The sequence below is a fragment of the Magnolia sinica genome, chromosome 19 (assembly GCF_029962835.1).
Source record: "Magnolia sinica isolate HGM2019 chromosome 19, MsV1, whole genome shotgun sequence".
Taxonomy (NCBI): Eukaryota; Viridiplantae; Streptophyta; class Magnoliopsida; order Magnoliales; family Magnoliaceae; genus Magnolia; species Magnolia sinica.
In genome coordinates this window covers 28,995,655-29,067,743 of record NC_080591.1, presented here as the reverse complement: position 1 = coordinate 29,067,743, position 72,089 = coordinate 28,995,655, and the positions used below count along the sequence as shown (strand labels likewise).

General features: G+C 39.6%; 1 protein-coding gene and 1 non-coding gene across 2 annotated transcripts; both read right to left on the bottom strand.

Moving 5' to 3' along the window:
- Positions 1-12,951: 12,951 nt before the first annotated feature.
- Positions 12,952-13,058, bottom strand: LOC131235787 (small nucleolar RNA R71). The gene has a single exon (XR_009166308.1). It is a non-coding gene; the product is annotated as a small nucleolar RNA R71 (small nucleolar RNA).
- Positions 13,059-35,195: 22,137 nt separating this feature from the next.
- LOC131234576 (receptor kinase-like protein Xa21) lies at positions 35,196-55,803 on the bottom strand. Its single transcript, XM_058231510.1, has 5 exons — positions 55,488-55,803; positions 54,261-54,600; positions 36,182-36,253; positions 35,698-35,769; positions 35,196-35,295 (listed from the first exon to the last, which is right to left on the bottom strand). The coding sequence occupies exons 1-5, from the start codon at positions 55,801-55,803 to the stop codon at positions 35,196-35,198; spliced, it is 900 nt and encodes a 299-aa protein (XP_058087493.1).
- Between the last annotated feature and the right edge of the window lie 16,286 nt (positions 55,804-72,089).

The following is a 72,089-nucleotide window of genomic DNA, read 5'->3' as shown; positions in this document are numbered from 1 at the left end:
AAGAGGTCGGCGGTGTTCAGCCTTGACCTGCTGGCACGTGAAATAACGGAACACATAATCTGCTATGTGGGCCTTCATGTTGTCCCACCAGTACGACCTCTTCATGTCGCGGTACATCTTCGTATTGCCAGCATGCATTGTCATCCTCGAATTGTGGGAAGCCTCGAGGACTTCCTTTCTCAAGTCAGGAAGATCTGGGATGCATAGGCGGCCACGATAACGTAAACCCCCATCCATACCAACTCTCTATTCCAAGTCCTCATTGTCACTGACCTGTTCTCTCATCTTTGCCAGCAGCTCGTCGTCTTTCTGAGCTGCGATGATCCTATCATCAATAAGTGGCTGCACACGAACGTGCGCGATGCTCTCGAACGGCTCCTCCATAGTGAGTTTTTACTCGAAGTCTTGCACGAACTCTACCATACCCCATTCTGCCACCATCAGCGGAGCTGTAAACTCTATGGTCTTTTTGTTGCTCAACGCGTTAGCCACAAGGTCAGACTTGCCCGGATGGTAGGAGACCTCGAACTTGAAGTCCTTCAAGGTTTTCATCCATCGTCGCTGCCTCATACTCAAGTCTCTCTGCGTGAATATGTATCTGAGGCTCTTATGGTCGCAAAAGAGCTCGAACTCATCTCCGTAGAGGTAATGTCTCCAGAGCATCAGTGCAAAGATGACGGCTACCAACTCTAGGTTGTGTGTAGGGTAGTTCTCCTCGTGTTCCTCAACTGTCTCGAGGTGTAAGCAATCACCCTGTCCTTCTACATAAGGATACAACCCAAACCAACACAAGATGTGTTGGTGTATATAGTATACTTAACCCCTTGCTCTGGCAATACTAGCATAGGGGCAGACGTTAGCTTGTCCTTCAGCTCCTGAAAACCTGCTTCCGCCTTCTCATTCCAGGCGAACTTTAGATCTTTCCGAGTCAACTGAGATAGCGGTCTGACAATCTTGGAGAAGTCCCTAATAAATCAACGGCAGTACCCTACCAGACTAAGAAAACTCCTCACCTCAGTGACCGAACCGGGCTGCTCCCAGTCCTAAATTGCTGCTACCTTGGCAAGGTCCACAGCTATCCTTCCTTAGACACCACATGTTGTTCACTCCCCAAGTATAGGGTTGTGATGTAGTAATAAACTCGGTGAGACCGAGGTCGAATCCCAAGGGACTGATACTTGTACGTTACCTGAAACTAGGTAGAAATAGAACTAGCCTAAGATGAAATTTAAATCCAATATAAAGTGATGAATAATGGTGAAAGATTAATCTAAAACTTAAGAGAAATCAGAGATAAGAAACTAGGGATTCAGAGGATCCACTTGTAGAGATCAGGGAGATCTTATGCCTGCTTCAAAATTCATGGAAATTAAACTGAACTTCCTCTGATATAATTTAAAGAGATGAAAAGTATATGAATTAGAATGGATTCCATCACCAAACCATGTCCAGGAGACAAAGTAAACAACAGAATTAAACTAATTACCAACCAATCAACATGCTATGAAGGTTAGGAAGGGTACTCTCATCCGACTATGCCCAGGAGACAATGGTGAACAACAGGGCTTTCTGATGTCATAAACATAAAAAGGAAAGGAACATGCTCCAAGCTATCGCAGACCCATTGTAATTTCAGTCAAACAAATCATTAAAACTAAAGACATTCCCTTAAAATCAAACTAATATCAAGTTCAATTCAATGTAATAAAAAGCACACACAAAAAGTCCTCCCATCACACTGCAAGCTTCACCTCTTAGCCCTAGCTAAGAGGTTTAGCCTAGAATAGACATGATTAGACTAATCCTCAAAAATAAAGAAAAAATAAAATTAAAAGAACTTCACTCCTTGTCTCTTCCTCTCTCTTGGCCTCCACGGCTGCCCACGCCAAGCTTAGATCCCCCCATCCCTCTACTCTCTTTCTTCTTATAAGCAACAGTATCTTGTGTGCCTAGCCTTTACGCATAGCAGAAGACGTGCGTGCGTAATAGAGCTTACACTGGATGTTGGTGGGCCCCACTTCTTGGTGTCAGGTGAAAGATCTACGCCGTTCATTAGATTCTGCTCGAAAAACTATGTAGAATTGACTGGTTTTGGGTTAGATTCGGTGTGGCCCACGGAACGTTTCATTGCACCGTCCGTCTTCCGTTTGGATAAGAAATTCACACGATCGCTTGTATGGGACCAGAAAGGAATCATATCCAGGGTCTTGGCCATCCTCCAAAGCAAATGGACGGGTCAGATCATCTAATGGAATGATGGGTGGGCCCATTGTCAAAACCCAGTGGAACACGTCCGTCACTGGACATGCGAAACTTCTCAATTTGGATGTTTTTGTGTAAAAAATATGTGGGGTCCACTTCTGATGGTATTTTCAAAGATCTGGTCCGCTCATCATTTTCTTAATAAAGTATAAGCCTATGGGTCAAAGTATGAAGTAGATCCAAACTCTAGGTGGGCCACACAATCAACCTGTGATGAGTCGATACAGAACGTTGAAGCAAACCTCTTGCTTACGTGCATGCGTGCATATGAATTTTGTTATATTTACAGAATTGCCACTTTGCCTTCTAGAAACGTCCGTCGTTCGTTTCTCCCTACTGCACCATCCAAAAGAAGTGAAATTTGGCAAATATCCACCGTTTTTTGTGCTCTTTCCATCAGTTCCGTTTGGGTCCAGATCTCCCAAGAATGTCCAAGATGCTTTCTTAATCGTTATTGTCCTCTGATCTCTCTGTTGGGCCACTTCCACAAGGATCTAATGGCTGAAATTTGACGTGTACGGTTAATTTATGGTCCTCAGGCCATGTATGAAGTTTCGAGCCGAGTGGATGGTGAAAACCCTATGATCTTGCATTTTGACTAACTTTAAGGCCACTTAAGCTTTAGTTTCTCAATTTTCTCGGATCTCTGGCATATATATCCATCGATCTCGGTCCCCTGGAGTCCATCCTTGCTCTGGAAAGCTCCTTATTACATCCTGCAACAAAAACACGATTAAATTATAATATTAGGCATTATCGTGTACGTAAAATCAGGCAGTAATCGGGGTCTGATATGCAATATTCGACCCTCAACACATGTCCCAAGAACTTGACTTCTTCTTTCTAAAAGTCGTACTTCTTGTATTGTGCGAATAACTAGTTCTTCTTCAGAGTACCCAAGACTGCTCGCAAGTGTTCCTCGTGCTCTTCCCGACTCTTAGAGTATATCAGAATGTCATCTATAAACATGATGATGAATCAGAATAGAAACGGCCGAAACACCTTGTTCATTAGGTCCATGAACACGACCGGCGCGTTCATGAGGCCGAACGACATAACGAGAAACTCATAGCGCCCAAAACTGGTCTTGAAAGTCGTCTTCTATACGTCCTCATCCCTGACGTGCAACTGGTGATACCCTGACTGCAGATCAATCTTCAAGAAGTATCGTGCCCCCTTCAACTGATCAAATTGATCATCTATCCTGGGCAACGGATACTTGTTCTTCACCATCACCTAGTTCAACCTACAATAATCAATACATAGTCACAGTGAACCGTCTTTCTTCTTCACGAACAACACAGGTGCTCCCCAAGGAGACACACTAGGTTGTATGAAGCCCACATCTAGCAGATCATCAATCTATTTTCTCAACTCCTCCATATCACATGGAGGCATGCGATACGTAGGTAATGAGATGGGTGTTGCATTGGGCGCCAGGTCGATAGTAAAGTCGATCTCGCGCCAAGGAGGTAGTCCAGGTATCGCCCTAAACACTTCTTCAAACTCTTGGACTACTGACGTGTTCCCTAGTGTCGGCCCATCAACATGCTCTAACAAGGTAGCGTAGCAACTAATGTGGTAGTACTAACTAATCTGCACTGGGAATGTAAAAGTTGCGCCCTCAGGTCCATGGGTTGTTACCACCCTAGCATCACAATCGATCTCTACCCTCATCTTCGTGAGCCAATCCATACCGAGAATGACGTCATAGTGACATAATGGGGTGACTATCAGGTTAACTAGCACTGTTCTGCTCCCTATGTCTATCGAACAACCCCTACACATCTTAGTAGAGTCCGAGAAAGTCCCCGTGGTGGTAAGGAGCCTTAACCCAACCATAGGACTAGTTTCCAACCCCAGTCGCTTGACTGCTGCACATGACACTATAGAGATAGTGGACCTTGTGTCCACCAATAAGAAGACCGGTATACCTTGCATATGGGCTGTGACTTCAAAAGCCATCAGTGCTGTAACCACTGCCACGGGTGCCTTAGCTGCAAGCGAGTGCACATGAGCCTGCTGTGAACGGTTTGGCTGGGGTGCTATAAGCCGTTGAGGCGGCCTAAATCAAGGTGCAGGCGGCCAGAAAGATGGATGTGCTGGTGTTGACCATAGAGGTGGAGTCGAGATAGGTGGTGACATTTGACTATTGATCCTCTTAGGGGGCATAAAGTCGGTGTCCCTCATCCTGGTGAAGCAATTCAGCTCAGTGTGGCCTAGCTTCTTGTAGTAGGTACACCACATGTCTGGTCGCCTCATCGGAGCTGGTGAAGCTCTAAGCCTAGGTGGTGAATCTGTACGCGGCCTCTTACTAAGGAACGGTCTGCTCGAAAGGTCTGGTCGCGGCCTAGGAGCCATAGGTGCTCGTATACAGGACTGTCTGTCCCCATCCTGCTTCACTTACATAGACATACTCACTAGCTCAGCATAGTTGGGTATACTAGTGCAGCACATCTTCAGGCAGATCTTGGGTCGCAAACCCTTAGAAAATCGCTACATGCACATCGGTTCATTGGTCAATATCAACGGAGCGTACCTGCCCAGCTCCTTGAATCTGTTCTCATACTCCGCCACTGTCATCCCTCCCTTTCAGAGGCGAAGGAACTCACTCTCCTTCTTGTGACGATAAGTGAGGGGATAGCATTTCTCGTGGAAGTAGGTCTCAAAGTCTGCCCACGTCTATACATATCCGACCGCAACGGTGTGGAGAATGTTATCCCACCAAAAGCTGGCCTCCTTCTCAAATATGAAGGTGATTAGCTTAACCTGCTCTGCCTCAGTGCAGTGTAGAAGCTTTAGCATCTTAGAGATGCGGTCAAGCCAATACTCGACCTCCTCGGGTCGGTGAGTACCCGCAAAAGTAGGAGGCCGCAAGCGTTAGAATTGCTCGAACTATCTGCTAGCACCTGCATTCCCAGTAGGGGGCGCAAATGGAGCAGGCAAAAGTCGTCGGTCATATTGGATGCCAGGAGACTATTGTTTGAATTTCAGTGGGCTAGTTGCCCACAAAGGAATCGAGTGTGGCGATCTCTTTCACGTGCACTCTAAAGATTCTTCTCACTAGCATGGACCTCGCCAAGTGACACTCCAATAAGTCAGGCTATCAAGCCAGCATTGACTGTGAGATCTCGCCTTCCACGGGAAATTTAAACTGTAAAGGCTCCAGAGTTGGCTCTCGAATGTGCGCGTAGAAGGCTCAGACGGTGCTCGCATTCGCACGAGACTTGCCCTCAAACACGGGACCCCATCTGACCTCTCCCAGGGGCTCTATCAACAGATATTCCCCAAAGAGATTCTCATCCACATGTGCCTCAAAAAGGACCCTACGACCCTTGAATCTTCCATGAGACAGCTCTACCAGTAGAGCCCTTTCAATGGGAGCTTGGGAATCGAGATCCTGCTTGGTCCTTATTGTACTTGCGGTGGTGCCTCTCGGTCTCCTTAAACGAGTAGGGCGACTAGGGCTGGCTTCATCCATGGGAGCTTCCTTCTTCCCCATGGGGGAAAGAAGTGTGGAAAGTGAAAACATGGCCACCACAAGCTCAAAAAGAGCCATTTGAGTGAGATAACAATGGGGAATAAGATGGGTTGTTGGACTTGGAGGTATATGAGACACAAATGGGAGGTTTGTGCACTCAAATTGAAGGAAATGAGAGGGATAGGAGGTGGGTGTTGATGGAAACGGTGGAGGGGTGTAAGTCTTGAAGGAAAATGAGAAAAATGAGAGAATGGAGGGGAGATTTGAGAGAGGAGAAAGGGTTTTTGGAGAGAAAGGGAAGCTTGGAGGGGTGAAAATGAAGAGGAGAAGTAAATGGAAGGGAAAAAAACCATTTAACCTAATTTGGTGGGCCACAACACCCCACCAGTGTCGGCCCAACCGACCCACGCCGGCGCGATAGGCCTGGTCCAGGGAATCGGTGAGGCCTCGCCGATCCGGTGATGTCATTGCAGGTCCTTGGACACTCCGGTGAGGGCTCGCCATTTGGGCGATGGCATCCCCTCCCCAGGATGCTAGAGTTATGTGGGGTCCACTTTGAATCCCCCTAGATTGCTCCGTTTGGCCCCCGACTTCGTTTCAAGTCGTTTCGGGTTCCATCTTGCACACATTCGTGTATTTTCGGTTTGTTGAGTATGGGACCAGTTAGATTTTCATCTAAACCTGTCAATTGATGGTCCAAAAGGGCGTTGGGATCATTTCACGTGATCGGGAAAGCCTACGGGTTCAATTTCTATGGTCGATTTCGATTAGTTTTGCCAATTGGCGAAACTGGGAAGCCTAAGCCTGTTTCTATGTTTTGTCCCTCCTGCCTAAGTTAGAATACATCAGTGTGTGTCGTGTGACCATAAACCAGGTCCAGTTTAATCCAAATCATGCTCTGATTCCAACTTGTAACGCCCTTAAAATTGGGGGTCGAGCATAGGCCCAACTCCCGAGTTCCAACACATCACTTGTGCAATATAGATAATGATGATTAAATGTTGTCCGTATTAGTGCAATAAACATAAATGGGATTATACCAAAACAGCATATCATACTCCAGAGACAAGTGAAATTTCAAGCGGAAGACTGTAATACATGTCTAAGATATATGAATTGCAGTATGTCTCCGAAGTGTGATTATGTTACCAGGTTAAATAATTACATGTACAATTCCAAAATATACAAAAGGTATGATGTCATCTAGTTAACATCCCAGAAATTTCCATCGATCAGGACACGGCTCACATGAACCTGCCTGAAAACTGCATGTAGGAGAATGCCTCCTCATCATCCTCGAAGTCTGGCTCCGCCTCGTAGGCATCGCTACCACCTGCAGTTAAGACAGAGTCTAGTTGGTGTGTACAATACCGTCCCATAACGTGGGAGTGAGTGATCAACTCAGTGGAACTATAAAGCAAATGTTAACATGTTATCAATTCAATCAAGCAGTAATGATAAAGCAATACAACAAGCATTCCTAAGTACTCTGGTTAATGTAAGGATGTTATGTATTAATGATGTATGCCCTCGCCTGAACTCCCTCTGCGAACTTCATCTCATAGTCGCGGCATGCAGTCACTTCCTCAGTGCTCAACTCCAACACCAAAGGCACATGCAATGTGGTGCAAGAACATGACTACTGAGTTCTTATTAGATCTTTTCATACAACAGGATTGGGAAGCTAAGGCACCTCCCTTATATCAAATCCCAAACGATGATCCATTCTAGGGTCGTTAGTCCCAATAAATCTCATACGATGCTACGGTTCTAGGTTGCTACAAAGGGCTCGTCACCTGATCAGTGTAAGGCCTAGTTTGTACTCTAGTTACTACGAAAAGGCTCGTTGCCTCTATGTAGTCTTAGAGTATGCTCGAGGTCACTACAAAGGGCTCGTCACCTGATCAGTGTAGGCCGACAGCTCGAATATAGTGTCCCATACCACCATATTCGGTTCATGAGGCTGTGTTGCTCACTAGATACTACGGGGAGGCTTGTTGCCCCAGCGTAGGCCGACAGCTCAACCACGGTGTCTCATACCACCATGTCCGGCTCATAAGTCTTACCGAATCGAGGTACCAAGGTTAAAGGGGTTTCCACTGGTGAGTTTGGTACCTTAGGTTCAAGCAGTAGCATCCACACATGGTGAACATATATCGGGTCAATCGGGTTACTTGACGAGCTCGATTAGTATGAGTGTACGTCGAGTCGATTGACATAGAGTGCGTAAGCACTCCGTGTGGCCTAACCACTGTCGACAACTCAAGTACGACTCGGATTCATCGAATATGTCCAGTGTGGCGAAGCAACCTCAGCCACCAAACCAGGGCTAGTTACCGATTGCCTGGACTATATCATAGTCCCAACCATGCTCAATTCGAACAAGTAATCATATGAGATAGTCAAAGCATTAATGATCAAGTAATTCAAATCCTACAACCATTTGGGTATTTTATGAAATACAACATAAACATGAATTCACACATATGCATTCCATAAGTAAAACAGACAATATAATATAAGTTACATGGAGGGAATCATACACATAGTTAAGGTAATTAAGAATCTTATCTCAACACCCCTATAAAGTACAATTTACCAACTACTTGCTCGTTCAGACATTTGTACAAACACTTAGGCTACACATTCCAACATACATGACGTATGTTGATTTCAACATACAATAGGGCAAATCCTTTCACCGAGGAGTTGTCTAATACACATCAATCATGTTCTTACATTCAATACACATGGTAGGCATAATCATAAATTCATATTCATACAGTCATTTCAACAAACACTTAGACTACACACTATAACATACATGACGTATGTTGGCCATAACATGTATTAGGACAAGTCTTTTCACCAAGGGATTGTCACACGTGCAACAACCCTATATCCACGATGGATAATCATGTCAAGCACAAATCTAAATTCTATTTGCCTACAATCGTTTCAACTAACACATGGGATACACTAGATTCAACATAGCTCATATATATCTGTAAAGCGAAGGAAACATCGCATTTAGCATGTGAAATGGCACCCAAATCAGTTATAAATCATTTACCGACATTGAAAGCCTTGAAAACCATAACCTAAATATCTATACTCTGCACCTTTTGCCGATAAACAAGCATCGAACTCAGTTTGTATACCGAGTCTTTGTCTACGGTACAACGGTAACCTACAGTATGAAATAGGTTAGCTATTTTATCACTGACACTATTTGAAACCCTAAAACAGATTAGGGTTAGGTTTTTCTTACCTAAGAATGGCGTCGGAATCGCTAGAATACCGATACAGAAGTGGCAGTTAGGTACGTGAAGTGACAGGATAGAATCCTAAGAACTCTCTCCCACTCTCTCTCTTTCCTTCTCTATTTGCTCTCTTCTCTCTCCTAGGTTTTCCAAATACGTATGGAATGAGAGAGAGGTAGGTTAAGCCACTTATATAGGCCCAGAACTGATAGAAATTGCCCTAGGGCCATGGTATACTTAGGTTATATCCAAATATTGGCTGATTCGATCCAACCGAGCACTTCTGGGGGGCCCTTTTCTGCGTACGGTCAGACTTAAGCTCCCAGACATTAGATCTAGGTCGAATTAAGTTTTCGGTCCGATCGAATTTATAGATCGACCGTGACGGACCTATTTTAGTTCAACAGTCATGTTGAGGGTCAAATATTGCATATTAGACCCCAGTTATTGCTTGGATTTACGAACATGATACCGTTTAATGGCCCGCTTTAATCATGTTTGTGATGCAGAGTGTATTTACAAGCATGGACTGAAAAGGAAGCTTAAAGCATGGATTTAACACTTTGATGACACTAAAGGCAAGGGACGGACTCCAGGGGACCAAGATCGACGGAATTACATGCCAGGGATCCGCAAAAATTGAGAAACTGAAGCTCAATCGGCCTGAAAGTTAGCCAGAATGCAAGATTACTAGGTTTCCATCATCTGTTCAGCTTGAAACTTTATATATGGCCTGAGGACCAAAGACTAATCATACACATCGAATTTCAGACATTGGATCCTTGTTTAAATGGCCCAATAGTCAGATCATCTCACAAATTGTCAAGTTGGGGCCCACATGATCACTGGATATGCTTCAACTTTGGTCTTAACCTTTTGAGTGAGATGGGAAGATAGATGGACGGTGTGGATTTTCACGAACATCACAGTGGACCCTACATGTACAGTGCGTGTACATAGTGTACATGCACCGGCCGTGCACCAGACAGTCAGCCCGGTCAAAGACGGGCTGACCCGTCTTCTTCTTAAGCAAGGACAGCGGACGGACGCTATCCGTCCGTTTTTGGCTAGTGGGTCTCACCTATATCTTATTTTGATGATTTGGACCGTTTAACGTGCCCAGAAGGGAGGCGTGACCATCACCTAGCTTTCCTTTTTGGCCCATGCACATGTACACATGTGAATCGTCAGAAAATGTAAGATGAACGGCGAATTGAGTTAGTACAGTGGGCCACACAAGAACTTACCAAAACTACTCATTCCTCACTGGATTTTCGCCAGTATTTCAATGGACGGTGTGGATTTCCCAACTGAATTTAATCATGGGCCCCACCGGCAGTACAGTGGAAGAAATCTATTTTTTCTCTGTTTACGTAAGAACAGAGCCTGCGGAGGAATCTTGTGGGCCACCACCGTGCTTCATCGGTTGGATCTGGACCATCCATAAGAAGCCCACGCTCCCCATCATCCTAACCTAGGTGACGTAATTCCAGAGCACAATAAAGATGGTTTTTAACCGTTAAAACGCAGGATGAACGATGGAAGCAAAGATTCAATGGGCTGCATAAAAAGACGTACATAAATGCCTCTTTCCAACCAGTTTTTCGAGAGGAACGCAATGGACGGCTTGGATTCTCCTGTTAAAATCAATAATGGGCTCGACCATCAACACAGCAGAAGCCTTTGCGCAGGCCGTGCGTTCGAATAGCGCCTGGACTCTGTGGGCCAATAATGTTAAAAGGAAAAGAGAGAGAGAGAGAGAGAGAGAGAGAGAAAGAAGAGGAGGGATTGAATTTCTATCTGATCTGTGGTGGAGGCAAGCAGTCAGCTGGGACGTCAGGGAGAGAGGGAGAGAAATAGAGAAGTATTTGTTAGAAATTTCTTTGATTATGTTTTTATTTTTCTATTTTTGAGAGATCTAGCTTCATCATGATGAGCTAAACCTCTTAGCTAGGGCTAAGAGGTGAAGCTTGTAGCATGATGGGGAGACTTGTTGTTTATGCCTTTTATTTAGATTGAATTGAACTTGATACGAGTTTAATTAAGAAAATGTTTTCAATTTTTAATGGTCTGTTGTGACTAAAATTACAATGGGTCTACGATAGCTTTGAGCATATTCCCTATCCTTTTTTATGTTTATAAAGTCAGGAAGCCTTATTGTTCACCATCATCTCCTGCGCATGGTCGGATGACAGAACCTTTCCTAACCCTCATATCATGTTGATTGGTTTTTAATTAGTTTAATTCTATTGTTTACTTATCTCCTGGGCATGTTTGGTGATGGAATCTATTCTAATTCATATACCTTTCATCTCTTGAAAACTATATCAAAGGAAGTTCAGTTGATTTTCATGGTTACACCCTTCACTAGATGAAGATGAGACTCGAAGTCCTGTTGAGTTCTTGAAATAGGCATAAGATCTCCCTGATCTCTACAAGTGGATCCTCTGAATCCCTAGTTTCCTACCTTTGAATTCTTTAAAGTTTTAGATCAGTATTTCACCATTATTTCTCAAATTATAGTTGATTTAGATTTTATCTTAGTCTAGTTCTAGTTCTACTTAGTTTCAGATTACGTACAGGTATCAGTCCCTTGGGATTCGACCTCGGTCTCACCGAGTTTATTACTACATCACAACCCTATACTTGGGGAGTGAACAAGTTTTTGGCACGATTGCCGGGGATTGACGGTTATGATTCTTTGAAATTAATTAGTTTTAGAATTAGTTTGAGATTAGGATTTTACTAACTTTAGTTTTACATGTTTATCTAATTTCTAGAACTAACTTGTTTTCCTGTTTTGTAGGATCCTCACATAAACTTCTAAATTGCTAATCCCTTTCTAATTCCTCTACTTTTTCTATTTTTAGAATTAGGGTTTGAATTTTAGAAATTTTCTAATTCTAGTATTTTCCTATTTTTAGGAAATAGTTTATTTTTAGAAACTTTCTAATTTTAGGTTTAGATTTTCTATTTTAGAAACTTTCTAATTCTGGAACTTTCCTTTTTAGAAACTTACTTTCCTATTTTGTAAGCTTTTAAGATAGAAAATTCTAATTCGGTAAGTTCTTTCTCTACTTTCAATTTTTCAGATCTCTTTTAGTAACTTACTTTCTAGTTTAGGACTTTCCTAAGTTATTTTAGAAGTTTCCACTTTCATTTAGGAATTTCTTCTTTTCAAAACTAGTTTACTTCTATCTTTCTTTTTAAGGATTTTCTAATTTTAGACCTTCTCTTTAGACACTAACTTGTTTCATTTTCTTTTGTAGGTTTTTAACTTAGGGACTCCAATTTGGTAACTTCTTTCCAACCCTCTCTTTCTTTCTAGATTTGCTTTTCCTTTCTTAGGATTAGGCTTCGAATTTGATTGAGGGCTGCGAGTGTTTCATGCCCAAGTGGGCCCGTGACAACATTCGACGTCTCTTGACTGAAGGAGGATTGGTTGAGGGGTTGACTATCCATCGCAGGACTAGACACCACTCGAAATCCCCTGAGTTAATTGAAGTGATGGCTGAGAACCAACCTCTTCTACCTCAACCCAGGGTGGAGGACATTCAGGATGAGAATGAGGTGCATCAAGCACCACCGCCTCGTACTTTACGAGATTATTTACAACCAGCGGGGGTGAGTACGCCCTCATGCATGATTTTTCCTGAAAATACAGGACATATGGACATCAAGCCATGGGTTATCCAACTCCTTCCTAAGTTCCATGGGCTTGAATCTGAAGAACCATATCTACATTTAAAAGAGTTTGATGAGATCATAGCCACTTTATATTTTCAAAATGTGTCTAAGGACACAGTCAGGCTGAGACTCTTTCCTTTTTCCTTAAAGGAGAAGGCTAAGACGTGGTTACATTCACTGCGTCCTAGATCCATTGGCACATGGAATGATATGCAAAGGAAATTTATAAAAAAAAATTTTCCACATCATAAAACGATTACCCTTAGAAAAGCAATCATGAACTTCGCCCAAAAGGAAGATGAAACATTTTACCAATGTTGGGAAAGGTTTAAGGATTTGGTCAGTTCATGCCCACAACACAGCTTTGAAACGTGGCGCATTACAAACTTTTTCTATGATGGACTGACATCTTCCATGCGCCAAATGGTCGAGACAATTTGTAATGGAGAATTCATTAATAAAAATGTTGACGAGGTATGGGATTACCTCGATAGTCTTACTGAAAAAACACAATCATGGGACTAATACCCAAAATCGAACACCACGTCTAGGTCGACTCAATCTAAAGAAAAAGGTGGATTGTATCTCTTGAAAGAAGAGGATGATCTCAAGTATAAAGTGACTACGCTCATAAGAAAAGTTGAGGCCATGGAAGGAAAGAAGGATAATGTTAATGAAAGTGTTTGCGGCATATGTGATTGCAACATTCATATAACTGAAAATTGTCCTACGAAACCCGCCTTTCGAGAAGTGTTAAATGAACAATCCAATGCCGTAATAATTATCAAAGACCTTTCAATAGACCAACCTCTAATACGTACAATCCTAGTTGGAAAAATCATCCAAACTTTAGTTGGAGAAATGGACAAACTGCTACCCCTCAAGGTTTCTTCAATCAAAATCCAAATCAGGGGAAACCTCAAGAAGAACCGGTTCAAAATTCCATGCAAGAGCTGACTCAGGCAATGCGAGACTTTATGTAAAAGATGGATTCACGTATGACGGTTATAGAAAAGGGGATGCTTCCTGCACAACCGCTCCCCAATCCTAAATCGCAATACGAGATAAGTGATCCCAGCTCTTCAAATCACATGGGGCACGCTAAATCCATCACCACTCATAGGAGTGGGAAGATCATTGATAAAACCCTTCCAATTAGGCCCGAAAAGCCTCAAGAATCAGAAGAGGATAACAATAATGGATCTAGTGAGGCCCCATAAAAATTAGAACCGGAACTTCTAGAAAAGCCAGTTGCTTCATTTTCCCAACAGTTGATTGCACCAAAACCTCTCTCTAACTCTCGGGATATCCTAGAGGTGTTGAAACAAGTGAAAGTCAACATTCCTCTACTTGATGTTGTAAAACAGATACCTTCATATGCCAAATTCTTGAAAGACTTATGCATAACCAAACGACGGCAGAGTATTCAAAAGAAGATCTTCCTGACCGAGAAAGTGAGTGCCATCCTAAAGCAAGACGTGCCACAGAAATTCAAAGATCCCGGTAGCCCAACTATATCATATGTAATCGGAGACCATCAAATTGATCATGCACTTCTTGACTTAGGAGCGAGCGTCAATCTGATTCCCTACTCGGTATACAAACAGTTAGGTTTAGGTGAATTAAAACCCACCCTAACCACACTACAACTTGCTGATCGCTCTGTTCGTGTACCCAAAGGGATAATTGAGGATGTGTTGGTCCAAGTTGATAGATTTTACTACCCTGTAGATTTTATCATCCTGGACATCAAACCCATCAATAACATGAGCACTCAGATTCCCGTCATTCTTGGTCGCCCATTCCTTGCCACTTCAAACACAATTATCAATTGCAGGAATTGTGTCATGACTATGTCTTTTAGGAATATGACATTGGAGTCAAACATCTTTTTCAATAACGGCAGAAAGTTAGAGGATGAGATGACGATTTCCACGACATTAACATGATTGACTCTTTAGTGGAAGATACGACACCTCTGACTTTATCCTCTGACCCTCTAGAGATGTGCCTGGCCCACTCCCATGATTTTGATGATGACATGATTAGGGAGATGTGTGCCTTGCTTGATACTACACCGGTACTTGAAGTTAACCGGCGGAGGCCACAATTTGAAGAGTTGTCCCAAACTGATGTAGTGCCTCCACCGTATAACCTCAAGCCGCCAAATCTTGACCTAAAACCTTTGCCCTCTAATTTGAAATATGTCTACTTAGGTCAAGATGAGACATACCCGGTGGTGATCTCTACCCACCTGGAGAAAAAATAAGAGAGTATGCTTATATCTACTCTCATTGAGCATAAGGGAGCCCTTAGATGGACGATATCGGACCTCAAGGGAATCGACCCCTCGATTTGTACTCACCGCATATATCTTGAGGATAATGTGAAGACCGCTCGGCAATCACAACGTAGACTAAATCCAAATAAGAGGGAAGTGTTTAAGGCCAAGGTTCTTAAACTATTGGATGTGGGTATCATATACCCCATATCCGATAGTCAATGGGTGAGTCCAACTCAGGTGGTTCCTAAGCAAAAACTTGTTCACTTCCCAAGTATAGGGTTGTGATGTAGTAATAAACTCGGTGAGACCGAGGTCGAATCCCAAGGGACTGATACCTGTACGTAATCTGAAACTAAGTAGAACTAGAACTAGAACTAGACTAAGATGAAATCTAAATCAACTGTAATTTGAGGAATAATGGTGAAATACTGATCTAAAACTTTAAAGAATTCAAAGGTAGGAAACTAGGGATTCAGAGGATCCACTTGTAGAGATCAGGGAGATCTTATGCCTGTTTCAAGAACTCAACTGGACTTAGAGTCTCATCTTCATCCAGTGAAGGGTGTAACCATGAAAATCAACTGAACTTCCTTTGATATAGTTTTCAAGAGATGAAAGGTATATGAATTAGAATAGATTCCATCACCAAACCATGCCCAAGAGACAAAGTAAACAATAGAATTAAATTAATTAAAACCAATCAACATGATATGAGGGTTAGGAAAGGTTCTGTCATCCGACCATGCCCAGGAGACGATGGTGAACAACAGGGCTTCCTGACGTCATAAACATAAAAAAGGATAAGGAATATGCTCAAAGCTATCGTAAACCCATTGTAATTTTAGTCACAACAGACCATTAAAAACTGAAAATATTTCCTTAATTAAACTCGTATCAAGTTCAATTCAATCTAAATAAAAGGCATAAACAACAAGTCTCCCCATCATGCTACAAGCTTCACCTCTTAGCCCTAGCTAAGAGGTTTAGCTCATCATGATGGAGCTAGATCTCTCAAAAATAGAAAAATAAAAACATAATCAAAGAAATTTCTAACAAATACTTCTCTATTTCTCTTCCTCTCTCCCTGACGTCCCAGCTGACTGCTTGCCTCCACCACAGATCGGATAGAAATTCAATCCCTCTTCTCTCTCTCTTTTCCTTTTAACGTTATTGGCCCACAGAGTCCAGGCGCTGTTCGGACACACGGCCTGTGCAAAGGCTTCCGCTGTGTTGATGGTGGAGCCCATTATTGATTTTAACAGGAGAATACAGGCCGTCCATTGCGTTCCTCTCAAAAAATCGGTTGGAAAGGGGTATTTATGTACGTCTTTTGATGCGCCCATTGAATCTTTGCTTCCATCGTTCATCCTGCGTTTTAACAGTTAAAAACTGATCTTTGTTGTTCTCTGGAATTACGTCACCTATGTTAGGATGATGGGGAGCATGGGCTTCTTATGGACGGTCCAGATCCGACCGATGAAGCACGGTGGTGGCCCACAAATTCCTCCGCAGGCTCTGTTCTTGCGTAAACAGAGAAAAAACAGATTTCTTCCGCTGTATTGCCGGTGGGGCCCATGATTAAATTCAGTTGGGAAATCCACACCATCCATTGAAATACTGGTGAAAATCCAATGAGGAATGAGTAGTTTTGGTAGGTTCTTATGTGGCCCACTGTACTAACTCAATTTGCAGTTCATCTTACGTTTTCTGACGATTCACATGTGTACATGTGCATAGGCCAAAAAGGAAAGCTAGGTGATGGTCACGCCCCCCTTATGGGCACGTTAAACGGTCCAGATCATCAAAATAAGATATAGGTGGGACCCACTAGCCAAAAACGGATGGACAGCGTCCGTCCGCTATCCCTGCTTAAGAAGAAGACGGGTCAGCCCGTCTTTGACCAGGCTGACCGTCTGGTGCACGGCCGGTGAGTGTACACTATGTACACGCACTGTACATGTAGGGTCCACTGTGATGTTCGTGAAACATCTGCTCCGTCCATTTGATGTGTCACTCCATTTAAGGTGTTCAGAACAAAATTGAAGCATTTTCAGATACCAGGCGGGCCCTAAATCACTGATTTATGTGTTGATCTGTCCATTGGGCCACTTCTAGAAGGATCTAATGGCTAAAATTTGATATGTACTGTTATTTTTTGGTCCTCGAGTCATGTATAAAGTTTCAAGCCAAACAGATGATGGAAACCTAGTGATCTTGCATTCTGGCTGACTTTCAGGACGCTTGAGCTTTAGTTTCTCGATTTTCGCAGATCCCTGGCATGTAATTCCATCGATCTTGGTCCCCTGGAGTCCGTCCCTTGCCTTTAGTGTCATTAGAGCGTTAAATCCATGCTTTAAGCTTCCTTTTCAGTCCATGCTCATAAATACACTCTGCATCACAAACATGATTAAAGCAGGCCATTAAACAGTATCATGTTCGTAAATCCAAGCAATAACTAGTGTCTAATATGCAATATTTGACCCTCAACACCATCGTAGCCAATGCCAATAATGAACTCGTACTAACAAGAGTTACTACTGGTTGGAGAATGTGCATTGACTATAGGAAGCTGAATACCGTTACGAGGAAGGACCACTTTCCTTTACCCTTCATTGATCAAATCTTGGAAAGGCTACCTGGTTATTCCTATTACTATTTTCTTGACGGGTATTCGGGTTACAATCAGATTTAAATTGCTCCTGAGGATCAGGAAAAGACCACATTTACATGTCCCTACGGCACCTTTGCCTACGAAGGATGCCATATCTAGAGGTCTTCATCGACGATTTCTCTGTTTTCGGTTCATCTTTCAGTGAGTGCTTGGAGAGTCTTAAATGTGTGTTGAGAAGATGTGAAGAAAAAACTTGGTACTTAATTGGGAGAAGTGCAATTGCATGGTTCATAAGGGAATTGTCCTTGGGCATATTATCTCGTCTAAAGGAATCGAGGTGGATAAGACAAAAATCGATCTTATCTCTAACCTACTTCCACCCAAGAACATTAGAGACTTATAAAGGACTTTAGTCTCCTTTCTCGTTCTTTATGTAATATTCTTCAAATATGTCCTTTCACTAAGCTTAAGGGCATGTTGTTCTAGGCCAGCAAAAATATAAAAAATCCTACGTTATTCATTATGCGAGTAAGACTCTAAATCCTGCCCAAGTGAACTACTCGACTACTGAAAAGGAACTCTTGGATGTAGTGTTCGCTTTGGACAGATCCAAGATCATTATTTACACCGATCACGCGGCGCTCAAGTATCTTCTGTCTTGGATCCTTCTGCTCCAGCAATTTGACCTAGAAATAAAAGATAAAAGGGAGTAGAGAACGTAGACCATCTTTCTCGCCTTAAGCCCTCTGATTCCTTGCCACAAGTTTCACGTCGACATATTGGACTGGGCAAGATAAGAAGAAATTTTTCACCAAGGTATGTAAAGGATGATCCTTATTTGTTTAAATATTGCCCGGACCAAATCCTAAGGAGATAAGTACAGGGTGTTACACCTGTGATGGTCACTTTTCTACTAAAAAGACCACGGCCAAGATTTTCTGAGTGCTTGGAGTTTTACAAAGTCTTAAATGTCCCATCGTGATGCCCTTGAATCTCATTCTTATAATCGAGGCAGCATTGATTTCATAGGACCATTCCCCCAATCTTTTGAAAATCTATATATTTTACTCGCTGTAGACTATGTCACTAAATGGGTTGAAAAGCCATCATTAGTGATGGGGGCTCACACTTTTGTAATAGGCCATTTGAGAGTTTAATGAAGAAATATGATATCTCTCATAAGATGCAAGCTGAGATTTTCAATAGGGATATCAAACACATTTTGGAGAAAATAATAAATCCTGCCTTATAGGCTTACCGTATTGCATTTAAAACCCCTATTGGTATTTGCCACTTAACTGTGGAGTTGGAACATAGAGAGCAATAAAAAATGACAACACCGGCTCACGACGTAAACTTGATTGAATAAGGCAAAATCGATCGAGAATTTATAAGGACAGAATGAAGGCGTTTTATAACCTACGAAAATCTCACACCTAGTCCTTTTATATAAGATTACATCTCTTTTAGGTAGAGATCTCGTTGGTGGCCCTTCCATTGTGCTAAGATGGGGCCGTTGAGATTCAAGGAGTTTAAAGTAAAGGACACGATTAAAATCAGGATTTTCGGAGGACATGTCCATGCCTCGACTACTCCTATTTACTAGGATTGATCTCCTAGATGGAGGGATAGGTAGGTTTATCGCTTTCTTAGGACTAGGGTAGTGCTTTAAGCTCCTAGGAGGCAACCCATCTTTTCATTCCATTTCATTTTCCTAGTTAGTTAGTTCAATGTTTGTGGATAACATTACTGCAAACCCTCATGAGACTACAACTCGTCCACTAGGGGCAACCTAGGGGTTTAAAGGCTTGTTGCATACGCTAAATGCAATCGAGAGCACCTGCGAAAGTGGTGTAGGTAGGATTTTATTTTTATTATTTTTATTTTACTCCTGTTGGTTTCTCTCTTGCTAACTCGCTTCCATGCTAAGATCCTTCTTGATTCTTTCATCCAGGTACTATCTTTCCATCACTCCTCTTATATTTTTATTGTCCCATGTGCATTGTATGCTTATTTCTTTTACATTGAGGACAATATAGATTTTTAGTTGGGGGTGGGAGATTAGGCTACCTAATCAGTGTTTTCTTGGTCTTGAGCAGAAATTGTGAAAATTTTTAAATTTCTCTGAAATTTCGTATGAATTCGAAGTGATTTTGACGGCCATCTTGGATTTAGAATTACAAGATAAGTAATGTTGGATTTATGACTCTTAATTCAGTTATCTATTAGATTTCATAGTTCAGTTTGAATTGATAATCCAAGATTAGAAGTTGTAAACAATGATTGAGTCATGATTTCACATGTCACATCTAGCTTACACATTAAGGTTTTAGTCGATATTGAAGGGTTAACTTGGTAATCACTAAGTATGAAAGGAACGAGCCTGCCTTTAAAAAAAAATAAAATTGGGCGAATGGACTTCACCATAGGTTTGCTCCCTATAAGTAAAGGTTTGATTACTCATGATTGACATTCGGAAAGGGTTGGGTAACTGGTCTTCACCATAGGTTTGCTCCCTAAAGGAGAAGATTTGATTCCCCTCCTTGGCGTTATTTTTAATGAAAAAAAAATCAAAAGTTGGTAGAGTGAAGGAAGGATGATCTGTGAGGCAAGTTTTGGTTGTCCTGAATACCCGTTTTGATTATCAATGTTATCATGAAATTGACGATTGGATCTCTTAATGATGATAAGCCGAGATTACACTGTACACACATGGAACTCGATGTTTAGAACTTTTCTAATTAATAGATTAATACTTTGAACTTGATTATGAAGTTCACCGTATGCTTGATTCCAGGAGAAAGAAAACCCAACATTCATGAATTTTAGAATTCTCGTATCTGGATTGTTTTTCAAAAATCACTCGAGTTTATAGAAATTGTCTTGTAATTCTCAACTTATTTTTCGCATATTTTGCTCGAGACTACCAAAATGCTAGTTGGGGGTTATGTTGAGGGTCAAATATTGCATATTAGACCCCAGTTATTGCTTCGATTTATGAACATGATACCGTTTAATGGCCTGCTTTAATCATATTTGTGATGCAGAGTGTATTTACGAGCATGGACTGAAAAGGAAGCTTAAAGCATAGATTTAACGCTTTGATGATACTAAAGGCAAGGGATAGATTCCAGGGGACCAAGATCAACGGAATTACACTCCAGGAATCCACGAAAATCGAGAAACTGAAGCTCAAGCGGCCTGAAAGTCAGCCAGAATGCAAGATCACTGGGTTTCCATCTTCTGTTCGGCTTGAAACTTTATACATGGCTCAAGGACCAAAAACTAACCGTACACGTCAAATTTCAGCCATTAGAAGTGGCCCAACGGACAGATCAGCCCATAAATCAGTGATTTGGGGCCCGTCAAATTCAATTTTGTTCTCAACGCCTTAAATGGAGTGACACATCAAATGGACGGAGCAGATGTTTCACGAACATCACAGTGGACCCTACATGTACATCATATGTACACGGTAGACAAGTGCACTAGCCGTGCACTAAAAGTCTCAAAGTCAGTCAGCACACGCTGACCGACTCCATCGTCTTAACGGACGGACGTTGTCCGTCCATTTTTGGCTAATGTGCCCCACCTATATCTTATTTTGATGATCTGGACCGTTTAACGTGCCCAGAAGGGGGGCGTGACCATCACCTAGCTTTCCTTTTTGGCCCATGCACATGTACACATGTGAATCGTCAGAAAACGTAAGATGAACGATAAATTGAGTTAGTACAATGGGCCACATAAGAACCTACCAAAACTACTCATTCCTCACTGGATTTTTGCCAGCATTTCAATGGACGGTGTGGATTTCCCAACTAAATTTAATCATGGGCGCCACCGGCAGTACAGTGGAAGAAATCTGTTTTTTCTCTGTTTACGCAAGAACAGAGCCTGCGGAGGAATCTTGTGGGCCACCACCGTGCTTCATCGGTCGGATCTGGACCATCCATAAGAAGCCCACGCTCCCCATCATCCTAACCTAGGTGACGTAATTCCAGAGAACAACAAAGATCGGTTTTTAACCGTTAAAATGCAGGATGAACGATGGAAGCAAAGATTCAATGGGCCGCATCAAAAGACGTACATAAATACCCCTTTCCAACCGGTTTTTCGAGAGGAACGCAATGGACGGCTTGGATTCTCCTATTAAAATCAATAATGGGCTCCACCATCAACACAGCGGAAGCCTTTGCGCAGGCCGTTCGTCCGAACAACGCCTGGACTCTGTGGGCCAATAACGTTAAAAGGAAAAGAGAGAGAAGAGGAGGGATTGAATTTCTATCCGATCTGCGATCGAGGCAAGCAGTCAGCTGGGACGTCAGGGAGAGAGGAGGAGAAATAGAGAAGTATTTGTTAGAAATTTTTTTGATTATGTTTTTATTTTTCTATTTTTGAGAGATCTAGCTCCATCAAGATGAGCTAAACCTCTTAGCTAGGGCTAAGAGGTGAAGCTTATAGCTTGATGGGGAGACTTGTTGTTTATGCCTTTTATTTAGATTGAATTGAACTTGATACGAGTTTAATTAAGGAAATGTTTTCAGTTTTTAATAGTCTGTTGTGACTAAAATTACAATGGGTCTGCAATAGCTTTGAGCGTATTCCCTATCCTTTTTTATGTTTATGACGTCAGGAAGCCCTGTTGTTCACCATCGTCTCCTGGGCATGGTCGGATGACAGAACCTTTCCTAACCCTCATATCATGTTGATTAGTTTTAATTAGTTTAATTCTATTGTTTACTTTGTCTCCTGGGCATGGTTTGATGATGGAATCTATTCTAATTCATATACCTTTCATCTCTTGAAAACTATATCAAAGGAAGTTCAGTTGATTTTCATGGTTACACCCTTCACTGGATGAAGATGAGACTCTAAGTCCAGTTGAGTTCTTGAAACAGGCATAAGATCTCCCTGATCTCTACAAGTGGATCCTCTGAATCCCTGGTTTCCTACCTTTGAATTATTTAAAGTTTTAGATCAGTATTTCACCATTATTCCTCAAATTACAGTTGATTTAGATTTCATCTTAGTGTAGTTCTAGTTCTAGTTCTACTTAGTTTCAGATTACATACAGGTATCAGTCCCTTGGGATTCGACCTCGGTCTCACCGAGTTTATTACTACATCACAACCCTATACTTGGGGAGTGAACAGGTCACTGGTATTCGATCAGGGCCACAAGTACACTGACATGTGTTAGAAATTTCTCCTGATCCGAGGGTGTAATTGGGTCAAATTCCGACGGTCTGAAACCTTAGATTTGCCCTGCAAGCAAAACGACTCAATTCACTTCAGTTTATTTCCTAAAGATATTCGCATTTTTCACACACTTCACTCTGGACTCAAGTTGTGCATTTCTAGGTACCATTAGGACTTGATTTCTGAGGTGGATTTCAAGTCCAGTAAGGCGGTACTAACCGTATGATTTTGCAGTAATCGGACTTTCGATGTGCGGCACAGGTCCGATACAAAGTTTCGGTGTGCTTCTGAGAGCAACAGGGGTTAGAGATGTGTCCTAAGTTTTAAGGTAATGTAGCGTTAACGGTTCTGCTTGTTATAAGTTCTTCATTGTCATTTACATTCGCAAATATATTCATCATCCATCCAAGAAAATTGAAACAAGTATTGTCACTCAATGGAAAGCAACTGATCATGAAACACCAATACATGTATGCAAAAATGCAGTATATCTGATTAATGTGTCAGGATTTTCCCTTAAGAACAGCCATGTCAAATGATCACATTAGATGAAAAATATACAAGAAGAGAAAGAAATGTCATTAAGCAATAATGAAGCAATAAAGCAATCAAACATGTAAGAGAAAAATGCATGTCCAGGACTTACCTTGACAGGAAATGTCTTATGAGGTAGTTTCATCATCAAAAGCTCCCTGAGTCTCCTGACAGCCTTAACCTTGTTTGCTAAGATGTCAAGTAAAGGCAAGAGCTCATCTGTTTTCATCAGATCAATGTAAAACCAGCAGATTCAACACCCTCACACTCATAAGCATCTTAAGCTACTAATATGAGGTCCACCCCTATCACAATGATGTAGAATGCATTAGATGAAATAACACTTTCTCATGACTCATTGAATATCACATAGCATGAACAAGACTCGCATTTCCAAACAGTAGTTGCTCTGAAGGATCCATAAGCACTATTTATAAATAAGAATAAAACAGATCTGTAAACATTATTAAAACTTTAATAGAAAAAAGGGAAAAAGGTTGAAATTCCTTTGTTACTACTTAAACATGAATAACAAAGGAATCTTTTAATAGGCACCTGTTGATGGACATCAGTATGGATATCAGTCATGGACATTGTCAAATGTAGAAACACCTTGGACAATGTCAAAAATATGATAACCACTCAATTTTCATTATCAATACATAAATTATAAGTATCCTGAAGAATCAGCTCTATATGCACATGTAGTTTCAGTTTAAACCCAAAGTAAAATTAGATGTCATGTTTCCATACACTAAATGAGGTAACTTGGATTTTAACATGAGATTCTCTCACAAGCAGTTACCTCTTGAAAGCAATGCTAAAAATGGAGTCCACTGATGTTAAAAAGGTCGTTTGCATCATTGTATAGCCAAAAAAAAAAAGTAACGCCGTGAGATCTTACCTTGTTGTTATGTAAGATATAAGCCTCTTGAGTAAAGGATAGCCATGACTCCTCGGATTTTATATAACATAAGAAAATTGTAGTTTCAGTGGCCGGGTGTCAATCTAAAGAAGATTACAAGGATAGAGCCTTCAAGCACATGAAGTGATTTATTAGTTTTGATAACCACAAGGACAGGAAGTGGGATCAATCATTTAGAATGATTTCTTAGTGGTGAAAAACACATAATGGGCCCCACTACCTAGATGGTTCTGTTTGAGGAACGCTAATGTCATGTTTACAATGGGTATTCGCATGGATGATAATACTAATACTCTGCCAACAGATCAAAAAAATCCTTTCAAAATATACTTTTACTAATGCTATACTTCTTCCTGTCTAACAAATATAAGAATAAGCAAAAGAGGCAATAGAATCTATGGAAGATGAAAGAGAGCCCTGCAAGCATGTTGAAAGAATAGGAAACCTAAGTCATATCTGTATGTCTCCATGTCTGTGCAATCAACAACAATTACAAACAGGGAGCAAACAAATGCCACAAAGCGGCCACTTTTCCAGCCCCATTCCAACTATCATTGAGACCAAAATCGCTCTCTCGAATCTGGAAGGTGAAATCCCTAATTCTAAAATTCTTAGATTCCCAAAATCCTAAAATCCCCAAATCTCTAAATGAGGGCCCACATTCGAATTGGAAATCCACAAATTACTAAATCCCCAAATTCATAAATCGACATTGAGATTGAGAGAGATTGAGAGGGAGAGGGAGAGAGAGAGAGAGAGAGAGAGAGAGAGAGAGAGAGAGACAGAGAGAGAAATACCTCGCGTTCATGAATCTAATTCAATTGAGCTTCAGAGAGAGAAATGGAGGTCGTGATTAAGAGAGGAATGAAGGTGGTCCGTTGGATGGACGGTCTAGATATCACATACACTCATCATGTGGGCCACAAAATAAAGGAGGGAGGGAGAGAGAGAGAGAGAGAGAGAGAGAGAGAGAGAGAGAGAGAGAGAGAGAGAGGTGGGGAGAAGATAGAAAGAAAGGAGCGAGAGGGAGATCTATATTTTCGTGTGGGCACGAGAATGAAAAACCCAAGCAGGCTTTTTTTTTTTTTTGATTTTTTTGGCCAATCTCAGATAGACGAAAGCAGATTGCAAACTGCATAACTCATAGTTGGGTGGTAGATTTCAATACTGAGGTCGAGTGCGTGTAGGGTGTGCAAGTGGGGTGTGGGGCTATGTTTTTTTTATTATTATTATATATAAATGATATTTGGGCCCACAGGCTTCTCTTGGCACAAGCCTTAAATGAGCTAGTAAAACGGATGGACAGATCGTATACGTTGGATGGATGAAAGTTTTTGCCAAGATTGTCCCTCGTTGCCACCGTCTAATTCTTTGTACCTTATTATCCTGCAAATTCAACTGAGGGACCCACATGCGAGGCTGTAATTGAAATTAAGGTGGGTCATTAGATAGGAGGGAGGGTCCATGGTTTGGAAAGATGCTGATTTGGCGAGTGAAACCATTTAATCAAAGCTTGAATACGCCGAATTGAGATGAACTGTCATGTTAGGGGCTCTGTGTGGCCACCATGATGTATGTCATTTATCCATGCCTTCCATTCAATTCAAAGAATTTTTTAGGGATTAATCCCAAAAATGGAGGCAAATGGAACACTCACATGGACCACACCATAAATCAACAAAAAGCACTTAATCTCCATTATTTCCCATGGTGTGGTCCACTTGAGCTTTAAATTTACCTAATTTTTGAGCTAATGTATTAAAATGATTTGTCAAAATGGATGGACGGCTTAGATTGAACACAAAAATTGTGGTGGGCCTCATAGAACTTCTAAGGGACCAAGTTCTGTGGGCCCATTCAATCACCACTGTTTCCTGTGGTGTGGTCCACTAGATGGATCTCAGCAATGGACATCATAAATAGAACATATACATCACACTAGATTCTGCAGTCCCTAGTAATGAATTGCTCACCATTTTTTATGTGGGGCCCACCAATTTTTTTTTATCAAACTGATCTTATTGTTCTCCCTTAATTCAGGTCTATGTGACTAAATCAATGGCTTGGATGACAAATAAACACCATAGGAAAAGTGGGAATTTGAATCCCCAATTAATTTCGTCAGTAAAAGGAAACATTTAGATTTTTTTTTTCAAAAATTCAAAACACCCTTTAGAGACGAAATGTTTCGTCGCTAAAGGTGGCTCTTAGCTACGAAAATAATTTCATCAGTAAAAGGAAACATTTAGATTTTTTTTTTTCAAAAATTCAAAACACCCTTTAGCGATGAAACCTTTCATTGGTAAAGGTGGCTTTTAGCTACGAAATTAATTTCGTCGGTAAAAGGAAACATTTAGATTTTTTGTTTTTTCAAAAATTCAAAACATCCTTTGGCGACGAAATGTTTCATCGCTAAAGGTGGCTTTTAGCTACGAATATAATTTCGTTGGTAAAAGGAAACATTTAGATTTTTTTTATTTTTTCAAAAATTCAAAACACCCTTTAGCAACGAAACTTTTCGTTGGTGAAGGTGGCTTTTAGCTACGAAATTAATTTCGTCGGTAAAAGGAAACTTTTCGATTTTTTTATTTTTTTAAAAATTTAAAACACCCTTTAGCGACGAAAATTTTCGTCATTCAAAGTGTTCTCTGCTTTTTACCGATGAAAATATTCGTCAGTAAAACTCTTAACGGGAAAATTTTCAAATTAGCGGGAAAATTACTTTTACCGACAAAAATTTTCGTCGGTAAGAAATTTATTCCCGACGAAAAAAATTCATCAGTAAAAGTGTTGTTTTACCGACGATAAAAAATTTCATTAGTAAAACATTACTTTTACCGATGAAATTTTTTTCAACGCTAAAAACCTTATTTCTTGTAGTGACATAGAGATTGGGTATCATTAGATCAGGGATACTTTGGAACAGAAGGTGTTACAGCTTGAGAAGGTCAACACGGACGATAATGGGTCAGATATGATGACCAAGGCTTTGCTCAAGGGCAAGTTTGAGGTTTGTAGAAACCAGGCTAGCTTGAAGAAGGTGAATCCCTCCTGGGTCAAAAAGGGAGAGATTTGATGGGGTTTTCCTCCTCAGGTCAGAGGAGATGTGGTGCGGTTCGGATGCCACAAACAGTGGAATCACCGCACTGCTCGACCAGTCGAGTGAACAGTGCTCGACCAGTCGAGGGTCACTCGACTCAAAGTCCAGCGAGCTCAGTGAACAGTGCTCGACACTGCTTGACTAGTCGAGGTTACGCAAATTTTAGTCCGATTTTGTGCGGGATTCAGATTTTTAAGGCCTTTCGCAACAGGATGCGGAAGGGAGTTTCCTAAACTATAAATAGGAGGTACCTAGGGCTTTCTAGGTAATGCAAGAGGGTTTCCTAAAGCTTTACAAGCGTTTGTTAAAGGGTTTAGGGCTATCAAAGGTGAGAGAGAGAGAGAGAGAGAGAGAGAGAAAGGAAGCTTGTGGAAGGGAGGTTGTGCTCATAGAGGTGATCTATTATATCTTAGCACTTCCACATCTTCATAATCGGTGAGATCTCTCCGTTTTTCTTTTATTCTCTTATTGTTTATCCTCTCCTGCGTGAGTGAAGAAGGTTGTAACGTTCTACTTCATAGTGGATTGTTGATCTGGATAAGATCCCATGGTTTTTACCTCTTTGAGGGTTTTTCACGTAAAATCTTGTGTCATGTGGTTTATGCTTTGATTATTTTCATTGCTTTGTAATCCCATAATTCTGGTTTGTTTTGGGAGGCTAGATCTTAAGGTTTTGTGCTAGGCCCCCAACAAGTGGTGTGTGTGTGTGTGTGTGTGTGTGTATCCCATCCAATGTATGCATTAAGTGGGCCCCACCTGAATTATCATATACACAAAAAATCAGGCCTATATGTGAGCCACACTAAAAAATAAAAATAAAAGTAATGAACCTCCCCTCAAAACTCAAAACTCACTTATGGCTCACTCAGTAGTTGGATCCAACTTTCAACGTAAAGAGATCCTGCTGGACAGGCTGAAGGCCCCACAGACAAGACAACCGGCTGCCAGCATAACCCTTATCAAATAAGCTTATTCTAGTACCAGGGACTTGCAAGAGAATAGCCCTCTCACAAGGTGAGTGCAGATAATTATACTAGTGTTGTAAAATTTCTGAGAAATAGAATATAAATTAACTAAAAGTGACCACCATACACGTGGCATACATGAGTGCATACACAATTTTCTTATAGTCACTACGCCAAAACAACTAAAAAGGACAGTTGAGAACCGTCTCAAATGACCAAAAAGGACGGTCATGGACCATCGCATGGGCTGTCATATTTTGAGGCATACGATTGAAAACTGTCATTCTTATTGACATTTAAAGGACGGTCATGGACCGTCTGTAAAAAGGACGGTCATAGACCATCCTTAAAAAGGACTCATGAACCGTCTCTTATGACCATTAAAAGGACGATCATGGACCGTCCTTCAAAAGGACTGCTATGAACTCTCTTATGAGCCTTAAAAGGACAGTCATGGACCATCCTTTAAAAGGACGATTATGGACCGTTCTTAAAAAGGACTACTATGAACCGTCTCTTATGACCCTTATCTCATATTTGAACTTTTAGAAAAATATGAACGGCCTAGAGCCGTCAGAAATTTTCAAATATGATACGGTCAATATACACCTGTTACTATATATTTCATCATATTCTTCCCAATATACACCTGTTATATAATATATTTCATCATATTCACATTCACATCCATCTAAACCCAAACTCCGTAAATCCATCCAAACATAAACTACATTCATCCAAACATAAACTACATCCATCCAAACACAAACAATCTTATCTACATTACATTCATCCATGCATAAATACATATAAGTTTAACATCATAAAAAAAAAAAAAAAGGAAAAAAATCAGCAATAATTTTCTTTTTGCATCTTTCATCTAATAAAAAAAATATTCAACCAACAAAACATTATAATTTAGAATCATGAAGAATTGCAAAAACTTCTTCCAAAAAAGTGGGCACTTTTTTAAAATAAAACTAATGCAAGCAAATAATGCAAAAAAGTGTTTTAACTCATGTTAATAGAAACAACAACAAAAATTAAAGTTTTTTAAAAAGGGGCATGTGTTAAAAGGGATACATTCTTGTTTGTTGCCATGTGATTGGGCTACATTATTACAGCAATCGGGTTCGGGTTCGAGATTGGGTTTAGGTTTGGGTTTTCAAGTTTAGGTTTAGGTTTAGGTTGGGGAGTTGAGATTAGGATTAGGTGTAGGTCTAGGTTTATGGATTTGAGTATACATTTAGGTTTTCGGTTTAGGTTTAGGTTATAGGTTATAGGTTTAGGTTTAGGTTTAGGTTTTAGGTTTAGGTTAAGGTTAGGTTATAGGTTATAAGTTTAGGTCATAGGTTACAGATTATAAGTTTTGATTTAGGTTTAGGTTATAGGTTATAGTATATAGGTTATAGCTTTAGGGAATTGAGAATAGGTTAAGGTTTAGGTTTAGAAAATCGAGTTCAGGTTTAGGATCGGGTTTAGGTTTGGGTTTTCAAGTTTAGGTTTAATTTTAGGTTAGGGAGTTGAGATTAGGATTAGGTGAAGGTTTAGGTTTAAGGATTTGATAATACATTTCGGTTTTAGGTTTAGGTTTAGGTTTTAGGCTTAGGTTTAGGTTTAGGTTACAAGTGCAGGTTATAGGTTTAGGTTTAGGTTTAGGAAATCGGATTCGGATTCGGGATCGGGTTTAGGTTTGGGTTTTCAAGTTTAGGTTTAGGTTAGGGAGTTGAGATTAGGATTAGGTGTAGGTTTAGGTTTAGGGATTTGAGAATACATTTAGGTTTTAGGTTTAAGTTTAGGTTATAGGTTATAGGTTAAGGTTTAGGTTTTAGGTTTAGGTTAAGGTTAGGTTATAGGTTATAAGTTTAGGTTATAGGTTATAGGTTAAGGTTTTAGGTCATAGGTTTTGGTTTAGGTTAAGGTTATAGGTTTAGGTTTAGGTTTAGGTTAAGGTTATAAGCTATAGGTTTAGGGAATTGAGAATAGGTTAAGGTTTAGGTTTAGGAAATCGGGTTCGGGTTCGAGATCGGGTTTAGGTTTGTGTTTTCAAGTTTAGGTTTAGGTTTAGGTTAGGGAGTTGAGATTAGGATTAGGTGTAAGTTTAGGTTTAGGGATTTGAGAATACATTTAGGTTATAGGTTTAGGTTTAGGTATAGGTTTAGGTTTCGGTTTAGGTTATAAGCAATAGGTTTAGGAAATTGAGAATAGGTTAAGGTTTAGGTTTAGGAAATTGGGTTCAAGTTCGGGATCGGGTTTAGGTTTGGATTTTCAAGTTTAGGTTTAGGTTTAGGTTAGGGAGTTGAGATTAGGATTAGGTGTAAGTTTAGGTTTAGAGATTTGAGAATACATTTAGGTTTTAGGTTTAGGTTTAGGTTTAGGTTATAGGTTATAGGTTAAGGTTTAGGTTTTAGGTTTAGGTTTTATGTCATAGGTTTTGGTTTAGGTTAAGGTTATAGGTTTAGGTTTAGGTTTAGGTTATAAGCTATAGGTTTAGGGAATTGAGAATAAGTTAAGGTTTAGGTTTAGGAAATCGGGATCAGGTTCGGGATCAGGTTTAGGTTTGGGTGTTCAAGTTATTGGTTTAGGTTTAGGTTTAGGTTTAGGTTTAGGTTTAAGTTTAGGTTATAAGCAATAGGTTTAGGGAATTGAGAATAGGTTAAGGTTTAGGTTTAGGAAATCGGGTTCGGGTTTGGGATCGGGTTTAGGTTTGGGTTTTCAAGTTTAGGTTTAGGTTTAGGCTAGGGAGTTGAGATTAGGATTAGGTGTAGGTTTAGGTTTAGGGATTTGAGAATACATTTAGGTTTTAGGTTTAGGTTTAGGTTATAGGTTATAGGTTTAGGTTTAGGTTTAGGTTTAGGTTTAGGGAATTGAGAATAGGTTAAGGTTTAGGTTTAGGAAATCGGGTTCGGGTTCGAGATCGGGTTTAGGTTTGGGTTTTCAAGTTTAGGTTTAGGTTTAGGTTAGGGAGTTGAGATTAGGATTAGGTGTAGGTTTAGGTTTAGGGATTTGAGAATACATTTAGGTTTTAGGTTTAGGTTTAGGTTATAGGTTATAGGTTTAGGTTTAGGTTTAGGTTTAGGTTAAGGTTAAGGTTTAGGTTTAGGTTTAGGTTTAGGTTTAGGTTATAAGCTATAGGTTTAGGGAATTGAGAATAGGTTAAGGTTTAGGTTTAGGAAATCGGGTTCGGGTTCGGGATCGGGTTTAGGTTTGGATTTTCAAGTTTAGGTTTAGGTTTAGGTTAGGGAGTTGAGATTAGGATTAGGTGTAGGTTTAGGTTTAGGTTTTGGGATTTGAGAATACATTTAGGTTTTAGGTTTAGGTTAAGGCTAGGTTATAGGTTATAAGTTAAGGTTATAGGTTAAGGTTTTAGGTTATAGGTTTTCGTTTGGGTTTAGGTTAAGGTTTAGGTTTAGTTTAAGGGTTTAGGTTTATCTTTAGGTTTAGGTTTATGTTTAGGTTTAGGTTTAGGTTATAAGCTATAGGTTTAGGGAATTGAGAATAGGTTAAGGTTTAGGTTTAGGAAATTGGGTTCGGGTTCGGGATCGGGTTTAGGTTTGGGTTTTCAAGTTTAGGTTTAGGTTTAGGTTAGGGAGTTGAGATTAGGATTAGGTGTAGGTTTAGGTTTAGGGATTTGATAATATATTTAAGTTTTAGGTTTAGGTTTAGGTTATAGGTTATAGGTTTAGATTAAGTTTATAGGTTGTACCCTGTTGCCATGGGGTAAGAATAATTCCATGCTTTGTTGGTAATCCGGTGGTACATTGAATGGATATACTAACCATCATTCGAAGTTATTAAGAATAACACATATGTGTTATATCTAGACCGTTCATTTGTTTTGTAACCTCATTTTATGGCATGGGTCTAAAAATGAGATAGATCCAAAACTTATATAGCCCCATTGAAGTTTTCAACGGTAAGTATTCAATCCCCATTGCTTTCTATGGTGGGGTCCACCTGAGCTTTAGATTAACCTGATTTTTTGGCCCATGCTCTAAAATAATCTCAAAAAATGGGTGGACGGTGTGGATCTAACCTACACATCATAGTGGGACCTACACAACTTGCTAACATTGGGTGAAATTGGCATCGGACCCAATGCAATTCCGTTGACAGCTTTTCCATCCTCCCCAAACATGGAGTGGAATTGGCACGGGACCAGATGCAATTCTGTAGGTTTAGATTTATAGATTTGAGAATATATTTAGGTTATAGGTTATAGGTTTAGGTTTAGGTTTTGGGAATTGAGTTTTGGTTTAGGGAATTGAGAATAGGTTAAGGTTTAGTTTTAGGAAATTAGGTTCGGGTTCGGGTTCGGGATCGGGTTTAGGTTTGGGATTTCAAGTTTAGGTTTAGGTTTAGGTTAGGGAGTTAAGATTAGGATTAGGTGTAGGTTTAGGTCTAGGGATTTAAGAATACATTTAGGTTTTAGGTATAGGTTTAGGTTATAGGTTATAGATTTAGGTTTAGGTTTAGGTTTAGGTTATAAGCTATATGTTTAGGGAATTGAGAATAGGTTAAGGTTTAAGTTTAGGTAATCAAGTTCAGGTTCAAGATTGGGTTTAGGTTTGGGTTTTCAAGTTTAGGTTTAGGTTGGGGAGTTGAGATTAAGATTAGGTGTAGGTTTAGGTTGGGGAGTTGAGATTAGGATTAGGTGTAGGTTTAGGTTTAGGGATTTGAGAATAAATTTAGGTTTTAGGTTTAGGTTTAGGTTTTAGGTTATTGGTTAAGGTTTAGGTTTTTGGTTTAGGTTAAGGTTAGGTTATAGGTTATAAGTTTAGGTTATAGGTTATAGGTTAAGGTTTTGGGTCATAGGTTTTGGTTTAGGTTAAGGCTATAGGTTTAGGTTTAGGTTTTGGTTAAGGTTTAGATTTAGGTTTAGGTTTAGGTTTATGTTAAGGTTTAGGTTTAGATTATAAGCTATAGGTTTAGAGAATTGAGAATAGGTTAAGGTTTAGGTTTAGAAAATCGGGTTCAGGTTCGAGATCGGGTTTAAGTTTGGGTTTTAGGTTATAGGTTTAGGTTATAAGTTATTAGTGTAGGTTTAGGTTTAGGTTTAAGTTAAGGTTTAGGTTTAGGTTATAGGTTTTGGGATTTGGGAATAGGTTTAGGTGAAGGTTAGAAGTTTAGGTTAAGGTTATAAGTATAGGTTTAGGTTATAGGTTATAGGTTAAGGTTATAAGTTTAGGTTAAGGTTTAGGTTTAGGTTATAGGTTAAGGTTATAGGTTAAGGTTATAAGTTTAGGTTAAGGTTATAAGTTAAGGTTTAGGTTTAGGTTATAAGTATAGGTTTTGGGATTTGAGAATAGGTTTAGGTTAAGGTTAGAAGTTTAGGTTAAGGTTATAAGTATAGGTTTAGGTTATAGGTTAAGGTTATAAGTTTAGGTTTAGGTTAATGTTGTAGGTTATAGGTTTAGGTTACAAGTTTATGTTAATATTTTAGGTTATAGGTTTAGGTTTAGGTTTAGGTTTAGGGATTTGAGAATACATTTAGGTTTTAGGTTTAGGTTAAGGTTATAGGTTTAGGTTTAAGTTATAGGTTATAGCTTTAGGGAATTGAGAATAGTTTAAGGTTTAGGTTTAGGAAATCGGGTTCGGGTTTAGGATCGGGTTTAGGTTTGGGTTTTGGTTTTAGGTTTTAGGTATTAGGTTTGGGTTATAGTTTAAGGTTAAGGTTTAGGTTTAGGTTTAGGTTAAGGTTATAGGTTTAGGTTATAGGTTATAGGTTTAGGTTATAGGTTAAAGGTTTAGGTTTAGGGATTTGAGAATAGGTTTAGGTTATAGGTTTAGGTTTAGGTTTAGGGATTTGAGAATAGATTTAGGTTATATGTTTAGATTTAGGTTTAGGTTTAGGTTTAGGTTTAGGTTATAGGTTTATATTATATGTTAAGGTTAGAGTTATAGGTTTAGGTTTAGGTTAAGGTTTTAGGTTTAGGTTTAGGTTAGGTTATAGGTTTTTAGTTAAGGTTTAGGTTATAGTTATAGGTTTTGGGATTTGAGAATAGGTTTAGATTATAAGTATAGGTTTAGGTTAGGTTATAGGTTAAGGTTTAGGGAATTGAGTTTAGATTATAGGTTCAGGTTATAAGTTATAGGTTATAGGTTTAGGTTAAGGTTTAGGTTATAGGTTTTGGGATTTGAGAATATGTTTAGGTTATAAGTATAGGTTTAGGTTAGGTTGTAGGTTAAAGTTTAGGGAATTGGGTTTAGGTTATAGGTTATAGGTTTAGGCTGTAGTTATAGGTTTTGAGATTTGAGAATAGGTATAGGTTTAGGTTATAGGTTAAGGGTGTGGTCCCTACAAATACAGATATAAACACGACTTGCTCCAATTGGCCAGGCCCTTCCAATGTTGTTCATAGGAAATGGACAGCTTCATCATGGTCATAACAGCAGTTCCCACCTTCCAGGGACCCCCGCTCAACATCCAGATAGCTCCGACCCACATTTGGGTCTGCTTATTTAAATAAAATGGATTATCAAGATCATTTAAATAAAATCAGGTCCAATCAACAATCTGACCTGGAGGATTTTGTTAGTATTATTGACGGCACCTCGAACCTTGTTTAAATCCAGGTTACAATCTGTGGCCATTGATGCTATTTGTCTTTCTGTGAATTTTTCATCCACTAGTTTCTGTAAATGGAAATAAGAGGATTGATCTTAACAGTATGGTCGTCATGCACATCGATAGAAAATGCTTGCAATGAATGTTTATGAGTACTAGGTGGCCTATTAATGAAAACAATGTCTACATCCATAATACGCCTGTTTATGAGTACTAGGTAGCATATTAATAAAAGAGCATTGCCTTTGGAATTCACGACTAACCTTGAACTGCTACCTGGAAACATCAAAACTGTTCATCCCAAACATCTCTTTTCAGCATGTCATGAAGGAAGCTAATAGAGTAGCAGATGGGCTGGCCCGCTTGGGCAACGAAAACCAGTTGGATAAGGATTTTGTCCGTCTCCAGGACCTCCTGATGAAGATCAGAGGTGAAGTCTTTCTACACAAAGCATGCCTTGGTACTATTAGAGAACCTTAATAAGGTTAACTAATTTCTTTCATATGATAGGCCCACCTAATGAGTGGATGGGCTGATTTTTGCACAAGGCTATTTTCAGGGTCAAGCCAACCTATTGGAAGGATTGGATGTTACATGAACATGATAGGTTGAAAGTAGCTTAGTGGACAATGAATTATGGTCCAATTGATTGGACTTGAAACCTTCTTAGAGAAAATAAATGAATAAATAAATAAATAAAACTATAACATATTGATCACCACCAAACTTCATGAAAAATTTGAAATTCCAAACACTTCAAATGGCATTCTTAAGAAGAATAATTAAATAGAATAAAGAAAGAAAAATAGAACTTACAGTAGTCGCAGACTCGCCAACTTCCCCAGTTCAAGTGGGAGTGAATTATTGAAGTTATTGTAGCTTATATTCCTGAAAATAAATGACTAATTATATTTAGTTATTTATCAATAGCTCACCATTGTTATTATGGTCTGTCCTACCTAATAAGTGTATGGACTGATTTTTGTACAGGTCTATCCTCATGATGGAGCCAACCTATTAGAAGGTTGGATGTCATGCAAATATATAGGTTGCAAGTATTTCATTGGGTGGATAGTAACATATGGTACAAGTGGCTGAACTTAAAACCTTCTCAAAAAGAAAAATATAAAATATAAAACCAGCACATATTAATTACTGCCAAATTCGGTGGCAAATTCGAAATTCCAGACACAACCTATGGCATTTTTTTAAAAGTTAAGTTATTAAAATAAATAAATAATAAAGCCTATGGCACTTTTGAAGAAGAATAACTTATTAGATTTGAAAAAAAAAAACTTACAATTGTTGCAGACTTTCTAAATTCCCCAGTTGAGGTGGGAGCGAACTAATGAAAATATTGAAGCTTATATCCCTGAAAAGAAATAAATAATTATACTCTGATATTCATCAATAATCAAACATTGTTGTAATGGTATAGCCCACCTAATAAGAGGTTGGGGCTGATTCTTGTACAAGGGTATCCTCATGGCGAAGCCAACCAATTAGAAGGGTTGGTATCATCACAAACATGATAGGTTGGCAATAATTCAAGGGATGGATAATAACTTATGGTCCAACAAGTTTTGAACTTAAAACCTTCTAAAATAGATAAATAAATAAAACTATCCCATGTTAACCACTAACAAATTGGGTGGCAAATTCATAATTCCAAACACATCATATGGTATTTCTAAAGAAGAATACTTTAATAAATTTTTTTAAAATAAAAATAAATAGAACTTAAAGTTGTTGCAGACTTGACAAATTCCCCACCTGTGGTGGGAGCCAATTAACAAAATTATTGTGGCTTATATCCCTGAAAATAAATAAATAATTATATTTTGTTATTTATTAATGAATAAACATTATTGCTAGTCTGACCCACCTAATGAGTAGATGGGACTGATTTTTATGCAAGACTATCCTCATGGTGGACCCAACCTATTAGAAGGTTGGATGTCGCACAAACATGCTCAGTTGGAAGTAACTCACTAGGTGGAAAATGAATAATGGTTCAACTAGTTGGACTAGAAACCTTGTTGAAAATAATAATTTTAAAAAAAAATACCACATATTAATCACTGCCAAATATGGTGGCAAATTCAAAATTCCAAATACATCACAATTGGGTCAGCTATTTGGACAGTTTGGATTGTCATAAAACTATGATATGTGTACAGCAGAAGAGTCAAGCAGAGCCTAAGATTCTATCACTATTTTTCCTACATAAATATATATATTAAAGAAGAAAACCTAGATAAAAAATCTCACAATAAAAAACCAAAATTAGAATAAAAATCCAAATAAAAAATATTTAGAAAAGAAAATATCAAATAAAAAAGACCAAAAAAAAAGGTTAAAAGAGAAAATTAAAGAGAACCCATTTCAGATAAGGAAATAAATGAAAAATCCATCATCAAAATTTAACTAAATAATAGAAATCGAGACAACCCATCAATGAAAACAAGAGGTTTGTACTGAAAGCATTGTTAATATTGAAAATAGTTAGTTGTAGTCAGGGTTCAAATTATCATTTGAACACCATACAATTTTTTTTGCAACACATTACCAATACCAGCACAATTCAATTCGATCCACTGTAAATCTCATGTTCTTGATCGCCTACGCTTGAAGTTTGAGCAGTAACAGTAACAGTAGCAGTAACAACTCCACCAGAGATTTTCGAGTAATGCCCTTCTCTACATGTGCTATACCATAGGAATATAAATGAGAGGAATATAAATCTCAGGTGGACCATACCATAGAAAAACAATAGTGATTCGATATCCACCAGGTCAGGTGTACAAAATCCCCAATTTCAAAACCCCCAAATTCGAAATGTGATTAGGGTACCATAATCCCCAAATTCGAAGTGGGATTAGGGACCACCTTCAAAATGGGTTAGGAACTTTACCTTTCGAGCTTTAAGGGAGAGAACGAGTTCTTATTTGAGTTGGAGCCCCGATCACGAGTCCACGTCGAAAATAGGGTTCCCGAGCTCTGAGGGGAGAGAGAGAGAGAGAGAGAGAGAGAGAGAGAGAGAGAGAGACATACAGACAAAAAAACAGAGACAGAGACAGAGGCTGAGCGCCTGAGGGAGATCGAGAGAGGGCGAGGGAGATGGAGAGGCTGAGTGCGAGAGAGAGATGGAGACAGAGAGATTGAGAGATGGGTTTTCACGGGGAGGTTTGCTACGAGCGGGAGAAAAGGGCGCGCGGGTTTCTAATGGAAGGGTGGCCCATTGAATGAGTGTCGAAATTTCAACCGATTTGACAAAAAATCCGATTTGCATCAGCTGTGGGGCCCCTGGTCAATGCTAGCTTAGAAATCCAGTCCGTCCATTGAATGCATGTCAAAATTTCAATCGAATATGGATGGTTTTGGTTTTGTTTGGACACGGCGCATTGAGTTTTTTAGACTGTCGTCTGAATTGCATTTGAAGGGCTGAAAACCAATCTTCGTGATCTTGTGCAATTCTGCCACCTAGGCATGGTTGTTGCTGCCCCATGGGACACATTAGACGGTCCAGATCATGAAAAGTGATGATGGGTGGGGCCCACTGTCAAAACCCAGTAGTAAGCACGTCTGTCACTGACGTTTTTCGCCAGAAGGGAACTGTTTGGATGATTTCTTCAAAAAATAGGTGGGGCCCACTTCTGATGATATTCTCGGGGATCTACTCCATTCATCATTTTCTCAGTAATGTGTAAGCCCATGGGTCAAAGTATGAATTAGATCTGAACTCTATGTGGGCCACACTATCCACCTGTGATGAGGCACTATCCACCGTTGAAGCAACCCTCTGTTATCCTTTACGTGCATGCATATGAAATATTATTTATTTACAAAATCTGGTGCTGACAGCCTCCGTAGTACCCCATTCTCGGCTCTTAACGTTCATACGCTAGATTCTGATCCTGGGATCCTACAAGGAGGATTTATTTTTTTTACATTTAACTCGTAATAAGCATAATCACAAGTATACCCAATTTGCAAAGACAACATCATCATCACATATCCACTAATATAAACATTTGAATACAATACTGAAAGGAAAATACATAAATAAAAAAAATCAAGCTCCAGAGGACTGCTACACGCTCCAAGCTCAACACTACTGCAACCTATCATCATATGCACGCATCTATCGTGCATAAGCTTATAGAAAGCTTAGAGGGTGGTGTAAGTGTGTGCACAAGGTAAGTGTCAAGTATTCAATACAATGCCATTATCATACAAACTGAAAATACCGGTAATCCATAAATCGTACAATATCGGAATACTAGCAAGATCATGAATTATCTGAATAAGCAGAAATACTGACAAGAGCAGGAATTATCAGAGTAAACAGAAATACTCACAAGATCATATATCATACGATAACAGATAAGCGGAAATACGAACAAGTCCATGAGCCAATCAATATCAGAATACGCAATATATAACAGTTATGCAAATGAGGAGTCATAAAGAGCCAAATATCAAATGCCGAGAATGCAATGAGGTATATAATTCCTTATGTGTTAACAAATACGTCAGCCATATCTAGACCATATAAATGCAGAAGCATAGTAACCCAAGATGTCGTATGCCGTAGATGTAATGCAATATGCGGTGTGAATGGAATGATCATGCTAGAGTGTGAAGTCAGGATGATAGTACGTAGTATCACAAGCTATGGGGTCCAGCACAAGAGACTTCTATCCAAACCAATCCCATACCTAAATTTGGATAGTCAGACTCAATGTGGTAAACTCTTGATCTCAGGTTAGTCGCGGACTCTAACTGAAATCCTAGCCATTGCGAAGTCAGACATAATAAATAGTTGCACACCACCAGCCCGAGTGGATAGTGAATGAATGAATGAATGAGTATGCAACTCCTACTCAATAAGTCCACATATCAGTACGGTTCATCTCTGGGATCATCACCGGGGTCTATTACACTCTACGCCAGCTTGTCGCCCCTATCCGAGTGCACAACTGGGTAAGTGGAAGAGACCTCACTATCCGCCTGCTAATATCGGGCACGGCTCGTCGATAACAGACCCATTCCTCAAGCTAGTCAAACTCAACCTAGACATTACCCCCTCACTCAGGCGGATAAGGTCACACCCCCTCCCAACTGACCAGGACACAGTGATAGACGCGACCTACTAGTATACGGCCCACATGCGCTCATCTATATCCACTCGGTCTGGACGTTGGGCGTCTCCTGTGCACAGAGGTTTATGGATTTTCACCCAAAGACATCTATAGCACCCGTATGCTAGAACCAAACATTTTCGGTGTCCATCTGGCCATCCACGATATGCTTGTGGAGGCTACGGCCCTGATGTCGCTAGGGCACATAATGCAAGATGCATGAGTCATACAATCTAGTCATGCATCAATCCTGCGCATACTGTGCACTCATGTGAGATAACCTCCGCCTATCAGGGAGTCTCATAACAACATGCTCAATGACATATGCAATGGTCAACCACATCTCATAACAAACATGCAGATGATGCGTATGAGCATGTATCATGATGCTATGCTGTCACATACTCATAATTGGTATCAATAACCGGCATCGACAATCGACCTCAATAATGTGGACATTTAGCCGACATTGCCCCCAAGTAATGGCCCACATAGAGCCTAACATATAGTGGACCCATGGCCTCATACAAGGGCCAAATATATACAATACCATGGGCTTCACTCAAGAGCTTAACACATCACGATGAGCCTTTCGCATGGGCCTAACATACATCATAATGGCTACACCACCTGGCCCTCAAATACATCACAATGGGCCTCAACTATGAGTCGCATATGCATCATATAGGTTTCGACAATCGGCCCCGATAATTGAAATCGGCCTTGACACTTGGAATCGGTCTCGATACTCTGCCTCGACAATCGGGATCGATCGATAATCAGAATTGACAAATCGATCATAACAATCGGAATCGACAATCGATCATGGCAATCGGTCAAGTAAATCGGAATCAGCAATCAATCGATCGATAATCGGTCATGTAAATCAGAATCGACAATTGTCATGTAAATCAGAATCGCAATCGATCACGACAATCGGGTCAATCAATAATCAGAATCGGCAATCAGCCACGACAATCGAATCGATCGATAATCGGCAATCAGCCACGACAAATCAGAATCGATAATCGACCTCGATTGTTAATCGGCAATCGGCCACGACAAATCAAAATCGATAATTGACCTCGATTGATAATCGACAATCGGCTACGACAAATCAGAATCAGTAATCGGCTTCGATCGATAATAAAAAACGGCCACGACAAATTAGAATTAGTGATCGACCTCGATCGATAATCGGCAATAGACCACGACAAATCAGAATTAATAATCGACCTCGATTGATAATCGACAATCTGCCACGACAAATCAGAATCGTAATCGGCTTCGATCAATAATTGACAAACAGCCACGACAAATCAGAATCGATGATCGACCTCGATCGATAATCGGCAATCGGCCACGACAAATCAGAATCGATAATCGACCTATATAATTGGCCTCGACAAATTGGAATCGATCTTGGCGCAAGGCGGGGTCCATAAATGGACGACCGATGATGGACCAAGCAATATCAATGGGGCCCATTCGTTTGGGTTAACCCACTAGAGAATGATGAGAATGGGCCTAACCAAGTGTAAGGAAAGGTCACAGTGTGGACATTTAACCATCATTGTCCATAAAATGTAGACCTTTAACCAACGTTGCTCCCAAGGAGTGCCCCCATATAAACATCATTACATACATCACATCGGACCTTGAATATACAACAGGTATTCAAGGCCCTGCGCCTGGGCCTCAAATACAGGCAGCATATACATCACGTCGGGCCTTGCCAAAGGTCACGAACACATCACAGTGGGCCTCCTCATGTGGACCTATATACATATCAAGTGGGCCTCATACTTGGGCCTCATGTTCATCAAAGCGGGCCACATCTCATGGGCCTCGAATACATCGCAATGGGCCATGCCCATGGGCTTCAATACGCAGCAGGTGGGCCTCATCACATGGGCCTCAAATATACAACAGGTGGGCCATGTACATGGGCCTAATACATATCACAATGGGCCTCAAAATATATATAATGATGGGCCGCACCAAGGGGCCTCAAGTGGACTTGGACCGCATCAAAATCATTTCAATGGTTACATGTGTAACATGTGTATCACTGTACACTATCATTCTATGGGCACATGACACTCTAATGATGATTAGCACCGCCCAAACATTGTTTATGTAAATCAGCATTGTCTAAACATTGGACAACACTGTCCAAATATTGGACAGCACCGTCCAAACACGTCCAGCACATCCAAACATTGTCCAGCACCGTCTATCATAATCTGGATGGTGTGGACTATAATAAATAAATCAAGGTGGGTCCCATCCCTCAGGACCTGCCAAAGGAATGGATGGCGTGGATTAACACAGACATCATGGTAGCCCATAGACAATGCTAACGTCAATCAACGATGGGTCCACCATCCAAAATGAATGAACGGTGTGGATACAAAATCCATACACCAATGAGGTCCCCACATGCAACTACAGCAGCTACATAGCACCAGCCAACCACGTCCAGATCAGTGGACAGTTAGGATACCACTCAAGTATCAGGTGGTACCACTGTCTAGTCCATGCATTGGACGGTGTGGTATAATACATGCATCATGGGGACCACGGAATTTGGTGACGTCAATTCACCAGCTATATAGCAGGTGTGAGGTACACCATCCAGTCCGTTTCCAGCATGTGGGTCCCACGTGGGGCCCACCATAACATTTATTTTCCAACCCATCTGTTCATAACATAACAAAGACCTGAATAAAGAAGAAAAACAAATTTCATATTCATCCAAAACTTCAAGGACGTAGAAAGGGCTTTCAATGATATACGTTAAACCCCTAGCTGCTCCTTGTAGTGTGGGCCACCTGAGTTCCTTGTACTGTTGATTTTTGGGGTGACCCGCTAATTAAATAGGACCCATCAAATGTACGGTGTTGATGTGAAACAACCATCATGGTGGGGCCTGAGGTGGGGCCCACTGAATTTGCATACACCCAACTAGTGGACGCTGATAGCAACAGCGTCTGCTGTTTAATGTTTTTTTTGTTTAATTTTTTTTTGAAGATTTTTATAGGTGGGGCCCACATCAAGGGAATCTAGTCCGTTGGCTGGGCTCCTTAGCTCAAGACAGGTCTAACAAGTCTGAAGTTGGTAGGTTTGACACATAAAAATTTCGCAGTGGGCCCTATAAAGTCCTCACTATTAAAAGTGATGTTTAGATGGTGTGGCCTACCAGAGTTTCAGATTGGCTCCATTCTTCAGCTCAACGCCTAAAACGGGTGGAGAAATAGGATAGACAGCGTGGATTATATACATACATCAAGGTAGGGCCCACAAGAGTGGCCCACCGAAAAGTTTAGAATCAAGCTAATGTTTTTGTTTCCAGTTCACGTCCAGCGTCTCTGGACGCTGGACAGACAACTGATGGTGGGCCTCACATGCATGGACTGTTTGATGCAACACATGCATCATGTGGTGGGTCCACATTCACCAGCTTGGTGACATTAGTACACACTCCATGTTAGACACCCCCACTTGAGATCGATGCCAAGAGCTCAGGTGTTGAAACGAGATATCTCTACTCAGTTTGCCAATTGAGCTATGGACCTGGGTGTGCATTGCATGGTGGAGTCACATCGCCTATGATGGATGGTGCTAACAAAATACAAATTAGTGGGGCCCACTACATTAGAACAGATAGATAGAGAGAGAGAGACGGTGATAGAAGGACCTCGCCACTAAGGGCCCCTCATGGATACAACACATCATCAAATGGGTCCCACAACAAGTGGGCCCTTGAAAATTAAAATTAATGGACGATCACCCACCTATGGCCTCATTCTTTAACTCCTTGGACTCATTGGCTCCTAAGCTCCTTCTTTAAGGGAGTGAGATGAATTTTGAAGGGTTGGATGGTTGGATGAGGGGTTAAGAAAATGGGCCCTTTCTTGCATTTTTCTCTCCTTAGAGATTTCCTCTCATGGAAGCTTGGAATGGAATGAGATGGAGAGAGAGAGTGATGAGATGAAAATGGGTGGGTGGAATGGGTGTTGTAAGAAAAGGATATGGATGGTATGGGCTTATTTGAATTTTAGTAAAAGAGTGATGGGTAGGGAAAGAGAGAGCTTGACTTATGGGAAAAGAGGGAGTGGTCATTTTTACTTAGGATAGGGTGAGGTGGCATGGGGTATAGGTAATGTACTTGACTTGATGGATGTGACATGTTGTAGAGATTCCCTCGAAATTCGTAACGCGCGGCGTTTCCCTCGAACTGAACGCGAGCCACATCTCTTGGCCTGGGTATCGCCTTGGCGAGCGAGACGCGACATCGGAACCGCGGCGACAGTGCAGTCGCAATGATACAAGTAATGTGTAAGCCCATGGGTCAAAGTATGAATTAGATCTGAACTCTATGTGGGCCACACTATCCACCTGTGATGAGGCACTATCCACCGTTGAAGCAACCCTCTGTTATCCTTTACGTGCATGCATATGAAATATTATTTATTTACAAATTTGCCACTCTCCCTTTTAGAATAGTTTGTCGTTCGTTCCTCCTTACTACACCGTCCAAAAGAAGTGAAATTTGGTGAATATCCACCATTTTTCGTGCTCTTTCCATCGGTTCAGTTTGGGTCCTGATCGTCCAAGGATGTCTAAGATGCTATCTTAATGGTTATTATCTGATCTTGCCCATCGGGTCACTTATACACTGATCCAAGGGATGAATTTTGACGTGTACGGTTAATTTATGGTCCTTAGACCATATATAAAGTTTCGAGCCAAACGGATGGTGGGAACCTTATGATCTTATGTACTAGATGACTTTCATGCCTCTTTAACGTGAACGACTTGATTTTCCTAAGATATCTGACCTGTAAATCCTTCGATCTTGGTCCCCTGGGGTCTGTCCCTTACCTTTGGTGTCATCAGATTATTAAATACATACTTTAAGCATCCTTTTCAGTCCTACGCTTGTGAATACACCTTGCATCACAAACACGATTAAATAGGGCATTAAACAGTATTATGTTCATAAAAACAAGTAATAATTGGGTCTAATATGTAATATTCAACCCTCAACAGGTGGCCATATAAAGTTTTGGATCAATCTGATATTTTTTTCCCTTCATTTGGGCTTATATGACCTAATCAACAGATTGGATGTCAAAAAAAAAGTATAGTGGGCATTAGGAAGGTTTTAATGGTGGATATCCAATCACTATTGTTTTCATGTGGTGTGGTCCACCTGAGATTTACATCCCTCTCATTTTTGGCATCAAGCCCTAATATGATTTGTGAAAGTGGATGGACGGCATGGATGAAACACATACAACATGGTGGGACTCATAGAGCACCGACCAACATCCACCAAGTTTTGTGGGCCCCACTATGATGTATTTTTTATATCCACACCGTCCACCCATTTTGAGATATCATTTTACGTCATGAGCCAAAATTGAGGTAGATAAAAATCTGTAGTGGACCCCACCACAGAAATCTTAGGTGCACCACACCACATGAAATCAATAGTAATTGGATATCCATCATTAAAATCCTCCTAAGGCTTACTGTACTGTTTATTTAACATCCAATATGTTGATTAGGTCATACAGGGCCAGATGAAGGGAAAAAACAAAAATCAGCTTGATCCAAAACTTTTATGGCCCCAAAATGGTATGACATCCAATATTGTACTGTTTATATTTTTTTAATGTCTTCACATAGTCTTAGATGGTAATTAACACCTAAGTTTCGTATATGGATGATTTTTGAGATATCTCATATGCTAAAGGGGAGACATCAAATGCACGGTGTTGATGTTCGACACACATCATGATGGGCCCATTTTACATGTTTGGTCCATTCACTCTATTTTACTGATCATTACCCTCAATTTGACTAGTTACTCACCTCGATCATGCTACATATGAGAAAGATATTGGGCAAACAAGATTGATCAACAATTTGAGTGAATTTTGATTTAAACATCTGAAGTTATTTACTCTTCATGTCCGGACTGATCAGATTGTCGAAAAACAGTTAAAGGTAGTTCATGATATCAAAAATATATAAATGAATAGAAAACACAAACATCAGCTTGATCCAAAACTTCTATGGCCTCCAAGAAATTTTAAATGGTAGAGGTTCAATCACACTATTTCCTATGGTGTGGTCCACTTGAGCTTTGGATATGCTTCCTTTTTGTTCTTGAGACCTCAAATTATCTGTTAACATGGATGCATAGAGTGGATAAAATAAATAAATAACGGTGAACCCCACAGAGTTTACTCTGGTAAAGGTAACGAGTAACTCACTTAAATGTAGTGGAGAAAGGTTTCCTTAAAACATTCATAATCATATATTGGGCCTGCCTAAATGTGATTCACATATCCAACATACTCATTATGTGTGTCCCACTTGGATGAGGGGTCAGACCAAGTTTCAATCGCATCTAAAACTTATGTGGGCCCCACCAAGTGCTTTTATATTTTTTAGGATGTCTTCACATAGTTTTAAATGGTATGGCCCACTTGATTTTCGTTTACTGATGATTTTTGAGATATCTCATAACCTAAAAGGGACACATCAAATCCATGGTGTTGATGTTCGACACACATCATGATGGGGCCTACAAAACTTACTAACATCAATTCTTAGGTTCTCACGAGGTCAGTAAGTTGGGTCACAATTTTAACTAGAATATTTGGCCCATTTTATATGTCTGGTCCATTCACTCTATTTTACTGATCAATACTCTCAATTTGACTAGTTACTCGCCTCAATCAGGATACATATGAGAAAGATATTGGGCATACAACATTGAACAACAGTTTCAGTGAAATTTGATTAAAACATCCGAAGTTATTTACTCTTCAATTTGAACTGATTAGATTGTTCAAAAAAGATTAAAGATTCAATTAGTGGATGTGCCTAATAATTTAGCAATTTTATTTTTCACAAATAAATTTAACATTTTTTTTCAAAATGTATTTTCATTAACTCTTTTAACTAAATATCATTTTTATTATAAAATATTTCAAAAATATTTAAAATACAAATTTTGAATTTTTATTTTCAAAATCTCAAAAAATTTCTCATATTTTAATTTTTTTTCTCAAAAATTTCAAAATGCCGATTTTTTTCTTCAAAAGCATTATTTTGTTCTCAAAATTTTTCTTAAACATAGTTTTAATTATATATAAAAAAAATTTCCATTCATATGATATAAAAACTATATATATATATATATATATATATATATATATATATATATATATATATATATATATATGTATACACACATTTTTACTAACAAAAATTTTTAAAAATTAAAACATTTTTACATTATTACCCAGCCCAAAATTGGGTTGGAGAAACATAGGGGCGACAAGGATATGCAACACATCATCAAAATCTCACTTTTGTTATCTAATTTTTCAATTTTTCTGGTCAAAATACAAAATTTAGTTTTCTTTTTTAAAAAATATATTTTTTTACAATTTGTCAATTTTTTTCACAATTTTGTTTAATTTTTTAAATTTTCTTTTTCAAAATATCATTTTTTAAATCTCACTTTTGTTATATAACTTTTTAATTTTCTTGTCAAAATACAAAATCTAGTTTTCTTTTTTAGAATATATATTTTTTTACAATTTGTCAATTTTTTCACAATTTTGTTTAATTTTTTAAATTTTCTTTTTCAAAATATCATTTTTAAAATCTCACTTTTGTTACATAACTTTTTAATTTTCTTAAATTTTATTTTTCAAAATCTAGATTTTTATAAAATCACAGTTTTCTTTTTTTTCAAAATTTAAATTTTTCTTAAACATTGTTAATTATTTTTCTAAGCTTCTCAACTATTTTTTTTTTTCGAAATTCATAATTTTTTTGAGCTTCTTAATTTTTAACCTGAGCATTAGACGGTTTAGGACCGTCTCTAATAGAGACGATCTTTGACAGGGCTATAAGACGGCTGAGGACCGTCTCTAATAGAGACGGTTTTTGACAGTCTCAGATTATTAGTAAAAGACGGCCAATGACAGTCTCTAATGCAGACAGCCAATGACCGTCTCAGATGACTGCATATAAGACGGTCAAAGACTGTCTTAAATGATTTGTAGACGCTCAATATTTTAAGATAATATTAGGGATGGTCAAGAGCCGTCTAAAATTTTAGAGACGGCCGTAAGCCGTCTCTAAACCGTCTTTAAACCAATGAATTTTAGAGACGGTCCACAACTGTCTCAAAATCAATCCTTTTTTTCCATTTTTCATGTAGTGAGGATCCAATCAAGAAGAATTTTCTCATTAGATGTTGACTGTTGGCCAGATTGACTTTTCTAAGTTGCTTACCATCTTCATCTAGTGTGAAAATGACACTGGGAAGGACGTGTTGAGGTTGAGCACCGTCTTCCTGGGGGATATAATTATTCCGAATCCACATAACTTCTTTAAACTCCTCAGAGCGATGCCTTGGATCCACGAGGAAAAAAAAACAGAAAAATAGAATAATTTCTAGAAATTTGTAATAAATTAATTGATTGTCTGACGTGTGACGTCCCTGTTAAACCATTAATATAGAAAATAAAATAAAATTCATAATTACCAAAAATAGTAAAATCCAAACTCTAATAAAAATCCTAATTCTAATAAAACTCTTTTAAAGCCTAATTTCTAAAAATAAAAATTCTAAATAAACTTTTACTAGAAGTGTCCTAGCATGATTAAAAGTTGATTTTAAAAAAGAAGAAAATCTAAAACTCTAAAAATAAGAAAATATTAAAAAATTTGGAATTACTAAAAATAGTAACTTTCTTTAAAAAATTGTTTCTAGCTGAAAGCGTGCATGTTCTGATGAAACAGACAGATGTGACTCACTATGTGGGTTAATTCACCTTGGATGGCCCATTTCAGTAAAGATTGATAGGTTGTGCGCCCCGTAACGATACCCGGATCAAAAGCTACGGTCAATTTACGGTCCACCTTCTTTTGGCCCAACCATGTTCGGAATGTATCTGTGACACGTTCTACATTAGACCCCTCCACTCGTAAAAGGAAAAGTTGTCCTCGAATTACTCAAGGGACTTGGCTCATGATTCTCAGATAACTTTTGATGATGATATTTATTAGCCCTTCTCTTGTAATTTGCATTAGGATCTTAAGTTGACACAATACATGTACTCATGTTCTCCTTGACTTGGCTAATGTCGATCAGTTCCTTCACTTCTGTCTTCAAGATCTCACATTCCTTCTGATAATGTGGGTAATTAGGCAAACGTGTCCCTAAGACGAGATCAATGTGGTTTTATATATTTTGTATGAGAGGTAATTTATTAAGAAGTTCATTGAGCACAATCACCTTAAACTCTTGTAACATTGATTTCAAATCCTTTAGGATGTTCACAGGCTCCATATAATTTTCCTTTTCAATTAATGCATCTACATCTCCCATATCCTCAGATTGTTTATAATCATGTTTGGGTATAAAAGACTCTTCTTCAACTTTAGAAGTTTTGTGTTGGTTCTCCATTCTCATAGGGACGAGGATAATCTTTTTACTATCTTTAATAATATAAATATATTATCCCAACCTCTATGCATAACATCAATATTATTTTGCCATATTCGACCAAGTAACATATGATAAGCTTCCATGTCGAATATGTTATAGAGTACTTGATCCTTATAAGTTTTACCAATTGAAAATGAGACGGTGTATTATTCGGTTACCTCTGCTTTGTTGACCTCCTTGATCTGTTCAATCGTGTACGAAGATGGGTGTCTTTATGTTTTTAGTGGCAACTTTTTTACCATTATTTTTAACATGAGATTCCCACTACTCATAACATCGGTGATCACATTACAGACTTTTTGGTTTACAGTGTATCTTTTTTAAAAGATATTGTACTACTATAAATCTATTTCTACCTTTAGCATGTATAACAGCTTCTTCACAATCAAAGTGGTAGCCTGCGATTACCATAATTGGGTGATACTCTATGAAAATTGGTGTTATGTCATACAATGACCATTGGCGATTGAGCATCGCCTTGAGCTCGGGGCGGAATTAGCGCATCCACAATACAGTTGAGGATTGCTTGCTACCCTTACATAGTCAACTAACTCTCCCGGTGGAAAGCTTTCATTCTTTCGAAAAGATAACGCATTCATGGATCATCGTCCACAGGATTTTGGTCCATATCTTCGTTATTTGCCATCAATTAGAGGGGTGTCTTCGCTCTGATACCAAACTGACGCAGGGAAGGACGTGTTGAGGTTGAGCACCGTCTTCCTCAGGGAGATAATTATTCTGAATCCACAAAACTTCTTCGGACTCCTCATAGAGATGCCTCGAATTCACAAGGAAAAAATGAAAAATAGAAATTCATAATAAATTGCTTGATTGTCTGACATGTATGTCCCGGTTACATCATTAATATAGAAAAAAAAAAAATCAAAATTCGTAATTACCAAAAATAGCAAAATCCTAACTCTAAAAAAATCTCAATTATAATAAAACTCTTCTAAAACCTAATTTTTAAAAATAAAAATTCTAAATAAACTTTTGCTAGAAGAGTTCTAGCATGATACAAGTTGATTCTAAAAAAGGAAAAAAAATATATCTAAAACTCTTAAAATAAGAAAATATTAAAAAATCAGAATTATTAAAAATAATAACTTTTCTTAAAAATTCATTTCTAATTGAAAGCATACATTTCTGACGATATGGACAGATGCGACCCATTTTGTGGGTTAGTTCACCTCCGATGGCCCATTTCAGTAAAAATTAATAGGTTGTTTGTCCCATAACGATACCCGGATCAAAAGTTACGGTTAATTTATGATCCACCTTCTTTTGGCCCAACCATATTGAGATTGTATCTGTGACACGTTCTACTTAGATTAAATAAATTTAAGAGAGAGAGAGAGAGAGAGAGAGAGAGAGAAGAAGAAGAAAAAGAAGAAGAAGAAGAAGAAGAAGAAGCACATGTCTACTGAGAAAAAAGCTAGTACCACTGAAAAAATAAGTTCTTAGTCAGATCTCACACTTCCTCTTTTTGCATTTTCCGTCTCCCACGTTCTTGACCAAAGAGGTTGTCACTACCTTTGTTTCAATTTTTTTATTTTTTATTTTTTTTTTAGAATCCAGGGTCTTATTATCCAACAATAGCATGACACATAAGCTCTCTGTGATTGAAGCCCGGTGGAGAATTTAGACTCTTCTATAGTCTCAATGTACAACCATAGCTTGACACATGGGCTCTTTGTGATGGGAACCGGGGCCAGAGGGAAGCAGTTTAGGTGCGTCCGGGCGGGATCCAGACACGTGAGTATGACCCTGACCGTGGGGCTCACCATGATTTATGCGTTGTACATCCACGCCGTCCATTCTTTTTCACAGCTTTTTTTCTTTAGGCCATAGTCCCAAAAATAAATCGGATACAAATCTCAGGGCCATACAATTGGATTGAACTCCCACCATTTGAGGGCTATAAAAGTTTTGGATCATGCTGTTATTTTTGTTTTCCTTTCGTCCATGTCTGTATGACTTTATCAAGAGGTTGGATGGAAAATAAATATTATGGTGAACATGGGAAAGTTTTTAATGACAGGCGTCCCATGACCACTTTTCTCTGCAGTGATGTTCAACTGAGTATTTTTATCTACTTTATTTTTAGGACAGGCCCTAAAATAAATTGTTAAAGTGGATGGATGGGATGGATATACATCAAGGTAGGCCCCATGGTCAGTGTCACACCCACCTGGCTGGATCCGGGGTTGCCAACAGGAGGAAGATTAGCTGGGACCCGGGATCCAACCAGGTGAGTGCGAACCTGACCGTAGAGCTCACCAAAATGTATGTATTGTACATCCACACCATCCATCTATTTTGACAGCTTATTATAGGGCATAATCCCAAAAATGAAGCAGACACAAATTGCGTGTCCCACCAATTCCACCGATAAAAATAAACTGGTTTTGATTGTCAAGCACTCCTGGGAACCTGCTTCCTGTGTCGATAGTTTCTCCTTCTGGGAGCAACCGTTGATCTGAAATCTCCATCATCCGACCCTAAACCCTAGGGTCAGATGATCTTTAAATGAGTCATCGGTGGGCCTCTAATTTCTGGAGAAGATCTCCAACAAAGGATCCTGTAACTGTAGACATCTCCTTGTGTTGTGTTGTTGCCCCACCGCCCGGTCCATTCTCTACCATATATACAAAAATAATTTCTAATAAGATTGTAAGTTCACCTACAAACGGAAGGCTGCATTTTTTTGCACGAACATATATGTTGAATTGCAAACATTCAGTTAAATCTAGGAGAAATGGCAAATGCTTTCTTGTGTTGGTTTTGAGCAAGCAACCTAAATGTGAAATTGTGTCAATTTTGAATACAACTTAGAAAATTGCAATTTGGAGCCCAAGTGCTAACATAGATGGTAAGGTATTTTTGGATGGCAGTACTAGTAAAATTCATTGCTGAGATATTGTTGTAGAGCAGATGCAGACCTATTTCTTGCTTAGATGGACCCAAAAAAAAGTCTGAATGGAAGCGGACGTAATCCATTAGATTTGGGGCCGGTCTTACATGGGGCATGACGTAATTAGGCCTCAGGCACATCCGGATTGGAGAAAATGATTTTAGATTAAGAAAAATGCCGTTCAAAGCACAAATCATAAATCAATAATAACTTTTGATTTGAAATGAGTTCCGGGAAATTCGACTGAAATTTCATTTTGGGGCTAACTAATGTCCGTCCATTTAATTCATGAAAAAACAACTCATTTCTACTCAAGTCTTCCATTTTTTGAAAAACTTCCTATTTTTAGTAAGTTTTATGTCAAACGTAACTTTTTATTCTTAAGTGTTTTAGTATTTGGCGTCTTCTTAGAGTTTGCTTCACATCATGCCATGAATCATTTTGTGTAGTTAGATTAAAACCTTCTATTTTTGGTAAATTTTACTATTTTAGAAAAAGTTTCAATTTATTTGAATTAGCACTATTAATTAGAATTTCATTTTATTATTTAAAGATTTATAATCTTGGTTGAAAGAGTAACCGATTCCAAAGTATTTTCAAATTTTCTTAACTCTTGTAGATTCTAGAGTCATAATGTCTTGTGGATTTAAGGTCTTATTCACTTGAGAAAGATGATGATGTTTCTCTTTATCCCTTCATGCTCTTCCCTATGTCAGATACTCTTTTTAGTAAAAGAGCAAAAGTTATATTTCCACGTGAAGAAGAGACAATTTTCCGTAGATGAGAGGCCAAGTGGTCCAATTGTGAATATTGTGTCACCCAAAAATTCAGGCTGCCTTGCTCTTCATGTAGGCTACAAAAGCACCTAAATCAAGCTGCTTGGCCCATCTGCCATGCCAGTTTATGGGATGAGCTTAACCCCATGTACTAAAAGTCAAATGGTTGTTAAAACCAAATTAGGGTTGCTCATGGTCTAAACTTGGACAACTTAGGCTGGGCCATTTACTTCTCTAATTGATGGGTTAGAGTACTTGAGCTCATGAACTCAACTTGGATGCCATTGAGCTATGGGTTCAAACCCATTGGTAACCTGCGTTTCTGGACTAAGCCCAACCATATACTAATCCGAGGAATTTTAGCCTAGATTTGGCCAAATGAGTGTGTGTGTGTGTGTGTGTGTGCGCGCGCGCGCGCGCAAAGCTCATGCTAGTCCAAATCAAAGATTCAAAGCCCACAAATAGTGGGCTGGGCCCAAAACAGCTTGTATGCTCTTTTGGGCAACACTGCACAATGTATCAAAAAGCCCACCCAAAAATAGTGTGAAAAAACAAGATGCACCTTGAATCCTGCTGTTCTTGGACACAGACTCATTTTCTACAAGTGGCAATCATGTAACTAAATTAAACTATCGGAATCCTTGTAACTAATGATGATAGACAGGGAAGCACCTTGGCCCTTTTATTTACCCATTCTAATAATTGTATTTGCAACAAAGTGTCTGTTTAAAACAAGATTAAAGAAAGAAAGGAAAGGTTTAAAAAAACAAAAAAAAAAAAACAAAAAACAACTTCCCCTAGAATCAACACCAGAACAATATATATCTAGAGCTTCTTAAGAAAAATATCAAATAGTTCTATTTTACTCGGAATCTTCTTCAATGTAACTACTAATCTTAGTAGTTACTGAGGTAAGATGAACCCTCACCTAACAAATGGGCCTATTTTGTCTCTGTCGGTGAATCCCAACCTCCATATATAAGTCTCTTATTTCATGCATTTCGATGACAACGTCTTTCATCTTCATTCGTCCCTTTGGCGATTCTGCAGAACATGATAAACCAACACTGACCAATGAAACCAAGCAATCATGCATTCTAATTCTCAAATTGTAATGATTTTCACCGTCTTGAATAGCTTCAGCATCTTCTAATTGAAGTCTTGGATCTATAATCTCCATTACTTGTTCTGAAAAAGTCGACTTTGCAAAGTGATGAAGGCTCTGATTGTCCTTAAACATGTCATCAGTTGGCCGCTTTCCGGTAACCATCTCAAGTAGAAGGATCCCATAACTGTATACATCTCCATATGTGGACGCCTTACCGCCCATCCCATACTCTACAATTTACAAATATCACATATTTGAATGTTAGGCATCTATTTAAAGAAAGATTAAAATAGTTGTTAGATATTCAGAGGGAGAAAAAAGGAATATTTTATTTATATAATTAACATTTGCGCCTCTCCCAAAAATTAGAATATCCAAGAGTAAGGAATTTGGCTAACATATTTCTTCAATCTTTGTATTATGAGTGTATGGTTTGTCCCAACAAATAGTCCTAAGAAAATATCCTATAAATAGAACAAGAATCCTCTGTTTTCACACAGTTTATCACAGCTAGAAAAATAATCTAGTAACTATTCTTCATACCTTATTAATTATAGTGTGAATCAATGTGGCGCCAATCTAGACAACATTTAATCATCATTTACCCTTGGATAAGAAGGTCTATCATGAATTGTTGATGCCCACTAAATCAGCTTGATGGGAGAATCACAACCATTCACAAAAGTGCATGATCTCAATTGTAACATTCAAATCAATTGTAACATTCAAAGTTATTTTTTAGTCATGGATGATCAACAGGTATTCCTTTTATTTTGTTCATCGTAAGTGGGACAAGTGGGACCACTTGGTCCCGAGAGAGAAATCCATCCTTTCAATTCATCAACAGCTCATCACTACTAAATTAAAATCACATCTGTCACATTCTTCCATCTTTTGGCTTTCTTCCCTATTAAGAGTTTAATTCTGTTATTATTGTATTTAGTCCTATAAATGAAGAATGCAGTAATGAATGTGGAAATATCCATTGATTTGATTGTTTTCATGTACATCATTCTTAACAAGCTTCACCATAATATTAATATATGGAAATTACCAATCATTTGGCAAGATAAATGAATAAAAATTAAAAAAAAAGATAAAGGACTAAAATCCTTACCTTGAGGAATATACCCAGTAGATCCTTTAATCCCAGATGTGGTGGTTTGATTTTGGGAGAAACCTTCTGCAGCTTCAGAGAGGAACCTTGTTAAACCAAAGTCACCCACGTGGGCAACCATATCATCATCAAGAAGAACATTGCTTGGTTTTAGGTCACGATGAACGATCGGTGTTTGGGAATGATGATGAAGATAATCTAATGCCGAAGCAACATCAATGGCTATATTTAGCCTTTGCGTAAGATTCAAACTCCTCTGTTGAGGTTGTTCATCTACATTTAGATGCAACCACTTCTCCATACTACCATTAGGCATGTACTCAAACACTAGAGCTTTGAAATCATTGCCATTAAAATCAATGCTCGAGCAAACCGTGAAGATCTTGACAAGATTTCAATGTCGGAATGGTTCCTTGAAACAAGTTGCCACGCATATTGAGGTACTCCATGCTCTGACAATTTCCCAACGTGTCTGGAATTTCACCTGATAGTTTGTTCTCTGAGATGTCTATTAGCCGAATATTTTCCAAGTTATCAACTTCCAGCAGGAGAGACCCAGGGAATGAATTACGAGACAGGTTGATTTGAGCTGCACCGACTTGTTTGAGTATGGTACGATTGAGTTTATTTTGAGAAATGAACAATTCTTCCATAAACCCCCAATTTCCAAAACTGGATGGTATGCTTCCATGGAAATCATTTCCATCCAAGCTGAGAAAGCTCAATCGAGTAATGTTACCAATTGAAGGTGGGATTCGGCGTGAAAGTTTATTTTGAAACATTTTCAAGACTTGCAACATGTCAAGCTTCCAATAGCATCTGGAAGAATACCCTTCAAGGAGTTCACTGACAGATCCAGAGCACACAAGCTAATGAGATTCTCAATTCCCTTGGGAATGACTCCAAATATCTTGTTTCCTCCTAAAAAGAGCATGTTTAGATGTGTCGAGAGATTAGCAATAGAGCTGGGCAATTCATCATAAAGATTATTAGCAGAAGCAGATATGCGTTTTAAATTGGTGCAGTTGGTCAGTGAAGTGAGGAAGCTCAGGTCATCACCTTCTCTGTTTCCAAGCCGATTTTTCTCGATATTGAAAAGGTAGAGACGCGAAAGACTTCCTAGATTCAAAGTCACATGTCCACTAAAACTGTTGTAGCTAAAATCAACAACTTCGAGACTTAAAGCATTGGACAATGAAATTGGCAGTGTTCCAGTGAATTGGTTTCCATCTACAAGAATCCGACGCAGGTGTGGAAACAACAGGGCTAGGTTGGGGGGGAATGCTTCCATGTAGTTGGTTAACTGCCACGCTAAACACCTGGATGGATGAGAGATTATACACCGATGGTGGAATCGTACCTGATAACTGATTTTCACCTATTCCAAAAGTGATAATCCCTGCCAATTGACCAAGCTGGTTTGGAATTTGCCCTTCGAAATTGTTAGATTTTAGATGAAGAGTCGTGAGAGACGAAAGTTTCCCCAACGAAGGTGGGATGCTTCCACTGAGATTGTTGATGCGGACGTTAAGAGAAATGAGCTTTGATAAAGAGCCAAGCTCAGTGGGAAGTTTTCCGTCCAACTGATTCCGATCGATGCTAATGGCTACGAGTTCTGAACAGTGGCTCAGATTGGATGGAATTTCTCCATGCAGTGAATTTACGGACAGATTGAGATGCTGCAACTGGAGTGACGGTCTATTTCTTGAGGGATTTGGCCTTGGAATTTGATGGTGGAGAGATCGATTCTTCTCAGGAAAGAGAGATTTCCAATGTGAGGTGATAAGTGGCCCAACAAGCTGTGGCCACTGAGGTTCAAGATGGTGACCCTTTGATGATGGCGGCGACTGCGGGTGACTCCCTCCCATTCGCAGAAATGAAGAGAACGGTTCCATGAGCTCAAGAGTCGGTGAGGATCTTTGGTAATACCATATTTGAATGCGAGCAATGCGAGTCGATCTGTCTCATTTTTCAATGTAAGTACCGATCGAGGGTGAGCAGGGGTTGATGGACGAGAGAAAGATTGCATGGAAGAGGATAAATGGCCATAATACCCTAAGATTGGAACGTGGGAATTCCATCATGTGGATAGGAGATGGGATGATGAAGTAGAAAAAACAGGAATGCAGTGATGAGTTGTACTCACCTACAATATTTGTAGCTCGAGTGCAGATCATCTGTTTCCAGCGCACAGGGAGTTACCGTTCCCTGGAATTGAATTGGGCCATGTCATCAGTACTGGTATCAACACAGCAATTTAATAGGATAAAATTTATTTACAAAATACTGTCTATTTAACAAGGAATGTTATATTTCATTGCCTTTTTCAATTAGCGTCTTAGCTGTGACCCATGATCTAGTGATGTCCGTTGGATCCTGACTGTGGGCCAACCTTGATCTATGCATGTATATCTACACTATCTATCGTTTATTTTATTTTATTTTTTACAGATTATTTTAAGGCATTGTCCCAAAAATAAAGTAGATACAACTCTCAGGTAGACCACACTGTAATAAACAGTGGCTATTGAAACTTACTAGTGTTCACCCTAATGTTTATTTTCCATCCAACCTATTGTTAAGGTTACACATACCTCAACTAAGGGAAAAATAAAAAATAAAAAAATCAGCTTGATCAAAAATATCACCGTGGGACCTACGAAGGTTTCAACTGTGGGAGTCACTAGCACGTCTGCTTCCTCTGGTGTGGTCCACTTGAACCTTGGATATGCCTCATTTTTTGGTTCATATCCTAAAAGTATATATAGAAAAATTGATGGATGGTGTGGATAAAACCATACATCCCGATGGCCCCTTAAAGCCCCAGCCTGCTCGGACAAGCGGGATAGTACCCTAATCGCTTCCATTAAAATCGTGCCTGCAACGTGTGAATTGATTACCGAGTAAATTCTATGGTCTCACCCGTAATGTGTGTTTCATCAGCTTCCTTCACCCATTTGTCTAGAGCATTTTAAGACATGAGCGCAGAATTGAAATATACCTAGAACTAAGTGGCCCACACCATTTGAAAAAAAAAATAAAAAAATCCTTTTTTGCTTCGGATAACAAAAGTTTTGGATCAAGATGATATTTATGTGTTCCCTTTATCCACGTCCATGTGACATTAGTATTTATGTTTTCCATTCAACCATGCCTGTGTGACCTTATTAAAGGGTGACATTTTGGGCTCATGACCTAAAATGGGATGATAAAACCAATGGACATGGTGGATAATACACATACATCAGCGGATTGCATCCTATCCCTGCCTAGTTATATTCATTGTGGTGTATGGGTTTTATCCACAATGTCCATCCATTTTTTTTCAATCATTTTAAGGTATGCACGTAAACATATAATAGATCCAAGACTCAAGTGAACCACATAGTGTGGATTAAACACCCACCATTGAAAACTTCTTGGGAGTCACACAAGTTGCAGATCAAGTCAAGTTGATATTCCCAACCCAATGATTTGAAAAAATTGAATGGACGACATGGACAAAACCCATACATCATGATGGGCCCCACAAAACCTCTGCCTAGAGCAAATATGGTCTAGGTTGGGGTAAGACCTAATCTACTTCCTGCATTCGGATTGGCTGGTGTACCACAAACCATGAATGTGTCTGGTGTGTTGACATCACTAGTTCTATGTGTCCCATCATGATTTTTCAATTATATCCAAACCGTCAATCTACTTGGTGAGCTTGTTGTAACGCTTGAGCCAAAAAATAAGACAGATCCAAATTTCAAGTTGACCACACTGTAAAAAGCAATGGAGGATGGAACGTCCGCCATTGAAACCCTTTTGGAGGTCACAGAAATTTTGGATGAATATGATATTTGTTTTTTTTCCTTCATCCAGGTCTTTGTGACCTTATGAATAGAATGGATGGAAAGTAAAGGTCACAGTGGGCCCTATGAGATAAAGAACCCGACTTTGTTGCAACTCCGATCCCCCAACGTGAGTGGGACCTATCTAATTGTATACATTAAATATTGATATTTATGTTTGCCACTCTCATTTTACAGAAAAGGCCAAAAAATTAAGCACAATCAAATCATCTCAGGTTAACCGCATTATAAGAAACAGTAATCATTGATCATTAAAGTAATGTGGGAGTAAAAATTTTCATTTTTTTTTCAAATAAAATTTTCGAGGAAAAATAAGATTCAAAAGCATTTTAAATTGAAGTAGAAAATGGCATATGCAAAGCTCTAACATTTTTATTATTTTAATAGTCAAACTCAATTGAGACAAAATCTGATCAACAAATAAATGAGAGGTCTAGCCATCTGCTCTCCTTGTATTCCTAGCTTCACCACCTTTCCCAACAATGGAACTTCTACTCCCATGCTTAGGGATATTTTGATCATTTCTTGTCCACAGAGTCTTCTCCTCGGTCATGAACTCCTCACACTAGGAATCTGCCAACACCATCTTAGCTCACGACACCAATTGATTCACTTTGCTCACATCCAAGGACCGTATAATCCATGATCCACTCCCTGCCTTGAGCTCATGGAACCATACTCTTCATTTCAGTGAGTGGCATGGAATCAAATGTAGCTGACAAGCATCTGTTGGAATTATTAAAAATAAAAATAAAATAAAGTTATTTATTTTTTGTTTCACCAGGCTGAATCACGTAAAATTTTACGGTGTCCTTAAAGCATGATTTACCCCCTTATTAATTGCTGATGTTACAGTTGAATTGCTTCATAGATAAGACAATAGTTGCTATGTGGCCATTAACGGTTCAGAATGTTTGAAAAACGTTTCTGACCATTAATCATTAATTTGAGTTATTTCTGATCATCCGATCGAAAGATCTGACTGTTGGATCATCATATCCCGTCCATTTTTGTACCGTTATGGTTTTCAAGGTTGTTAACGCACACTACAACCACACGCCCACACCCGAGCACTAGTATGCATGCGTTCCACTGGAACACGCAACTCGAGCGCCTCAATCTCCAAATCTCTAAGTAAGAATATTACACACACCTCTACATATAAACTACAAGATTTCTCTTCAATTTCCTATGCAGGACAAAAGGACACACCGCACTTTTCATTTAAAATTTTCTAAAAAATGTTTTGACCGCAAAACATATTTTGATTTTCAAAAAACAAACTTTCAACAACATCATCAAAGGGTCATGAGCTTGGCTATTGATGGACGGCCAGAGGTTGGTGGGGTCCATATCTCCGAACATTGCATACCTCGCTTTCTTGAAAGATTTTAGAGAGAGAGATGGTCGAGTCAACTGAGATGGGCAAGTTTTGATAGCTCTGTCACCAAGTTAAATCATTAAAAAAACAAAAATAAAAATAAAAAAAAACTTGATTTGAATATTTTTCTTACACTTACATATTGTGTAGGTTTTTCTTTTATATAGAGTACGAAACTTTAGATTTGTTACAACAGGTCAGTTAGAATGTATATTTGAAAATTAGTTCGGCCAGCTCTTAGTTGACTTGATCGGACAGTTCACTATCCTGTATCACATTTTGCCCCATTTGTTTTGCCGGTCACTGATTGAATATCTACCACACTTCAATCTGATTGGATTGGGATATGCTCTATCCACGTAGTGGTAGTCCCAACCAACATAACATGCATGTTAGCGTACCTCTTCATATTTTTATATCATTGAGCTGGTTCAGGTATTTTTAGTCCTCAGGCTATATTAACTTTTGAACTTAGGTATTTGTCTCCTCATGTTTTGTCTTACTATCCAGACCACTTCGTGCAACGGGCCTGCTTATATTAAAATGAAGTAGGTCAATGGTCCCTCATGAGTGTATGGCCGGACTACATGTGTGAAACATTCAACCTGGTTGTCATCAGGTGCTCCTGACCTTGTATTGTATTTAATTTCTCTGGCGTCAAGCTCAAGCTAATTAGTTTGACCTCAATGTTGTGCCACTTGGCATGCATGTGACCGGGTACGGATTAGGTACTACCACTTGCCTGTTTGGAGCTCGGGACAGGTGGAGGCTCTTAGGGCCACTAAGGGGCCACCGTGATGTATGGCTTTTATCCCCACCGTAAATCTAGTTTTCCATATCATTTCAGATTATTGGACCAAAACTAAATAATATCCAATTGCCGAGTGGACCACATTACAATAAGTAGAGGTACTAAGGACACCCACCATTGAAACCTTCTTAGGGTCCACCGTTTTGTTTATTTTCTGATGTAGAGCGGGTCACAGATAGTTTCATGGCCAAGATGGATCAGAAAAGGCTTGGTCGATGACAAAAGTGATCTAGACCGTCGGACCTTAGATCGGGTGTATTTCACAATCCGGAATGAGTTATCGAGCGTAAAATATATGATTTTGGGGTAGAACGAGCTACTTTAGCCAACTAACCCTGCTATGCTGGGTTGTGCAACCTGGATTTGCGAAATACCCCTAGATCAACGGTTGTTTCCCTATTTTAATTTTGTTTTTACTATAAATAGTAAGTTTTAGGTTGATTATAACTCTTCATCCGTCGGGCTTTAGGAGTTGCGTCCAACGTGAAAAGAACTTAGAATAATTAGGAGAACAGTTTGGTGAAGCCAAATATGACACTTACTATTTTTGGCCGAAAACCTTGTGCACTAGTAGACATCACGACCGTCTATAAATGGTAAGTTTACTATTTATAGTAAGTCACGGATTCGAGGAGTTTTAGTTGTAGTTTGATTCTGATTTCTTTCCCATTGCTTGGTACCCCTGTTTAAAGGGTTGTGAACTCGTTTTTATTGATTAATTAATCAATTTTGAATTTATTAGAATTTATTTATATTTTCTGCTTTCTTTTCTCGTGGATTCGAGAAGTCTCTATGAGGAGTCCAGATAAGCTCTGTGGATTCGGAGTAGTTATCCTCATTACGTTCATCCCTACGTCAATTGGTATCAAAGCGAGGATTTCCCTCGGGCTGATGGTAAACAATGAAGGTATGAATCAAAATCCTATAGATGGTGATTTAGATATTCGTTATCTTTCGGAAAGAATGAAAGCTTTCAACCGGGAGAGTCAGTTGACCATGCAAGGGCTATAGGTAACCCTCGACCGTCTTGTGGATGTGCTACTTTCGCGCCGAGCCCTAGGTGGTGCTCCACCAGCTATGGTTGCTCCACCACCCATGTGACTCCACCACCCGTGATTGTTATACAATGCAACCCTGATTTTCGTAGAGCACTACCAGTGGCAAACCGTAGGGCTACACCAGATGATTCAAGTTCTAGCGACGAAGACCTTAATGAGGGTTTTGCCCGACGACTAATCCATGGAGGTGATCATGTAGATCGAGCTGAAAGAGACTATTGAGGTAAGGCTGAACTTCATAGTTTTAATGGTTTATTACGTATAGAAGATTTTCTCGATTGGCTAGCTGAAGTAGAGAGATATTTTGATTATATGGACGTGCCAGATCATAAAATAGTAAAATTGGTAGCGTTTAAATTAAAATCTAGTACTTCTGCATGGTGAGAACAATTACAACTCTCACGAGCCCGTTAGAACAAGACGCCCCTCTCATCATGGTCAAGGAAGAGGCGTCTTCTTCGATCATGATTTTTTCCTAGTGATTATGAGCAGATATTATTCCAGCAATATCAAAATTGCCGACAAGGAAATCGAACCGTCACAGATTACACTGAAGAATTTCAGCGGTTGGCTACACGAAATGATCTATCAGAATCTGATTCACAGAAGATGGCATGATTTATAGGTGGGTTGCGACAGACATTTCAGGACCGAGTTCAGATATACCCAGTCGGGACCGTGGATGAAGCAGTTCAATTGGTGGGTAGGGTAAAAACACAACTTGCAAGAGCTCGTACTCATCCATATCCTTCAACTTGACCTCCCATAATGGGTCCTACGTAGGATCCAGTGCTGGCACAAGGAAAAGATCTAGTATGAGAATGTCCTCAACCTCTTACAACCACAAACTGTGATAAGGGGAGCGGCTCATCCAGACCTCAATGTGCAGCACCCACAACAGCGGGCCCAAGTAGAATTTTAAATCCTTATGCTTGACCAAGGTCAAACAATTGTTACCGCCGTGGCCAACCAGGCCACTTATCAAACACTTGTCCTCAACGTCTCGCAACACACTTGACTATAAACGAATGGGGGCATTGAAGATAAGGCCGCAGAAGAAGACCATGGCTTTGATGAACATGAACAAACCACTGAAGAAATAGCATGTGGCGATGAAGTGATCGGCGAGGAACGTGGCGAATTTCTAGTTATAAGGCGATTACTGTATGCCCCACGAAAGGAATTACATCCATAGCGACACAATATATTTCATACTCGGTGCACTGTCAACAGAAAGGTCTGTGATGTAATCATAGATAGTGGTAGTAGCGAGAACATCATCTCAAGAGTGATGGTAGACAAGTTGCATCTACCAACGACGAAACATTCTTCCATGTACTCAATTGGCTGGATAAAAAAGGTGAATAAGACCAAGGTAACTGAACAATGCACCATCTCATTTTCAATTGGCAAAAATTATAAGGATCAAATACTTTGTGACGTGATCGACATGGAAGCTTATCATATGCTACTCGGTCGACCCTGACAGTCGGACCATGATGCGATCCATCGAGGACGAAATATGTCTAAATATTTGTCAAGAATAGTTAAAAATAATCCTTTCCCCTATGGCACCAGAGAACCGCCCCGAAGCCTCTAAAGTGGAGGGGACTTCTCTCTTGACCATTCAAGATTTTATGGAGGAATCCAAGGAAACCGGCGAGGTATACGCCGTAGTGGTGAAGGGCGAGGAAGAAGAGCCCTCAAACATCCCTCCAAGTTTAAGACTGTTGTTAAACGAATTCAAAGAAGTCTGTCCTGAGAATTTACTTGATGGATTGCCCCCCATGAGGGATATCCAACATCACATAAACCTCGTCCTTGGAACTAGCATGCCAACCGTCCTCATTATCGGATGAGTCCGAAGGAGTGTGAGATACTTTAGGGGCAAGTGGAGGAATTGATCTGTAAGGGTCTCTTGAGAGAGAGCATGAGCCCATATGCCATACTAGCATTATTAAAGCCAAAAAAAAAGATGGAAGCTGGTGCATGTGTGTCGACGGCCAAGCAATCAACAAAATTACCATTAAATATCAGTTTTCAATAGCACAGTTAGATAACATGCTCGATATGCTAGAAGGGGCTAAGGTGTTCTCTAAACTAGATCTAAGGAGCTACTACCATCAGATTCGTATCTGACCCGGTGATGAGTTGAAAATGACATTCAAGACCAAGGAAGGGTTATATGAGTGGCTGGTCATGTCCTTTGGCTTATCGAACGCATCAAGACTTTTATGCGTTTGATGAATCAAGTTCTAAAACTGTTCACTGGCCGATTTGTGGTAGTATATTTTGATAACATATTGATATATAGGCAGGATGAGGTGGAGCATAAGAAACATCTCAGGCAGGTGTTGCAGGTCCTACAAATTAACAAGTTGTACCTCAACTTGAAGAAGAGTAGTTTTTTAATTGACAGCTTGTTGTTTCTATGATTTGTTGGAACGTCCACAGGTATTCGTGTTGATGATGAAAAGGTACGAGTTATTAGGGAATGGCCGATCCCAGCAAACATTCATGAGGTGGGGAGTTTTCACGGGTTGACGACTTTCTATCGTCGATTTGTGTGAGATTTTAGCATCATAGTCTCGCCTATAACAGATTGCAAGAAAAAAGGACCGTTCTAGTGAACCGATAAAGTTGACAAGAGCTTTCATGAGATCAAGCATCGTTTGTCTACAACACCGGTCATAGTACTTCCTAATTTTGACAAATTATTTGAGGTTAAGTGTGATGCTTCATACATTAGAATTGGAGAAGTATTATCACAGGAAGGCAAGTCGGTAGCCTTCTACAGCGAGAAGCTCAGTGAAGCCCGAAAGAAGTGGTCGACTTATGAGCTTGAGTTGTACGCAGTTGTTCAGGTGTTGCGACATTGGCGGCATTATCTATTTTAAAGAGAGTTTGTTCTGTACACTGAACATGAAGCATTAAAGTTTATTAATAGTCAGACTGACATGAATCATGTGCATGCTAGATGGGTTGCGTTTTTATAGGAACTTGCATTCGTTCTGAAGCACAAGTCAGGGCAGCAGAACAAGGTGGCTGATGCACTTAGCCGTCATGCATCACTACTTGTTACGATGAGCAAGGAGGTAATCGGCTTCAACTGTCTCAAGAAGTTGTATGCCAAGGATGAGGACTTCAAAGATTCTTAGATGAAGTGCCAAGAAGGTCACCCCAGTGACCTTCATATACAGGACAATTTTCTCTTCAAAGAAAATCGATTGTGCATCCCCTAAAGTTCTCTGAGGGAGCAGATTATTCAGGAGATATATGGAGTTGGCCTCGGTGGACACATTGGGCGAGATAAGATGTGAGCTCTTGTGGAAGAGCGGTATTACTGGTCACAATTAGTACGTGATATGGGAAAAGTCGTACAACGTTGTCATATTTGTCAGACCTTCAAGAGGCAATCTCAGAATAAGGGCCTCTATAATCCGTTATCTGTGCTTGACGGTTCTTAGGAGAATTTATCAATGGACTTCATGCTTGGTCTCTCACGAACACAATGTGGCATGGATTCGGTGTTCGTGGAGGTAGATCGTTTCTCCAAGATGACGCACTTTATCTCATACAAGAAGACCCTCGATGCAACACACGTGGTGAACCTATTCTTCAAGGAGGTCGTACGGTTACACAGGGTCCCCAAGACCATTACTTATGATCGTGACACGAAGTTCACTAGGCACTTTTGGCGGACTTTGTGGACTCGATTCGATACATGATTTCAATTTAGCAGTGCTTACCATCCATAGACTGATGGGTAGACCGAAGTTATGAATCACACGTTGGGAAATCTCATTCGTCGTATTTTAGGAGAAAAATCGAAGTAGTGGGATTTGGCCTTGTCTCAAACAGAGTTTGTATTCAACAACATGGTGAACTGCTCGACAGGAAAATCACCGTTCCAGATTATCTATTGACGAGTGCCTCATCACACACTTGACTTGGTCCCTCTGCCCAAGCACCCAGGTACGAGTATTATAGCAGAACATATGGCAAACAAGATCATGGACATCCATGCGGAAGTGTAGACCAAACTACATGCCTCGAGCGAGAAGTATAAGGAACAAGCGGACAAGCACCGGCGACAAAAAGTGTTTGAGGTGGGCAACCACGTTATGGTTCATCTGCGCAAAGAAAGATTTTTGACCGGGACATGCAACAAGTTGAAAAATAAGAAGATTAGACCCAACCCAATCATTCAAAAGATCAATGACAACGCTTATGTTGTTGATCTTCCAAATGACATGGCGATCTCACGGACTTTCGATATCACGGACCTGATCGAGTATCATGACTCAGAGCAGGATAATAACTCGACGACAGGTTCTTTTGAAGTGGAGGGGACTGATGTAGACCGGGTCGCGGACAGTTTCATAGCCAAAATGGATCAGAAAAGGCCCGGTCGACGATAGAAGTGATCTAGATCGTCGGACCTTAGATCGGGCGTGAGTTATCAGGCGTAAAATATATGATTTTGGGGTAGAATGAGCTACTTTAGCCAACCAACCCCGCTACGCCGGGTTACAAACCCGGATTTGCAAAATACCCCTAGATCGACTGTTGTTTCCCTGTTTTAATTTCGATTTTACTATAAATAGTAAGTTTTAGTTTGATTATAACTCTTCATCCGTCAGGCTTTAGGAGTTGCGTCCAACATAAAAAGAACTTAGAATAATTAGGAGAATGGTTTGGTGAAGCCAAATAGGACACTTACTATTTTTGGCCGAAAACCTTGCACACTAGTAGATATCATGACCGTCTATAAATGGTAAGTTTACTATTTATAGTAAGTCGTGGATTCTAGGAGGTTTAGTTGTAGTTTGATTCTGATTTCTTTCCCATTGCTTGGTACCCCTGTTTAAAGGGTTGTGAACTCGTTTTTATTGATTAATTAATCAATTTTGAATTTATTAGAATTTATTTTTATTTTCTGTTTTCTTTTCTCATGGATTCAAGAAGTCCCTGTGAGGAATCCAGAGAAGCTTTGTGGATTCAGAGTAGTTATCCTCATCATGTTCATCCCTGCATCATTTTCCATCCAACTTGTTGTTACGGCCATATACACCAGGATGAAATGAAAAAACAAATATCATCTTGATCGGAAACTTCTATGGTTCCTAAGATTTTTTCAAGGGTAGGAATTTAATACCCACTGTGTGGTACATTTAACCATTGAATATTATTTATTTTTGGCATAATAATCTAAAATTATATGGCGAAGTGTATAAATGGTGTGGATAAAACTCATACATCACAGTGGCCCCTCAATAGCCCTTAGAGCCTCCACCTGTCCCGAGCTCCGAACAAGCGGGGGTAGTACCTAATCCGCGCCGGGGTGGGGCACGACCCGTTCATGTACAGATTCTCTCTCTCTCTCTCTCTTCTGAAAAATACAGCTTTTGCTCGTTTATCAAAAATCATATATGAAGAGATGAATTTTATTAATATTGCTGTCCAAATACAATAATAAGAGCTGAAAAATATCCTTTTTGATTGGTTTATGAAGGAAACGATATTTTTTTTTTTTTTCACTGGCATCCAAAAATATCTGAGCATATATGTTGGTGTTTAGGTTTAAAATTGCAATTTACTTTCTAAGTTGTACTTAAAAAGGCTTTCACAACAAATACAATAGTACATTTTTAAGAAGACCAACCTAACTTTCAAGAAAGCTCCTATATCTTATTAAGGTGTATGCTCACCCTACCGAATGAATGGTTTAGAACATCAATGGCATGTACCAGTACACGTTTGGTACATGTTCCGAACTAGTACGGAACCTATAAAAAGGGAAGCCGAAAAGGTCAGACCTTTTATTTACTTAAAATTGAACTCGTGCTTACAGCGTCATCATCTTTTTTAGACTAAAGAGGCCGAACCCACTTCAAACGATTGTAAGGATAGGCCTAACCTATGGTATTTCCATAGTCACCTACACGCACCTGATGAATTAAATAGGGATTTTTCCCATGGCCACCTACCTTTTCAGCCATGGACCGTTCATCTGTCCTTCCAGCTCATTTCAGGGTACGCTGTGAAATGATGCAGTTGAAAAGCTCAAAGTAGCCCCAAAATGGTCTCAGGATGTTTCAAGGGGGGGTTAATCACCACTATTTCTTGTGATTTGGGTCATTGGAGCTTGATACCGGCCTCATTTTTGAGCCATCCAATAAAATGATCCAGAAAACAAGTGAACGGTGTGAATTGGTTATAAACACTATGTGGCCCCATAAATGTTTCAGTGTTGATTAATCCCTTCTGTTTTATGTTCGTTCGCCTTACTTTAGCATTGGTTGGCTTCATATTTGGTCAATGCCTAAAATGAGGAGACTAAACAGATAAATAGAGTGGATTTATTATGGGCGCACCTACGGTCAGGCAACCCTCCTTATATGGAAAGTCCATCAAACATCTGCCTCAAAAATTGACTTTATGTGAGGCCTATTTTGATATTTTTCAGAAATCCTTGCCCGTCCATCTGTTTTTCTAGCTCATTTTAGAATATAGACCTAAAAATGAAGTGGATCTAGAGCTCAATTAATGGCCCTAAATGGTGCTAGGATGTTTTAACGGTGGGCGTTCCATCTCACTTTTTCCTGTCATGTGGCCCACTGGAGCTTGGTATCAGCTCATTTTCGAGTCAATGCCATAAAATAATACCGAGAAACAGATGGGAAGGTGGATCTTTCGCCACACGAACGTTTCAATGGCAGGCGTTTAGTTCCAACTGTTTCATATTTTTCTTACCCGCTTGAGCCTATAGCCCCAGTTAAGTCGGGCAACCCTTGGGAAAGGGTTGGCTTCTCCCCCTGCCACCAGCCGTTGGTGCTCTGTGGGCCTCACAATAATGTATGTGTTTCATCCATTCCATTCATCCATTTTTAAAGATCATTTTAGGGCCTGACCTATAATCGAAAGGGATATAAATCTCAGGTGGACCACACCACAGGAAAACAATAGTGATTGGATATCCACTATTAAAATCCTCCTAAGGCCCACTGTACTGTTTATTTGACATCCAATCTGTTAATTAGATCATACAGACCCAGATGAAGGGAAAAAACAAATATCAGCTTGATCCAAAACTTTTATGGCCCCTAAAATGTTTTTAATGGTTGATGCTCATTCAACACTGTTTCCTGTAATGTGGTCTAGTTGAGATTGATATATAACTCTTTTTTGGTCTCTTATAATAAAATGATATGGAAAAAATGATGGACGGCTTGGATGAAACACATAAATCATGGTAGGACCCACAGAGCACCGACCAGAGGGGGATTAGCCAATCCGCGTCCGCAACCCTTGCCCTCTGGAAGTAAATGTTCGCCAAACCTTCAGATCGAATTGCGCACTGCCTCCACCTGTACGATATTCCATCCAGGCATGCCTCTGTAGGGCCCACCGTCACGTATAGGTTTTATCCACACCGTCCATCCATTTTACTAGATCATTTTAAGATATGAACCAAAAAATGATTTGGATCCAAGGCTCAAGTGGACGACAAAGTATGGATTAAACTCTCACCATTAAAACTTTCTCGATAGCTGCAGAAGTTTTGTTATTTGAGCTGACATTTGTCTATGGGATCTTATGAGCAGTTTAGATGGCAAATAAATATCATAATAGGCCTCAGTAAATGGGATGCCAACCATGGGTTTTTGTGTGGGGCCTATGTATCTTTCATCATACCCGTTAATCAGGTGTAACTCGTCAGGATGAAGTGAAAATATAAAAATTAGCTTGACTGAATATATCAGGCTGACCACACTGCATGAACTTATATAGGTTTTTACATTGTTTCCAATGGTACGACCAATTGAAGATTTTTTTTCTTTTTCTAATTATTATTTTTTATTGGACTGATATTTAAGTATGTGCAGCTCAAAAGACGGCTCTCACCCGATGAACGGATTGGATTTATATATAAAACATGTTGGACCACAAAGCTAGAGTGTTTCAGTAGACGATTCCAGTCCAGTAGGAAAGAGATATTACAGGATTCTCGATCAAGCGATATCGTTGACATACCCAATGAGATAAAACTTTATCGGCCCATAGTTCATTGACTTCGACCCATTGGCTTGTTGGGCCCATCATGAATGGACCATAATCCATATTTGATCCCAGCCATAAATATTTGGCCATTTTCGTTGAATGTGGACAATTGCTGTATTTCTCTTCACAGCTAGCTGTTCATCTACATGCTACAAATTGAAAGGTTAGCATTGTCTCATTGAGGAGATGTTGTCCGTAGATGAATAGTGGGGATGGACAGATTCTATACCTTGCATTAGCAGGTGCAATCTGGGGGCTGGTATTTTTCCAGTCATGATCAACCGTCTGGATCAATATCCCATGGGCCCACTTGTATGAAAAAAGAAAGAAACTATAATGATAGCATGTTCTCTCGACTAAATTGTACCATCCAACGGTGGAAACGAGCCCCTGCATGGTAGCTATGATCCAGGCCGCATTCTATCAACACCCAATGGACAGTCGTTCATCAGACAGGCAGACCCCACTGTTTATTTGGGTCACACCTAATGAGAGTGAGAAGATTAAACCTTTGATCGACGATCATCAGCTCAATGTAAATTTCTTGTCATGGCCCATTACGCAGTTCCAACCATCCGATCAGCTCAAGAGAAGGAACTTGGATTGGCTGACTGCTAACTCTAGGTTGTACATCTCATCAGGCAGGTCCACTTTAGAGTAGGTGGGCCAGACATGGATGAAAGAGGTAGATATTGAAAGAAATTCGGCCAACAGACCATATCAACATACATTTGTTAGCTTCCTGATACATCCTGCAGTGTCGTTGAAAAGGGTGTCCAAGCTGTTTTGGGCCTGGCCCACTTTTTTGGGCTTTTAAACTTTGATTTGGGCTGGGTTTGAGCTTTGCATATTTTTATTGGGCCAAATCTGGGCTAAAATTCATCGCCTGATTAGTATATGGTTGGGCTCAGTTCAGGAATGCATCTCGGTTAATGAATGGGCAAGCCCAGACCCAGGGCATTGATAGTGCTCCAGGAACCCATAGTTCAATGGCAGATAGCATGTGTTTCACCGTTGAGGTCATGAGCTCAAGTCCGGCCCATGAGCGAGAGCAGTGAACGGCCCAGCCTACACATGTCCAAGTCTACCCTATAAGCTATGCACCTGTCTAAATGCCCAGCTTGACCCGAATTGGGCTTCAACAACCATTTTAGTACATGAGGTGGTAGGTTTGACTATCTAACATGATAGAAGTGTATCATATTGTTGATCTTAGAACGACAGTTCAACCCAACCTTAGATTCGGAGTCGGCCAGGTCTTAAACCATGGGTCAAGCCCAACCCATAGACTGGCGTCGCAAATGTCTATTACGGATGAGGGTGATCCATCTACTTTTCAGGAGGCGTTTAACGATGTAGATGTCAAAAAGCGAAAAGCAATGATAAATTATGAGATGAAACCCTCATACAAGAACAAGATATGGGAGCTGG

Excerpts from the sequence above, each read along its gene's own strand:
- LOC131234576 (XM_058231510.1), bottom strand. The coding sequence starts at position 55,803 with ATGCCTAATGGTAGTATGGAGAAGTGGTTGCATCTAAATGTAGATGAA. Across the intron at positions 36,254-54,260 it reads AAAGACGTTGTCATCGAAAT|GGATATAAGCTTCAATATTT; the intron begins GCATGAAATAAG and ends ATTTCTTTTCAG. Across the intron at positions 35,770-36,181 it reads TTAGAAAGTCTGCAACAATT|GAATATAAGCTACAATAACT; the intron begins GTAAGTTTTTTT and ends ATTTATTTTCAG.